The sequence below is a fragment of the Chiloscyllium punctatum genome, chromosome 36 (assembly GCF_047496795.1).
Source record: "Chiloscyllium punctatum isolate Juve2018m chromosome 36, sChiPun1.3, whole genome shotgun sequence".
Lineage (NCBI taxonomy): Eukaryota > Metazoa > Chordata > Chondrichthyes > Orectolobiformes > Hemiscylliidae > Chiloscyllium > Chiloscyllium punctatum.
In genome coordinates, this window is record NC_092774.1 from 4,510,068 (window position 1) to 4,563,579 (window position 53,512).

The window sequence follows — 53,512 nt, forward strand, 5'->3', positions numbered from 1 at the left end:
TCCCCTGTCCCTTTCCCTGTCCCTGTCCCTGTCCCCTGTCCCTGTCCCCTGTCCCTGTCCCCCCTGTCCCCTGTCCCCTGTCCCTGTCCCTGTCCCCTGTCCCTGTCCCTGTCCCCTGTCCCTGTCCCTTTCCCTGTCCCTGTCCCTGTCCCCTGTCCCTGTCCCCTGTCCCCTGTCCCTGTCCCCTGTCCCCTGTCCCTGTCCCTTTCCCTGTCCCTGTCCCCTGTCCCCTGTCCCTGTCCCCTGTCCCTGTCCCCTGTCCCTGTCCCCTGTCCCTGTCCCTGTCCCCTGTCCCTGTCCCCTGTCCCTGTCCCCTGTCCCTGTCCCTGTCCCTGTCCCTGTCCCCTTTCCCTGTCCCTGTCCCCTGTCCCCTGTCCCCTGTCCCCTGTCCCCTGTCCCTGTCCCTGTCCCCTGTCCCCTGTCCCCTGTCCCTGTCCCCTGTCCCTGTCCCCTGTCCCCTGTCCCCTGTCCCCTGTCCCTGTCCCCTGTCCCTGTCCCCTGTCCCTGTCCCCTGTCCCTGTCCCTGTCCCCTGTCCCTGTCCCTGTCCCCTGTCCCCTGTCCCCTGTCCCCTGTCCCTGTCCCTGTCCCCTGTCCCTGTCCCCTGTCCCTGTCCCCTGTCCCTGTCCCTGTCCCTGTCCCCTGTCCCCTGTCCCTGTCCCTGTCCCCTGTCCCTGTCCCTGTCCCCTGTCCCTGTCCCCTGTCCCTGTCCCCTGTCCCTGTCCCCTGTCCCCTGTCCCCTGTCCCCTGTCCCTGTCCCTGTCCCTGTCCCCTGTCCCCTGTCCCCTGTCCCCTGTCCCTGTCCCTGTCCCTGTCCCTGTCCCTGTCCCCTGTCCCTCTCCCTGTCCCTGTCCCTGTCCCTGTCCCTGTCCCTGTCCCCGTCCCCGTCCCCGTCCCGTCCCCTGTCCCCTGTCCCCTGTCCCTGTCCCCCGTCCCTGTCCCTGTCCCTGTCCCTGTCCCTGTCCCTGTCCCCGTCCCCGTCCCCGTCCCTGTCCCTGTCCCCGTCCCTGTCCCTGTCCCTGACCCTGTCCCTCTCCCTCTCTCTGTCCCTGTCCCTCTCCCTGTCCCCGTCCCCGTCCCTGTCCCTCTCCCTGTCCCCTGTCCCCTGTCCCTGTCCCTGTCCCTGTCCCTGTCCCCGTCCCCGTCCCCGTCCCTGTCCCTGTCCCCTGTCCCTGTCCCCTGTCCCTGTCCCTGACCCTGTCCCTCTCCCTCTCTCTGTCCCTGTCCCTCTCCCTGTCCCCGTCCCTGTCCCTCTCCCTGTCCCCTGTCCCCGTCCCTGTCCCCTGTCCCCTGTCCCTGTCCCCCGTCCCTGTCCCTGTCCCTGTCCCTCTCCCTGTCCCTGTCCCTCTCCCTGTCCCTCTCCCTGTCCCCTGTCCCCGTCCCCTGTCCCTCTCCCTGTCCCTGTCCCTGTCCCTCTCCCTGTCCCTCTCCTGTCCCCTGTCCCCGTCCCCTGTCCCTCTCCCTGTCCCCTGTCCCCGTCCCCTGTCCCTCTCCCTGTCCCTGTCCCTGTCCCTCTCCCTGTCCCTCTCCCTGTCCCCTGTCCCCGTCCCCTGTCCCTCTCCCTGTCCCCTGTCCCCTCTCCCTGTCCCTCTCCCTGTCCCCTGTCCCTGTCCCTGTCCCTGTCCCCTGTCCCCGTCCCCTGTCCCTGTCCCCGTCCCCTGTCCCCTGTCCCTGTCCCCTGTCCCCTGTCCCTGTCCCTGTCCCCTGTCCCCTGTCCCCTGTCCCCTGTCCCCTGTCCCCTGTCCCTGTCCCTGTCCCTCTCCCTGTCCCCTGTCCCTGTCCCCTGTCCCTGGGAGTGTTTGATGGGGAGTGGAGAGTGTGATCTGGCCTGTGTGTGGTTCCGTTGATAACCGTTGTCCTGCTCTCCCCACAGGGAGTCATGGCCTGTGTTTATCTCTGTGTGGAGGACATCTTTCAGCTGATAAATTACTACAGCTTCAGCTACTGGCTGTTCGTTGGGCTGTCGATCGCGGGGCAGCTCTATCTCCGTTGGAAACAGCCAGATCGTCCCCGGCCACTCAAGGTGGGTTTGCAAGTCAGCTCTCTCTGAGTCTGCTCCTGCGCTGGCTTCCTGACCTCTTCCAGTCTGTCCAGACTCCCGCTTACAAACTTCTCCCCCTCCCCCCAAAAACTACCTCAAAGGTACAGAATTGCTGGGACAGGGGGCAGATGGAGAGACATACAGCATGGAAACAGACCCTTCGGCCCCGCCAGGCCATCCCGACCCTAATCCCAAACGAAACCAGCTTCCCCCCCCCCCAAACCCCCTGCCCTCCCCACCACCTTCCTCCTCCTGGCCCCTCTCCCTTTCCTGTCCACATCCATCACTTCCCCAGGAAGCTCATTCCACGCACACGTCATCCTCTGTGTAAAAATGTCATCCCTCGAGGATCTTTCTCCCCTCACCTTCCAAATGAGCCCTCTGGTTTTGAAATCCCCCAACCCCTTGTGATTTTATAAAAGGTCGCCCCTCAGCCCCCGACGCTCCAGGGAAAACAGCCCCAGCCTCTCCCTGTAGCTCAAACCCCTCCATCCGCGGCACCATTCCTGGTAAACCTCTTCGGTTTAATCGTCTCCTTCCTGTAACAGGGGAGACCGGAACAGGACACAGTACCCCAGACGAGGCCTCACCAATGTCCTGTACAACCCCAACGGGACGTCCCCAACTCCCTGAACTCAAAGGGTCTGAGTGATGAAGGGGAGTGTGGCTCTTAACGCCTTCTTTAACACCCTCCCCATCTCCCAGTGACACAACCTTCAAAGGATGGTGTCCCTGAGCCCCTAGGACCCCCTGTTCTCCAACACCTCACCCCCCCCCTCCCCGTCTCCCAGTGACACAACCTTCAAAGGATGGTGTCCCTGAGCCCCTAGGTCCCCCGGTTCCCCAACACCTCACCCCCCCCCTCCCCGTCTCCCAGTGACACAACCTTCAAAGGATGGTGTCCCTGAGCCTCTAGGTCCCCCCTGTTCTCCAACACCTCACCCCCCTCTCCCCGTCTCCCAGTGACACAACCTTCAAAGGATGGTGTCCCTGAGCCCCTAGGTCCCCCGGTTCCCCAACACCTCACCCCCCCCTCCCCGTCTCCCTGTGACACAACCTTCAAAGGATGGTGTCCCTGAGCCCCTAGGTCCCCCTGTTCTCCAACCCCTCACCCCCCTCTCCCCGTCTCCCAGTGACACAACCTTCAAAGGATGGTGTCCCTGAGCCTCTAGGTCCCCCTGTTCTCCAACCCCTCACCCCCCCCTCCCCGTCTCCCAGTGACACAACCTTCAAAGGATGGGGTCCCTGAGCCCCTAGGTCCCCCTGTTCTCCAACCCCTCACCCCCCCCTCCCCGTCTCCCTGTGACACAACCTTCAAAGGATGGTGTCCCTGAGCCCCTAGGTCCCCCTGTTCTCCAACACCTCACCCCCCTCTCCCCGTCTCCCAGTGACACAACCTTCAAAGGATGGTGTCCCTGAGCCCCTAGGTCCCCCGGTTCCCCAACACCTCACCCCCCCCCTCCCCGTCTCCCAGTGACACAACCTTCAAAGGATGGTGTCCCTGAGCCCCTAGGTCCCCCTGTTCTCCAACACCTCACCCCCCCCCTCCCCGTCTCCCTGTGACACAACCTTCAAAGGATGGTGTCCCTGAGCCCCTAGGTCCCCCTGTTCTCCAACACCTCACCCCCCTCTCCCCGTCTCCCAGTGACACAACCTTCAAAGGATGATGTCCCTGAGCCCCTAGGTCCCCCGGTTCCCCAACACCTCACCCCCCCCCTCCCCGTCTCCCAGTGACACAACCTTCAAAGGATGGTGTCCCTGAGCCCCTAGGTCCCCCTGTTCTCCAACACCCCCCCTCTCCCCGTCTCCCTGTGACACAACCTTCAAAGGATGGGGTCCCTGAGCCCCGAGGTCCCCCTGTTCTCCAACACCTACCCAGCGCTGGACTATGAACGGGATAAGTCCTGCCCTTGTGCGTTTTACCGAAGTGTGACACCTCATGTTTATCTGAATTAAACTCCCCCGCCCCCTCCTCGGCCTACTGACCCACTCGATCAAGATATCTCCGTAACCTTAGATGACAAGAGGGATTAAAAACAGGAGCAGGGATTAGACAGGGTGTGAGAATTCCCTGGAGGATGGTGTGTGACCGGTGTGGGGGGTGGGGGGGTGGGGGGGGTCTCTGTATCTGAAGAAGGATGGTTCTGGTTAATGCAGGGAAAGCAGTCAAGACTCATTCCTGGGATTGACAGAGAGAGAGAGAGAGAGAGAGAGAGGATATTGACTGGGCTTTTCGCCAGAATGGGTGTGGAGGGGCTTGGGGCTGGGGAGGTGAGTCTGATCGAAACCTATAAACTTCTAACTGGGTCAACACAGGATGTTCCCCACGGACCGGGAAGTGAGGAACTTGGTGGGGGGGGTCCCAGTCTAAAGGACACGGGGTGGGACTGAGATGGGGAGAGATGGCATCCCCCCCCCCCAGAGAGTGGGGGAGGGGAGAGTGAGGAACTGGGGTGGGGTGGGGGTGGGGGTCCCCAGTCTAAAGGAGACGGGTAGGACTGAGATGGGGAGAGATGTCTCCCCCTGGAGCGTGTGTGGGAGAGGGGAGATCCTGCGGGACTGTCTGTCACAGGGAGTGGTCCCGGGGTTGGGAGGGAGGGAGTGGGGGCACTGGAATGTCTGATGTGTTTGAGAAGGAGTTAGATATCATCTTTCGGAATTGGGTTGGGAATGGGGAACAGGGGATTGCGTTGGATGATCCGCCATGATGATTTTGAATGGGATAGCAAGCGCAATGGGCCAAAGGGCCTCTCCCTGCGCCTGTCTTTTCTACATCTGTGGTTCTAACCATCCCACCCCCCCAGCTTAGTTTCTTCCCCTCGACTTGTTCCCACAGCTCAGCATCGTCTTCCCCATTGTCTTCTGCCTGTGCACCATCTTCCTGGTGGCAGTGCCCCTCTACAGTGACACTATCAACTCCCTCATCGGAGTGGGCATTGCCCTTTCGGGAGTGCCCTTCTACTTTATCGGGGTCCACCTGCCTGAACACAAGAGGCCACGGTGGCTACGCACACTCCTAGGTAAGAGACTGTTCCTCAACCAGCAAGACCCAACGGGATTGGGGTGAGAGGGAACGGGGAAGGGGGTTTGGGTCCATTGGGATTGGGGAGAGAGGGAACGGGGAATGGGGTTTGGGTCCATTGGGATTGGGGAGAGAGGGAGGGAACGGGGAAGGGGGTTTGGGTCCATTGGGATTGGGGAGAGAGGGAACGGGGAATGGGGTTTGGGTCCATTGGGATTGGGGAGAGAGGGAACGGGGAATGGGGTTTGGGTCCATTGGGATTGGGGACAGAGGGAGGGAACGGGGAAGGGGGTTTGGATCCATTGGGATTGGGGTGAGAGGGAACAGGGAAGGGGTTTGGGTCCATTAGGATTGGGGTGAGAGGGAGGGAACGGGGAAGGGGGTTTGGTTCCATTGGGATTGGAGAGAGAGGGAGGGAATGGGGGAAGGGGTTTGGGTCCTTTGGGATTGGGGAGAGAGGGAGGGAATGGGGAAGGGGGTTTGGGTCCATTGGGATTGGGGAGATAGGGAGGGAACGGGGAAGGGGGTTTGGGTCCATTGGGATTGGGGAGAGAGGGAGGGAACGGGGGAAGGGGTTTGGGTCCATTGGGATTGGGGTGAGAGGGAACGGGGAAGGGGGATTGGAACCATTGGGATTGGGGAGAGAGGGAGGGAACGGGGAAGGGGTTTGGGTCCAGTGGGATTGGGGACAGTGGGAGTGAACCAGGAATTGGTTTGGGTCCATTGGGATTGTGGAGAGTGGGAAGGAACAGGGAAGGGGTCTGGGTCCATTGAGATTGAAGAGTGTGGGAGGGAACAGGGAAGGGGTTTGGGTCCGTAAGGATTGACCTCTGTAATCCGTCGTTATTTCTCGCTCTGCTCTCTTGCTTGGTTTAACAGGGTCAATCTGTCGACAGCGATTCCATTCACAAAATGACAGAGGCCTCTTTTTTTTTGTGTGTCTGTCTAGCCTCCTTCACCAAGTACACTCAGCTGGTCTGCTTCTGTGTGCTGACTGAGATGGACATTGAGGAAGAGGAGAAAGTTCCGGAGAAGAAATCATACTGACCCCGAGGCCAGGCTTGGGCCTCTGGCTGCCAGGGGATGGAGTGACTGAGGCCTGCAGGATAGGCTTCGCTCCCCGGGCCTACAGATGAGGCGCAGGCGGACTCACTAATCACCAAGGACTGATTGGGGGGGGGACATGGGGGTTGTATTTAAGTTGATGATCCTCTCGGGTCTCTGCTCACTCTGCGTCTGACACCGGTGCCACGTCGACAGGGTCAGGCCTGCCCTTTGACCCCGGCCGCCATGTTTGGCGAACAGCCAATGGCTTCAATGTTCAGAGGCTGTTTGCGTGCGCGCTGAACTTTCCCCTACCCTGTGCCCTTCTCCTGGCCCTCATCACCCTGTGTCTCTCTCTCTCTCTCTCCATCGCTGTCTACTAACATCGCTTGCTCTCTCTCTCCCTCCACCCAAGTCACTCACCTCTCTCCCTCCTTCCCTCGCGGCCTCCCCTTTTTCTCCTCGCTCTCCTCCCTCCCACCCGTCTCCTCCTTCCCTCCCTGAACCTCCATCCCTCCCTCGCCCCTTCCCTCCATTTCCTTCCTTTTTCTCCCTCCCTGTTGGCCCCTTCCATCCAACCCCCTCTCACCACCCCCCCTCCCCCAACCATTGACTTGACCCTCCCTCCTTGGCTCTGTACCCACTCTCTCCCTCTGCCGGCACCCCCCCCCCTCTCCCCACCCCTCTGTCCCAGAGACAGAATCCCTGGCGACTGACCCCAGCCTGAATTTACGTAGCCCCCCGTTGTCAGATTAGCTCCCCCCCCCCCCCCCACCGCGCGTTGCTTTCATGGAGGGCTGAGAAACTGCGTCGACTCGTCAGTGCACAGCGTTGGGAGACCTTTTCGGGGTGACCTGTCTTTCGAACGATTAAATTGTGGTCTTTAACGATGCGACAGAACTGGGTGATCTCTCTCTCGTAACCGTTCAGAGTGCCCCGCGGGTCGGGATGAGACGCCCTTGTTGGTTTAAGTCTGATCCTTGACAACGTCGCCGTCCAAAGTCGCCGGAGAGTTTGCCAACCTCCAGGCCGGCCGAAGTTTAAAACCGGGATCCAATCCCGAAACTGTCCGGGACTGACGCAGGACTAGGCGCAGCCCCTTCAACTTTGCGTCTGATCATCCGGTTCAGTTCCCCGTCCCAACTTTCTCTCCCGCCGTCTCCCGTCTGGTTCCCTCTCGTCTTTCCGGGATGGTATCCCAAACATTCAACATTCCTGCCCCTCCCCACCCTGCAACGACGGATCGCTGAGGCTGGGAATCCCCCCCACTCTCTGGGGGAGGGGGGGGAGCCACTTCTCCCTGTCTCAGTCCCACCCCGTCTCCTATAGATTGCGACCCCCCCCCAGTTTCTGACCACTCTCTGAGTGCAGCCATTTCTCCCTGTGTGAATACTGAGGAAAAATATTTCTTTCGTGCCTCTTCTATCCCTTCGGACTCCAGTATATTTTTACCCCTCCTCAAGTGAGACCAAAACTGCACCCACAGTGTTTGAGATGTGGTCCCATCAACACGAGCATAGCATAAAATCCTCACGTCGCACCGAAACAGACCCTTCAGTCTGACTCATCCATGCTGACCCAGATATCCCGATCCTAATCTAGTCCCATTCGCCAGCACTTGGCCCCTCTAAACCCTTCCTATCCCTGTCCCCATCCACCTTTTCAATGCCGTCATTGTCCCAGCCTCCCCCCCTTCCTCTGGCAGCTCATTCCACACACGCACCACCCTCTGGGGGGAAAAAGTTACCCCTCGGGTCCCTTTCCCCTCTCACCCCTTCTCGTTCTGGACTCCCCCACCCCAGGGAAAAGACCACATCCTATCCATCTCTCTTCCAATTTTGTAACCCTCTATAAGGTCACCCCTCAGCCCCCGACGCTCCGGGGAAAACAGCCCCAGCCTGTTCAGCCTCTCCCCTGTAGCTCAAACCCTCCAAACCCTGGCAACCTCCTTGTACGCTGAAAAATGTGTTGCTGGAAAAGCGCAGCAGGCCAGTCAGCATCCAAGGAGCAGAAGAACCGACGTTTCGGGCATAAGCCCTGCTTCCTTGTAAATCTTTTCTGAACCCCTTTCAATTTGCACAACATCCTTCCTGTAGCAGGGAGACCAGAACTGTCCTTGACTGGCCCTCACCTCACTCGAGTCATTCTTTGCTGAGGAGATCATCAGAGGGTTAGCTCGGGTGGACAGTGAGAGCCTTTTACCTCAGATGGTGTCGGCGAGCACGAGGGGACATCACTTTAAACTGAGGGCTGATAGATACAGGACAGATGTCAGTTCTTTACTCAGAGAGCAGTAGGGGCATGGGACACCCTCTGCCTGCAGCGAGAGTAGACTCGCCAACTTTAAGGGCATTTAAATGGGCATCGGATAGGCAGGTGGACGAGAACAGAATAGGGTCGGTGAGATGGGCTTCAGAGCGGTTGCACAGGTCGGTGCAACATTGAGGGCCGGGACTGCGCTGGAATGTTCAACGTTCCCCATCTCTCAAGTCCCACCCCAACTCCTTCAGACTGGGGCACCCTGTTTCCTGACTGCTTGCACACCTCCAAGTCCACAGGGGACAACCTTCCGAACAGAACGTTCCAGGTTTCTGTCAGATTCACCTACCGTCCTGCTGAACTCACGGTGAATACCAGCATAACCCCATCCATTCTCTCTCTCTCTCTCTCTCTCTCTCTCTCCGTCAGTCCCAGAAATTGGTCTGCACTCCACTCGTTTTGAAACCAGAAACCAGAAGATGGAATTTAATTCAGATAAATGCGAGGTGCTGCATTTTGGGAAAGCAAATCTTAGCAGGACTTATCCACTTAATGGTAAGGTCCTGGGGAGTGTTGCTGAACAAAGAGACCTTGGAGTGTAGGTTCATAGCTCCTTGAAAGTGGAGTCGCAGGTCGATAGGATAGTGAAGGAGGTGTTTGGTATGCTTTCCTTTATTGGTCAGAGTATTGAGTACAGGAGTTGGGAGGTCATGTTGCAGCTGCACAGGACATTGGTTAGGCCACTGTTGGAATATTGCGTGCAATTCTGGTCTCCTTCCTATTGGAAGGATGTTGTGAAACTTGAAAGGGTTCAGAAAAGATTTACAAAGATGTTGCCAGGGTTGGAGGATTTGAGCTACAGAGAGAGGCTGAACAGGCTGGGGCTGTTTTCCCTGGAGGGTTGGGGGCTGAGGGTTGACCTTATAAGGGTTTATAACATCATGAGGGGCATGGAGAGGGTAAATAGACACTGTCTATTCCCCTGGAGTGGGGGAGTGCAGAACTAGAGGGCATAGGTTTAGAATGAGAGGGGTAAGATTTAAACTTTTTCATGCAGAGGGTGGTGCGTGTATGGAATGAGCTGCCAGAGGAAGTGGTGGAGGCTGGGACAATTACAGCATTTAAAAGGATGGATACAGGATGGGGACAGGAATAGGAAGGGATTGGAGGGATAGGGGCCAAGTGCTGGCAAATGGGATTGGATTAGGTCAGGATATCTGGGTCGGCATGGACGAGTTGGGCTGAAGGGTCTGTTTCCGTGCCACATGAGAACTCTATTGTGCTCATATTGACGGGACCACACCTCGAACACAGTGGGTGCGGTCTTGGTCTCATTCGAGGAGGGGTAAAAATATACCGGAGGCCTGGGAACGAAGGGGTGATTTAACGGGGAAGGGTTGGGCAGACTCGGCTGACGTCTACCGGACCTTTGAAGAGCTCGGGACGGGGGTTTGGCCTGATTCGGTGCCGCAGGGTCTTGTGGGCCAGTGCAGAAGTAGGTTCTGCTGTGCTTGTTTGGGAAGACTAGGGTTCACGTCATATCCAGGTGAGGACGGAGCTGAGGACAATCATTTGAGGGTAGGGCTTGTGTGCCGTTGGTATTCCCTGCCTCCCAAGCTGTTGTGGGTTTGGTGTTGGGGATGCCGTTATTGAATATTATTGAAGCAACTCGGGATCGAAGCTTTGGTGCACAGGGGGAAGCGCGTGGATTAATTGGACAGCCTGGGTTTGATTCCCGTGACCCCTCTACCACCCCCCCCCCCCCCCCCCCCCGGCTCTGAGGGAGGGTCGATACTGGCTCTATTCTCATTAACCCCCTTCGGGACACTGGCTCGTTCTCCTCTCAGGCCGGGGGTTGCATTCCCGGGTACCACCAAAAATCGAAACGAAAATGGTCCCCCACCCCCGACGGAAGCGAGAGGGGAAAGTGAGGACACCGCGGCTCAGAGTGGAGAGTGCGGCGCTGGAAAAGCACGGCAGGTCAGGCAGCATCCGAGGTGCGGGAGAGTCAACATTTCAGGCACAAGCCCTTCATTGGGATCAAGGCATGATCCCGGACTTGATCCAGGATACCCCCTACCCAGGAGGTAGGGACACTACCAACTCTATTGGGGACCGCAACAGCACTCTCAGGATTTGAACCTGGACCCCCCCCGGTCCAGCGGTAGGGACACCACCGCCACTATTAGGGACAGTAAGTGCACTGTCAGGATTTGAACCCGGATCCCCTGGCCCAGTAGGTAGGGACACTACCACCACTATTAGGGACAGTAAGTGCACTGTCTGGATTTGAACCCGGATCCCCTGGCCCAGAGGCAGGGACACTACCGCCACTATTAGGGACAGTAAGTGCACTGTCAGGATTTGAACCTGGACCCCCCCCGGTCCAGCGGTAGGGACACTACCGCCACTATTAGGGACAGTAAGTGCACTGTCAGGATTTGAACCCGGATCCCCTGGCCCAGTAGGTAGGGACACTACCGCCACTATTAGGGACAGTAAGTGCACTGTCTGGATTTGAACCTGGACCCCCCCCGGTCCAGCGGTAGGGACACTACCGCCACTATTAGGGACAGTAAGTGCACTGTCAGGATTTGAACCCGGATCCCCTGGCCCAGTAGGTAGGGACACTACCACCACTATTAGGGACAGTAAGTGCACTGTCAGGATTTGAACCCGGATCCCCTGGCCCAGAGGCAGGGACACTACCCCTGCTCCAAACGCGCCACCTGCTGGCGGGTTGGGAGAACAATGGGAGAGACTCACATCAGGAGCTGCTCAGCCTCCGGACACGTCACAGGGGCGGGGCTACACCACGGACGTCACAGAGAGGGGTGGGGCCGAAGGTTCGGCTTGTCGAACCCAGACGGGGTGGGCCGGGAAAACGAACGTCACTGCAAGGGGGCGGGCTCCATACCGTCAATCACAATTTCGGGGCCTGCGCTATGTCGGTGTCCGGCGTGCGCGGGGGTGGGGCGCCGACGAGACGGGCTCAATGATGTCACTCACCAGCCACGAGAGCGGCACCCCCGTCCCGACACCGCATAGGTGCGCTTCGTTGTCACTCACAGGGCCGCCACTGTGATTGGTCAGGCGGCGCGTGGGGTGGGGAGTGAAGTCACAGCAATGGGCGGGGTCGGAGCGGTCAAAGCCGGGGGGCGGAGCGTCGGGTCTGCGCTGGGCAGGGGCCCGTGATGTCACGCTCAGGGGGGGGGAGACGCATTGGGTGGGGGCGGGGTCAGCGGAGAGAGCGTACGTCACTCGCCCAGGGCGGCGGACGCGATTGGCCAGCCGGCGGTGGCGGCACGTGATAGGCCGGGGAGGGAGGGTGGCTGGGTGACGTCACGTGGACAGCGGGGAATCCGATTCGTCAGGGGGTGCGGGTGAAGTGGGCGGGGCCTTGGCCACAGCCTCCGGCGCAGCCGCAGTCACAGTTCGGAGTGAAACAAGATGGCGGCGGGGAAGTTGGTCATGTCCATGAGGATGGTAAAGGTCTCTCAGGGAGGGGTCATGTTGGGGCTGCACAGGACATTGGTGAGGCCACTGTTGGAATATTGGGTACCATTCTGGTCTCCCAGGGAGGGGTCATGTTGGGGCTGTACAGGACATTGGTGAGGCTACTGTTGGAATATTGGGTACCATTCTGGTCTCCCGTGGAGGGGTCATGTTGGGGCTGTACAGGACATTGGTGAGGCTACTGTTGGAATATTGGGTACCATCTGGTCTCTCAGGGAGGGGTCATGTTGGGGCTGTACAGGACATTGGTGAGGCCACTGTTGGAATATTGGGTGCCATCTCGTCTCTCAGGGAGGGGTCATGTTGGGGCTGTACAGGACATTGGTGAGGCCACTGTTGGAATATTGGGTACCATTCTGGTCTCTCAGGGAGGGGTCATGTTGGGGCTGTACAGGACATTGGTGAGGCCACTGTTGGAATATTGGGTACCATTCTGGTCTCTCAGGGAGGGGTCATGTTGGGGCTGTACAGGACATTGGTGAGGCCACTGTTGGAATATTGGGTACCATTCTGGTCTCTCAGGGAGGGGTCATGTTGGGGCTGTACAGGACATTGATGAGGCTACTGTTGGAATATTGGGTGCCATCTGGTCTCTCAGGGAGGGGTCATGTTGGGGCTGTACAGGACATTGGTGAGGCCACTGTTGGAATATTGGGTACCATTCTGGTCTCCCGGGGAGGGGTCATGTTGGGGCTGTACAGGACATTGGTGAGGCCACTGTTGGAATATTGGGTACCATTCTGGTCTCCCAGGGAGGGGTCATGGGGCTGTACAGGACATTGGTGACGCTACTGTTGGAATATTGGGTACCATTCTGGTCTCCCAGGGAGGGGTCATGTTGGGGTTCTACAGGACATTGGTGAGGCTACTGTTGGAATATTGGGTGCCATCTGGTCTCTCAGGGAGGGGTCATGTTGGGGTTCTACAGGACATTGGTGAGGCCACTGTTGGAATATTGGGTACCATTCTGGTCTCCCAGGGAGGGGTCATGTTGGGGTTCTACAGGACATTGGTGAGGCCACTGTTGGAATATTGGGTGCCATTCTGGTCTCCCAGGGAGGGGTCATGTTGGGGCTGTACAGGACATTGGTGAGGCCACTGTTGGAATATTGGGTACCATTCTGGTCTCTCGGGGAGGGGTCATGTTGGGGCTGTACAGGACATTGGTGAGGCCACTGTTGGAATTTTGGGTGCCATCTGGTCTCTCAGGGAGGGGTCATGTTGGGGCTGTACAGGACATTGGTGAGGCTACTGTTGGAATATTGGGTACCATCTGGTCTCTCAGGGAGGGGTCATGTTGGGGCTGTACAGGACATTGGTGAGGCCACTGTTGGAATATTGGGTACCATTCTGGTCTCCCGGGGAGGGGTCATGTTGGGGCTGTACAGGACATTGGTGAGGCTACTGTTGTAATATTGGGTACCATCTGGTCTCTCGGGGAGAGGTCATGTTGGGGCTGTACAGGACATTGGTGAGGCCTCTGTTGGAATATTGGGTACCATTTGGTCTCTCAGGGAGGGGTCATGGGGCTGTACAGGACATTGGTGAGGCCACTGTTGGAATATTGGGTACCATCTGGTCTCCCAGGGAGGGGTCATGGGGCTGTACAGGACATTGGTGAGGCCACTGTTGTAATATTGGGTACCATTCTGGTCTCTCGGGGAGAGGTCATGTTGGGGCTGTACAGGACATTGGTGAGGCCACTGTTGGAATATTGGGTACCATTCTGGTCTCCCGGGGAGGGGTCATGTTGGGGCTGTACAGGACATTGGTGAGGCTACTGTTGTAATATTGGGTACCATCTGGTCTCTCAGGGAGGGGTCATGTTGGGGCTGTACAGGACATTGGTGAGGCCACTGTTGGAATATTGGGTACCATTCTGGTCTCCCAGGGAGGGGTCATGGGGCTGTACAGGACATTGGTGAGGCCACTCTTGGAATATTGGGTACCATTCTGGTCTCTCAGGGAGGGGTCATGTTGGGGTTCTACAGGACATTGGTGAGGCCACTGTTGGAATATTGGGTACCATTCTGGTCTCTCAGGGAGGGGTCATGGGGCTGTACAGGACATTGGTGAGGCCACTGTTGGAATATTGGGTACCATTCTGGTCTCTCGGGGAGGGGTCATGTTGGGGCTGTACAGGACATTGGTGAGGCCACTGTTGGAATATTGGGTACCATTCTGGTCTCCCAGGGAGGGGTCATGGGGCTATACAGGACATTGGTGAGGCCACTCTTGGAATATTGGGTACCATTCTGGTCTCTCAGGGAGGGGTCATGTTGGGGCTGTACAGGACATTGGTGAGGCCACTGTTGGAATATTGGGTACCATTCTGGTCTCCCAGGGAGGGGTCATGGGGCTATACAGGACATTGGTGAGGCCACTCTTGGAATATTGGGTGCCATCTGGTCTCTCGGGGAGGGGTCATGGGGCTGTACAGGACATTGGTGAGGCCACTGTTGGAATATTGGGTGCTATCTGGTCTCCCCGCTGCACAGGAAGGACGTGGTGAATCTTGAAAGGGGTTCAGGAAAGATTTACCAGGGTGTTGGGAGGGTTTGAGCTACAGGGGGAGAGGCTGAACAGGCCGGGGCTGTCTTCCCTGGAGCGTCGGAGGCTGAGAGGTGACCTTACGGAGGTTTACAAAGTCACGAGGGGGCTACGGGTAGGACGAATAGGCAAGTTTTTCACGCAGAGGGTGGTGCGTGTATGGAATGAGCTGCCAGCGGAAGTGGTGGAGGCTGGTACAATTGCAGCATTTAAAAGGTGGGTGGGGACGTGAACAGGAAGGGTTCGGAGGGATATGGACCCAAGTGCTGGGGAGCGGGACTGGATCGGGTTAGGGTATGTTGGTGTCATCCGAACATTCGGATTTGTGTTGGGGGTGAGGCGGTCCAAAACTAGACGGTTTAGGTTTAGGGTGAGAGGGGAAAAGGAACCGAGGGGCAACGTTTTCACACTGGGAGGGGTGGGAGCGGGGTGGTGGTGCGTGTATGGAAGTGGCAGAGGCTGGTGCGATGATAGCATTTAAAAGGCATCTGGGTGGGGACACGAACAGGAAGGGTATAGAGGGATAGAGCCGAAGTGCTGGCAAGTTGGGCCAGATGAATTCAGGATAATCTGGGTCAGCACGGCCGGGTTGGACCGAAGGGTCTGTTTCCGCGCTCTACGACTCGAATCGGCTCCCGTTCTCAGGCACGTGGCGAGCAAAGTGTATCATGGTGCCTTGTGTGATTGTCTGAACATTTCTTCAAGGGCACCGTGGTTCCTGCATCGGTCACCCATTTCAGATGCTACCAGACCTACTGGTTGACTGTTGGCTCTCCTGTCACTGTATCCCTGGAATCTATTACCCTCCCCATCTGTGTAGCAGAGGCATTGGTTGTTTATTTCCCCTGAGCCCGTTCCTGACCATCCCAAATATTCGAGGAGCCTTGATTATCTGGCATTCGGTTATTCAAGTTTCCGATTATCGGAACAAGATTGCAAGGCCCTGATGATTGCTTAAACTGTGTCATCCGGCATTCGATTATCAGAGCATTTGGTGATCCGAACAAAATACTCCCCGCCTGTGTCATTCAGAGAATCGAGGTTCCTCTGCAGTATCAAAAGCATGAGGTCTGTTTGAGAGGGGAATGACTACTGGGGGCTCCTGCATTGCGTCCTCAGCCTCCTTACTTTCTGTGATGGTCACCCAGTCCCCTTTCTGCCTCTATAACTCTCACCTGCACGACATTCTCAGTCTGGTGGACGCTCCCCAATGAGTCCAGCCACCGCTCCAACTCTGAAAAGCCAGTAGCTGCAGGAGGACACACACGTTTCCGTACCCCGAGCGAGGTAGGCAGGAGGGGGCGGGGGGAGGCAGCTTTCTCACGGAGAATGGGGGCGTGCGTATGGATGGGTTGGACGAAGGGTCCGAGCCGGAACGTCGACCCCGCCCCCAGGGCGCTGCCCGACCTGCCGGCCGCACTCCATCTCCCCTGACGGTCCAGTATCTGCAGTCCTCACCCTCTCCCTGAGGGCCGGACGCTGGCAAGGGGCGTGCGGTGAATTCCGGATGAGTGAGTTTTGGGGAGGTTTGTAGCTCAGGGTTGAGGTTCTGGAGGTAGGTTTGCTCGCTGAGCTGGAAGGTTCATTTCCAGACGTTTCGTCACCATACTAGGTAATATCTTCAGTGGGCCTCAGGCGAAGCACTGTACATGGTTCCTGCTTTTTCTTTTTATGAAACCATGGTTGGTGTTGGGGTGGTGGGCAGAAAGCTCTGTTTCTTTGCTGTTTGACTCTGTGACTCTCTCTTCCCCCCCCTCTTTCCCCCCCCCCACACATACAGATGCAGAAATGCTGGTCTCGTGCCTGGAGCTCAGGGGCATCACTGTGCCCCCTGTGCCAGCCAGAGCTCTTAGGCACTGCCCGTTGTGCCCCGGGCTCTCGTCTCATCCTCCCGTTCCCCGTTGGCGTGCGGTACAACAGCACGGCGTCTCCACCGCAGGTACTGTGGTCTTGAACCCCAGGGGTTAGTGAGGGACGGAAGGAGGGAGGGGTGTCCTGGTCCCCAAGCTGTGGCGTGGAGGCACAGCGTGGCCCAGCAAGCCTTCGCCCCTCTCGGGGGTTCCTGGCGCCAATTTGGCGTGCGTGTCAGAGGAGGGAGTGGTTTTGCGCAGGCCCAAGGCCTGGAGGGGTCACAACAGGGAGTGGGCGTGCGTTCTCCACCCCCCTCCCCCTCTCTCTGTCTCCCAAAGCGGCTGAGTCAAATGGGAGATGTTGCTGCTGGTTGCAGGGTGGTGCTGGGAAGCCTCCTGCCTGGCACTGGGCACGTGTGGAGGGTAAGGCTCTGAGACCTTGAGGAATAAGGCAGGGCAGGTGACTGAGGTGTCAGTAGGGGAGCACTTTGGAGCCAGCGACCATAATTCTATTAGATTTAAAGTAATGATGGAAAAGGATAGACCAGATCTAAAAGTTGAAGTTCGAAATTGGAGAAAGACCAATTTTGACGGTATTAGGCAAGAACTTTCGAAAGCTGATTGGAGGCAGATGTTCGCAGGTAAAGTGACGGTTGGAAAATAGGAAGCCTTCAGAAATGAGATAACGAGAATCCAGAGAAAGTATATTCCTGTTCGGGTGAAAGGAAAGGTTGGTAGATACAGGGAATGCTGGATGACGAAAGAAATTGAGGGTTTGGTTCAGAAAAAGAAGGAAGCATATGTCAGGTGTAGACAGGATAGATCGAGTGAATCCTTGGAAGAGTATAAAGAAAGTAGGAGTATATTTAAGAAGGAAATCAGGACGGCAAAAAGGGAACATGAGATAGTTTTGGCAAATAGAATTAAGGAGAATCCAAAGAGTTTTTACGAATACATTAAAGACAAAACAGTAACTAGGGAGAGAATAGAGCCTTTCAAAGACCAGCAAGACTTGCGGCCTTTGTGTGGAGCCACAGAAAATGGGGGAGATACTAAATGAGTATTTTGCATCGGTATTTACTGTGGAAAAGGATATGGAAGATAGAGACTGTAGGGAAATAGATGGTGACATTTTAAAAAATGTCCATAATACAGAGGAGGAAGTGCTGGATGTTTTGAAACGCACAAAAGTGGATAAATCCCCAGGACCTAGAACTCTGTGGGAAACTGGAGAAGTGATTGCTGGGCCTCTTGCTGAGATATTTGTATCATCGATACTCACAGGTGAGGTGCCAGAAGACTGGAGGTTGGCTAACGTGGTGCCACTGTTTAAGAAGGGTGGTAAGGACAAGCCAGGGAACTATAGACCAGTGAGTCTGACCTTGGTGGTGGGCAAGTTGTTGGAGGGAATCCTGAGGGACAGAATGTACATGTATTTGGAAAGGCAAGGTCTGATTAGGGATAGTCAACATGGCTTTGTGCATGGGAAATCATGCCTCACAAACTTGATTGAGTTTTTGAAGAAGTAACAAAGAGGTTTGATGAGGACAGAGCAGGAGATGTGATCTATATGGACTTCAATAAGGCGTTCGACAAGGTTCCCCAATGGAGATTAGTTAGCAAGGTTAGATCTCATGGAATACAGGGAGAACTAGCCATTTGGATACAGAACTGGCTCAAAGGTAGAAGACAGAGGGTGGTGGTGGAGGGTTGTTTTTCAGACAGGAGGCCTGTGACCAGTGGAGTGCCACAAGGATCGGTGCTGGGTCCTCTACTTTTTGTCATTTACATAAATGATTTGGATGTGAGCATAAGAGGTACAGTTAGTAAGTTTGCAGATGACACCAAAATTGGAGGTGGAGTGGACAGCGAAGAGGGTTACCTCAGAGTACAACAGGATCTGGACCAGATGGGCCAATGGGTTGAGAAGTGGTAAATGGAGTTTAATTCAGATAAATGTGAGGTGCTGCATTTTGGGAAAGCAAATCTTAGCAGGACTTATACACTTAATGGTAAGGTCCTAGGGAGTGTTGCTGAACAAAGAGACCTTGGAGTGCAGGTTCATAGCTCCTTGAAAGTGGAGTCGCAGGTAGATAGGATAGTGAAGGTGGTGTTTGGTATGCTTTCCTTTATTGGTCAGAGTATTGAGTACAGGAGTTGGGAGGTCATGTTGCGGCTGTACAGGACATTGGTTAGGCCGCTGTTGGAATATTGCGTGCAATTCTGGTCTCCTTCCTATCGGAAAGATGTTGTGACACTTGAAAGGGTTCAGAAAAGATTTACAAGGATGTTGCCAGGGTTGGAGGATTTGAGCTACAGGGAGAGGCTGTACAGGCTGGGGCTGTTTTCCCTGAAGCATTGGAGGCTGAGGGGTGACCTTATAGAGGTTTATAAAATTGAGGGGCATGGAGAGGGTAAATAGGCAAAGTCTTTTCCCTGGGGTTGGAGAGTCCAGAACTAGAGGGCATAGGTTTAAGGTGAGAGAGGAAAGATATAAAAGAGACCTGAGGGGCAACTTTTTCACACAGAGGGTGGTACGTGTATGGAATGAGCTGCCAGAGGATGTGGTGGAGGCTGGTACAATTGCAACATTTAAGAGGCATTTGGATGGGTATATGAATAGGAAGGGTTTGGAGGGGTATGGGCCGGGTGCAGGCAGGTGGGACTAGATTGGGTTGGGATATCTGGGTCAGCATGGACGAGTTGGACCGAAGGGTCTGTTTCCATGCTGTACATCTCTATGAGCCACTGCTGGAGGTGAAGATGGCACCTCCCCCCCCCCCCCCCCCCCTCCCAGCTCTGGTGCTGTCCAGGGGGTGGGGTGGGGTGGGGCGGGCAGAAGGGGATGTCAGTGGCGCAGGCTGGCGATGGGGTGGGGTGAGCAGACCGAGCATCATTCCTCCGCTGTCTATCATTTCCTCCTCTTCTCCCCCCCCCCCTCACTGCAGGTGTCCCCCGGTGAGGAGATTGCCCAGACGCTGGTTTCGGTGCCCGCTGCCGTGCCCACCCCCCCAGCTGAGCTGCTGGACGTGGCCCAGGCCCAGGAGGCTGGCCTGGCGGAGCTGGGCCTGGGAGGGTACACTCCGGTCGGCCTGGTACAGCAAGTCCTGGAGTTCATCCACCTGGAGGTCGGCCTGCCCTGGTGGGGTGCCATCGTGGCTGGTGAGGATGGGCGAGGGGAGGGAAGGGTGGGGTATCGGGGGTGTCCGGTGTCCGACCCCCCCACGTCTGCCCGTCCCTGACCCCCCCCCCCCGTCTGGCCCCATCTCACACACTCTCTCTCTCTCTCTCTCTCTCTCTCTCTCTCTCTCTCCCCGCTGCAGGGACAGTGTTGGCTCGGACCCTGGTCTTCCCGGTCATCGTGAAGGGTCAGCGCGAAGCAGCCAAACTCAATAACCATCTCCCGGAGATGACCAAACTCACCAACAAGATGAACGAGGCGAAGGCCACTGGCAACAAGTTCGAATGTGAGTGAGAGGGCGGTGGGGTGGGGGGGGTGGAGGGGGAGGGAGGGGAGGGAGAGAACTGGGTATCACCCCCCCCCCACCTTCCCACAGCTGTCAGCCCTGGGAGGGGGGGGGGGGGGGGGGGTGGGGGGTCCCACCTCCCTCTGGGTGGGTCACTGGCTCTCCCCTCTGTGTTGGGGGGGGTTGGGGGGGTGAATGCAGCTGTGTGCTCCAGACAGACTGTCTTGGTGGTGGATTTTTATTTTGACGATCTCTTTTTTTTTGTTTCTTTTCCCTCCCCCCGCCCCTCAATGCCTGCCCTCAACCTTCTCTCGCCCCCCCCCCCCCCCACCCCCTCCCATCCCTTGCTGCTCCCCCCTCTCCCTCCTTAGTTGCGAAAGCGTACTCAGACCTGATGCTCTTTCAGAAGAAACATGACGTTAATCCTCTCCGTGGCTTCCTCGTTCCCCTCATCCAGGTCTGTCTACTGCTGGGGTTTACTCTCGCTGTTTACACAGCTCTCTGATTACCGCTCCCACACAGTCTCTAAACTCCCCGGTCCTGTACGGATTCCCCCAACTATCCCAGATTATCCCCCCGGGCCTGTACGGATTACCCCAACTATCCCAGATTATCCCCTGGTCCATAAGACATAGGAGTGGAAGTAAGGCCATTCGGCCCATCGAGTCCACTCCGCCATTCAATCATGGCTGATGGGCATTTCAACTCCACTTACCCGCATTCTCCCCGTAGCCCTTAATTCCTCGAGACAACAAGAACCGATCAATCTCTGCCTTGAAGACATTTAGCATCCCGGCCTCCACTGCACTCTGCGGCAATGAATTCCACAGGCCCACCACTCTCTGGCTGAAGAAATGTCTCCGCATTTCTGTTCTGAATTTACCCCCTCTAATTTTAAGGCTGTGTCCACGGGTCCTAGTCTCCTCGCCTAACGGAAACAATTTCCTAGCATCCACCCTTTCCAAGCCATGTATTATCTTGTATGTCTCTATTAAGTCTCCCCTTAATCTTCTAAACTCCAATGAATACAATCCCAGGATCCTCAGCCATTCCTCGTATGTTAGGCCTACCATTCCAGGGATCATCCGTGTGAATCTCCGCTGGACACGTTCCAGTGCCAGTATGTCCTTCCTGAGGTGTGGGGACCAAAACTGGACACAGTACTCCAAATGGGGCCTAACCAGAGCTTTATAAAGTCTTAGAAGTACATCTCTGTTTTTATATTCCAACCCTCTTGAGATAAGAGACAACATCGCATTCGCTTTCTTAATCACAGACTCAACCTGCATGTTGACCTTTCGAGAATCCTCGACTAGCACTCCCAGATCCCTTTGTACTTTGGCTTTACGAATTTTCTCACCGTTTAGAAAGTAGTCTGCGCTTTTATTCTTTTTGCCAAAGTGCAAGACCTCGCAGGTCTGTACAGATTACCCAGGATCTCCCAGATTATCCCCCCGGTCCTGTACAGATTACCCAGATTATCCCCCTGGTCCTGTACAGATTACCCAGGATCTCCCAGATTATCCCCCCGGTCCTGTACGGATTACCCAGATTATCCCCCTGGTCCTGTACGGATTACCGAGGATCTCCCAGATTATCCCCCCGGTCCTGTACGGATTACCCAGGATCTCCCAGATTATCCCCCCGGTCCTGTACGGATTACCCAGGATCTCCCAGATTATCCCCCTGGACCTGTACAGATTACCCAGGATCTCCCAGATTATCCCCCGGTCCTGTACAGATTACCCAGGATCTCCCAGATTATCCCCCTGGTCCTGTACGGATTACCCAGGATCTCCCAGATTATCCCCCCGGTCCTGTACGGATTACCCAGGATCTCCCAGATTATCCCCCCGGTCCTGTACGGATTACCCAGATTATCCCCCCGGTCCTGTACGGATTACCCAGATTATCCCCCCGGTCCTGTACGGATTACCCAGGATCTCCCAGATTATCCCCCCGGTCCTGTACGGATTACCCAGGATCTCCCAGATTATCCCCCCGGTCCTGTACGGATTACCCAGGATCTCCCAGATTATCCCCCTGGACCTGTACAGATTACCCAGGATCTCCCAGATTATCCCCCGGTCCTGTACAGATTACCCAGGATCTCCCAGATTATCCCCCTGGTCCTGTATGGATTACCCAGGATCTCCCAGATTATCCCCCCGGTCCTGTACGGATTACCCAGGATCTCCCAGATTATCCCCCCGGTCCTGTACGGATTACCCAGATTATCCCCCCGGTCCTGTACGGATTACCCAGATTATCCCCCCGGTCCTGTACGGATTACCCAGGATCTCCCAGATTATCCCCCCGGTCCTGTACGGATTACCCAGGATCTCCCAGATTATCCCCCTGGACCTGTACAGATTACCCAGGATCTCCCAGATTATCCCCCGGTCCTGTACAGATTACCCAGGATCTCCCAGATTATCCCCCTGGTCCTGTACGGATTACCCAGGATCTCCCAGATTATCCCCCCGGTCCTGTACGGATTACCCAGGATCTCCCAGATTATCCCCCCGGTCCTGTACGGATTACCCAGATTATCCCCCCGGTCCTGTACGGATTACCCAGATTATCCCCCCGGTCCTGTACGGATTACCCAGATTATCCCCTGGTCCTGTACAGATTACCCAGGATCTCCCAGATTATCCCCCCGGTCCTGTACAGATTACCCAGGATCTCCCAGATTATCCCCCTGGTCGTGTACTGATTACCCAGGATCTCCCAGATTATCCCCCGGTCCTGTACAGATTACCCAGGATCTCCCAGATTATCCCCCCGGTCCTGTACAGATTACCCAGGATCTCCCAGATTATCCCCCGGTCCTGTACAGATTACCCAGGATCTCCCAGATTATCCCCTGGTCCTGTACGGATTACCCAGGATCTCCCAGATTATCCCCCCGGTCCTGTACAGATTACCCAGGATCTCCCAGATTATCCCCCCGGTCGTGTACGGATTACCCAGATTATCCCCCCCCAGTCCTGTACGGATTACCCAGGATCTCCCAGATTACCCCCCGGTCCTTTACGGATTACCCAGGATCTCCACAGATTATCCCCTGGTCCTGTACGGATTACCCTGACTCTCCCAGATTATCCCCCCGGTCTGTACGGATTACCCAGGATCTCCACAGATTATCCCCCCGGTCCTGTACGGATTCCCCATATTATCCCCCCGGTCCTGTACGGATTACCCCGACTCTCCCAGATTATCCCCTGGTCCTGTACGGATTACCCCGAGTCTCCCAGATTATCCCCCCGGTCCTGTACGGATTCCCCCAGCTCTCCCATATTGCCCCCACCCCGGTCCTGTACGGATTCCCCTGACTCTCCCACATTGCCCCCCGCCCCCCTCCCGGTCCTGTACAGATTCCCCTAGCTCTCCCACATTGCCCCACCCCCTCCCCGGTCCCCCACTGATGTCTGGAACTCCCTGTGATGCTAACTCACTCTCTCTTCTGTCTCTCTCTGTATCTTTGTCCCCCTCAGGCTCCCATCTTTATCTCGTTCTTTGTCGCTCTGCGTCAGATGGCGTACCTGCCCGTGCCCAGCCTGCAGACAGGTGGACTGTGGTGGTTCACGGATCTCACAGCCGCAGACCCCTTCTACCTGCTGCCTGTGGTTGTCACGGGAACCATGTGGGGTATCCTGGAGGTAAGGCCGAACCCCTCTCAGTGAGTCTGCCCCTGCTCTGTCTCTGGGGAACTGTTGGAGCTGCATCTCTCGGTGTTGGACTGTAACAATAGTGTTTGAGTGATCTTTCTCTCTCTCTCTCTCTCTCTCTCTCCCTCTCTCTCTCTCCCTCTCTCTCTGATCTCTCTGTGTCTCTCTCTCTCTCTGTCTCTCTCTCTCTCTGTCTCTCTCTCTCTCTCTGTCTCTCTCTCTCTCTGTCTCTCTCTCTCTCTGTCTCTCTCTCTCTCTGTCTCTCTCTCTCTGTGTCTCTCTCTCTCTGTGTCTCTCTCTCTCTGTGTCTCTCTCTCTCTCTGTCAGAGTGTAAGGATGGTGTTGTGATGTGTGTCTCACTCTCTGTCAGAGTGTAAGGATGGTGTTGTGATGTCTCTCTCTCTCTCTGTCAGAGTGTAAGGATGGTGTTGTGATGTGTGTGTCTCTCTCTCTGTCGGAGTGTAAGGATGGTGTTGTGATGTCTCTCTCTCTCTCTGTCAGAGTGTAAGGATGGTGTTGTGATGTGTCTCTCTCTCTCTGTCAGAGTGTAAGGATGGTGTTGTGATGTGTGTCTCTCTCTGTCAGAGTGTAAGGATGGTGTTGTGATGTCTCTCTCTCTCTGTCGGAGTGTAAGGATGGTGTTGTGATGTGTGTCTCTCTCTGTCAGAGTGTAAGGATGGTGTTGTGATGTGTGTCTCTCTCTGTCAGAGTGTAAGGATGGTGTTGTGATGTGTGTCTCTCTGTCGGAGTGTAAGGATGGTGTTGTGATGTGTCTCTCTGTCAGAGTGTAAGGATGGTGTTGTGATGTGTGTCTCTCTCTCTGTCAGAGTGTAAGGATGGTGTTGTGATGTGTGTCTCTCTGTCGGAGTGTAAGGATGGTGTTGTGATGTGTCTCTCTGTCAGAGTGTAAGGATGGTGTTGTGATGTGTCTCTCTGTCAGAGTGTAAGGATGGTGTTGTGATGTGTGTCTCTCTCTCTGTCAGAGTGTAAGGATGGTGTTGTGATGTGTGTCTCTCTCTGTCGGAGTGTAAGGATGGTGTTGTGATGTCTCTCTCTCTCTGTCGGAGTGTAAGGATGGTGTTGTGATGTGTCTCTCTGTCGGAGTGTAAGGATGGTGTTGTGATGTGTCTCTCTCTGTCAGAGTGTAAGGATGGTGTTGTGATGTCTCTCTCTCTGTCAGAGTGTAAGGATGGTGTTGTGATGTGTGTCTCTCTCTCTCTCTGTCAGAGTTTAAGGATGGTGTTGTGATGTCTCTCTCTCTCTGTCAGAGTGTAAGGATGGTGTTGTGATGTTTGTCTCTCTCTCTCTGTGTCAGAGTGTAAGGATGGTGTTGTGATGTTTGTCTCTCTCTCTCTCTGTCAGAGTGTAAGGATGGTGTTGTGATGTGTGTCTCTCTGTCAGAGTGTAAGGATGGTGTTGTGATGTCTCTCTCTCTCTCTGTCAGAGTGTAAGGATGGTGTTGTGATGTGTGTGTCTCTCTCTCTGTCGGAGTGTAAGGATGGTGTTGTGATGTCTCTCTCTCTCTCTGTCAGAGTGTAAGGATGGTGTTGTGATGTGTGTCTCTCTCTCTGTCAGAGTGTAAGGATGGTGTTGTGATGTGTGTCTCTCTGTCGGAGTGTAAGGATGGTGTTGTGATGTGTCTCTCTGTCAGAGTGTAAGGATGGTGTTGTGATGTGTGTCTCTCTCTCTGTCAGAGTGTAAGGATGGTGTTGTGATGTGTGTCTCTCTGTCGGAGTGTAAGGATGGTGTTGTAATGTGTCTCTCTGTCAGAGTGTAAGGATGGTGTTGTGATGTTTGTCTCTGTCGGAGTGTAAGGATGGTGTTGTGATCAGTCTCTCTCTCTGTCGGAGTGTAAGGATGGTGTTGTGATGTGTGTCTCTTTGTCGGAGTGTAAGGATGGTGTTGTGATGTGTGTCTCTCTCTCTGTCAGAGTGTAAGGATGGTGTTGTGATGTGTGTCTCTCTCTCTGTCGGAGTGTAAGGATGGTGTTGTGATGTCTCTCTCTCTCTGTCGGAGTGTAAGGATGGTGTTGTGATGTCTCTCTCTCTCTGTCGGAGTGTAAGGATGGTGTTGTGATGTGTCTCTCTGTCGGAGTGTAAGGATGGTGTTGTGATGTGTGTCTCTCTCTGTCGGAGTGTAAGGATGGTGTTGTGATGTGTGTCTCTCTCTGTCGGAGTGTAAGGATGGTGTTGTGATGTGTCTCTCTCTGTCAGAGTGTAAGGATGGCGTTGTGATGTCTCTCTCTCTGTCAGAGTGTAAGGATGGTGTTGTGATGTTTGTCTCTCTCTCTCTCTGTCAGAGTGTAAGGATGGTGTTGTGATGTGTGTCTCTCTCTCTGTCGGAGTCTAAGGATGGTGTTGTGATGTCTCTCTCTCTGTCAGTGTGTAAGGATGGTGTTGTGATGTGTCTCTCTGTCAGAGTGTAAGGATGGTGTTGTAATGTGTCTCTCTGTCAGAGTGTAAGGATGGTGTTGTGATGTTTGTCTCTGTCGGAGTGTAAGGATGGTGTTGTGATGTGTGTCTCTGTCACAGTGTAAGGATGGTGTTGTGATGTCTCTCTCTCTGTCGGAGTGTAAGGATGGTGTTGTGATGTGTGTCTCTGTCACAGTGTAAGGATGGTGTTGTGATGTCTCTCTCTCTCTGTCGGAGTGTAAGGATGGTGTTGTGATGTGTCTCTCTCTCTGTCAGAGTGTAAGGATGGTGTTGTGATGTGTCTCTCTCCTTGTCAGAGTGTAAGGATGGTGTTGTGATGTGTGTCTCTGTCAGAGTGTAAGGATGGTGTTGTGATGTGTGTCTCTCTCTCTGTCAGAGTGTAAGGATGGTGTTGTGATGTGTCTCTCTGTCAGAGTGTAAGGATGGTGTTGTGATGTCTCTCTCTCTGTCAGTGTGTAAGGATGGTGTTGTGATGTCTCTCTCTCTGTCGGAGTGTAAGGATGGTGTTGTGATGTGTGTGTCTCTGTCGGAGTCTAAGGATGGTGTTGTGATGTGTCTCTCTCTCTGTCAGAGTGTAAGGATGGTGTTGTGATGTGTCTCTCTCTCTGTCGGAGTGTAAGGATGGTGTTGTGATGTCTCTCTCTCTGTCAGAGTGTAAGGATGGTGTTGTGATGTGTGTCTCTCTCTCTGTCAGTGTTTAAGGATGGTGTTGTGATGTGTGTCTCTCTCTCTGTCAGAGTGTAAGGATGGTGTTGTGATGTCTCTCTCTCTGTCGGAGTGTAAGGATGGTGTTGTGATGTGTGTGTCTCTGTCGGAGTCTAAGGATGGTGTTGTGATGTGTCTCTCTCTCTGTCAGTGTGTAAGGATGGTGTTGTGATGTGTCTCTCTCTCTGTCAGAGTGTAAGGATGGTGTTGTGATGTGTCTCTCTCTCTCTCTGTCAGAGTGTAAGGATGGTGTTGTGATGTGTGTCTCTGTCGGAGTGTAAGGGTGGTGATGTGATGTCTCTCTCTCTCTGTCAGAGTGTAAGGATGGTGTTGTGATGTGTGTCTCTCTCTCTGTCAGAGTGTAAGGATGGTGTTGTGATGTGTCTCTCTCTGTCAGAGTGGAAGGATGGTGTTGTGATGTCTCTCTCTGTCAGAGTGTAAGGATGGTGTTGTGATGTCTCTCTCTCTGTCAGAGTGTAAGGATGGTGTTGTGATGTGTGTCTCTCTCTCTCTGTCAGAGTGTAAGGATGGTGTTGTGATGTGTCTCTCTCTCTCTGTCAGAGTGTAAGGATGGTGTTGTGATGTGTCTCTCTCTCTGTGTTGGAGTGTAAGGATGGTGTTGTGATGTGTCTCTCTCTCTCTGTCGGAGTGTAAGGATGGTGTTGTGATGTCTCTCTCTCTCTGTCAGAGTGTCAGGATGGTGTTGTGATGTGTCTCTCTCTGTCGGAGTGTAAGGATGGTGTTGTGATGTTTGACTCTTTCTCTGTCAGAGTGTAAGGATGGTGTTGTGATGTGTCTCTCTCTGTCGGAGTGTAAGGATGGTGTTGTGATGTGTCTTTCTCTGTCGGAGTGTAAGGATGGTGTTGTGATGTGTGTGTCTCTGTCCGAGTGTAAGGATGGTGTTGTGATGTGTGTCTCTCTGTCAGAGTGTAAGGATGGTGTTGTGATGTGTGTCTCTCTGTCCGAGTGTAAGGATGGTGTTGTGATGTGTGTCTCTCTCTCTCTCGGTGTGTAAGGATGGTGTTGTGATGTGTGTCTCTCTCTCTCTGTCAGAGTGTAAGGATGGTGTTGTGATGTGTCTCTCTCTGTCAGAGTGTAAGGATGGTGTTGTGATGTGTGTCTCTCTGTCGGAGTGTAAGGATGGTGTTGTGATGTGTGTCTCTCTCTGTCAGAGTGTAAGGATGGTGTTGTGATGTGTGACTCTCTCTGTCGGAGTGTAAGGATGGTGTTGTGATGTGTGTCTCTCTGTCGGAGTGTAAGGATGGTGTTGTGATGTGTGTCTCTCTCTGTCAGAGTGTAAGGATGGTGTTGTGATGTGTGTCTCTCTGTCGGAGTGTAAGGATGGTGTTGTGATGTGTGTCTCTCTGTCGGAGTGTAAGGATTGTGTTGTGATGTGTGTCTCTCTCTGTCAGAGTGTAAGGATGGTGTTGTGATGTGTGTCTCTCTGTCGGAGTGTAAGGATGGTGTTGTGATGTCTCTCTCTCTCTCTGTCAGAGTGTAAGGATGGTGTTGTGATGTGTGTCTCTCTCTCTGTCAGAGTGTAAGGATGGTGTTGTGATGTCTCTCTCTCTCTGTCGGAGTGTAAGGATGGTGTTGTGATGTGTCTCTCTCTGTCGGAGTGTAAGGATGGTGTTGTGATGTGTGTCTCTCTCTCTGTCGGAGTGTAAGGATGGTGTTGTGATGTGTCTCTCTCTCTGTCAGAGTGTAAGGATGGTGTTGTGATGTGTGTCTCTCTGTCGGAGTGTAAGGATGGTGTTGTGATGTGTCTCTCTCTCTGTCGGAGTGTAAGGATGGTGTTGTGATGTGTCTCTCTGTCTGTGTTGGAGTGTAAGGATGGTGTTGTGATGTGTCTCTCTCTCTGTCAGAGTGTAAGGATGGTGTTGTGATGTGTCTCTCTCTCTGTCAGAGTGTAAGGATGGTGTTGTAATGTGTGTCTCTCTGTCGGAGTGTAAGGATGGTGTTGTAATGTGTCTCTCTGTCGGAGTGTAAGGATGGTGTTGTGATGTGTGTCTCTGTCGGAGTGTAAGGATGGTGTTGTGATGTCTCTCTCTCTCTGTCAGAGTGTAAGGATGGTGTTGTGATGTGTGTCTCTCTCTCTGTCAGAGTGTAAGGATGGTGTTGTGATGTGTCTCTCTCTGTCAGAGTGTAAGGATGGTGTTGTGATGTGTGTCTCTGTCACAGTGTAAGGATGGTGTTGTGATGTGTCTCTGTCAGAGTGTCAGGCTGGTGTTGTGATGTGTGTCTCTCTGTCAGAGTGTAAGGATGGTGTTGTGATGTGTGTCTCTCTCTCTGTCAGAGTGTAAGGATGGTGTTGTGATGTGTGTCTCTCTGTCAGAGTGTAAGGATGGTGTTGTGATGTGTGTGTCTCTGTCCGAGTGTAAGGATGGTGTTGTGATGTGTGTCTCTCTGTCAGAGTGTAAGGATGGTGTTGTGATGTGTGTGTCTCTGTCGGAGTGTAAGGATGGTGTTGTGATGTGTGTCTCTCTGTCAGAGTGTAAGGATGGTGTTGTGATGTGTGTGTCTCTGTCGGAGTGTAAGGATGGTGTTGTGATGTGTCTCTCTCTGTCAGAGTGTAAGGATGGTGTTGTGATGTCTCTCTCTCTGTCGGAGTGTAAGGATGGTGTTGTGATGTGTGTCTCTCTCTGTCAGAGTGTAAGGATGGTGTTGTGATGTGTGTCTCTCTCTGTCAGAGTGTAAGGATGGTGTTGTGATGTGTGTCTCTCTGTCGGAGTGTAAGGATGGTGTTGTGATGTGTGTCTCTCTCTGTCAGAGTGTAAGGATGGTGTTGTGATGTCTCTCTCTCTGTCGGAGTGTAAGGATGGTGTTGTGATGTGTGTCTCTCTCTGTCAGAGTGTAAGGATGGTGTTGTGATGTCTCTCTCTCTCTCTGTCGGAGTGTAAGGATGGTGTTGTGATGTGTGTCTCTCTTTGTCAGAGTGTAAGGATGGTGTTGTGATGTGTGTCTCTCTCTCTGTCGGAGTGTAAGGATGGTGTTGTGATGTGTGTCTCTCTGTCGGAGTGTAAGGATGGTGTTCTAATGTGTCTCTCTGTCGGAGTGTAAGGATGGTGTTGTGATGTGTGTCTCTCTCTCTCTGTCGGAGTGTAAGGATGGTGTTGTGATGTGTGTCTCTCTCTGTCAGAGTGTAAGGAAGGTGTTGTGATGTGTCTCTCTCTCTGTGTCAGAGTGTAAGGATGGTGTTGTGATGTCTCTCTCTCTGTCGGAGTGTAAGGATGGTGTTGTGATGTGTGTCTCTCTCTGTCAGAGTGTCAGGATGGTGTTGTGATGTGTCTCTCTCTCTGTGTCAGAGTGTAAGGATGGTGTTGTGATGTCTCTCTCTCTGTCGGAGTGTAAGGATGGTGTTGTGATGTGTCTCTCTGTCAGAGTGTAAGGATGGTGTTGTGATGTCTCTCTCTCTGTCGGAGTGTAAGGATGGTGTTGTGATGTATCTCTCTCTCTCTCTGTCGGAGTGTAAGGATGGTGTTGTGATGTGTGTCTCTCTGTCTGTCAGAGTGTAAGGATGGTGTTGTGATGTGTCTCTCTGTCTGAGTGTAAGGATGGTGTTGTGATGTCTCTCTCTCTGTCGGAGTGTAAGGATGGTGTTGTGATGTATCTCTCTCTCTCTCTGTCGGAGTGTAAGGATGGTGTTGTGATGTGTCTTTCTGTCAGAGTGTAAGGATGGTGTTGTGATGTGTGTCTCTCTCTCTGTCAGAGTGTAAGGATGGTGTTGTGATGTCTCTCTCTCTGTCGGAGTGTAAGGATGGTGTTGTGATGTATCTCTCTCTCTCTCTGTCGGAGTGTAAGGATGGTGTTGTGATGTGTCTCTCTGTCAGAGTGTAAGGATGGTGTTGTGTTGTGTCTCTCTGTCAGAGTGTAAGGATGGTGTTGTGATGTCTCTCTCTCTCTCTGTCGGAGTGTAAGGATGGTGTTGTGATGTGTGTCTCTGTCGGAGTGTAAGGATGGTGTTGTGATGTGTGTCTCTGTCGGAGTGTAAGGATGGTGTTGTGATGTCTCTCTCTCTGTCGGAGTGTAAGGATGGTGTTGTGATGTCTCTCTCTCTCTGTCAGAGTGTAAGGATGGTGTTGTGATGTGTCTCTCTCTGTCGGAGTGTAAGGATGGTGTTGTGATGTGTCTCTCTCTGTCGGAGTGTAAGGATGGTGTTGTGATGTGTCTTTCTCTGTCGGAGTGTAAGGATGGTGTTGTGATGTGTGTGTCTCTGTCCGAGTGTAAGGATGGTGTTGTGATGTGTGTCTCTCTGTCAGAGTGTAAGGATGGTGTTGTGATGTGTGTCTCTCTGTCCGAGTGTAAGGATGGTGTTGTGATGTGTGTCTCTCTCTCTCTCGGTGTGTAAGGATGGTGTTGTGATGTGTGTCTCTCTCTCTCTGTCAGAGTGTAAGGATGGTGTTGTGATGTGTCTCTCTCTGTCAGAGTGTAAGGATGGTGTTGTGATGTGTGTCTCTCTGTCGGAGTGTAAGGATGGTGTTGTGATGTGTGTCTCTCTCTGTCAGAGTGTAAGGATGGTGTTGTGATGTCTCTCTCTCTCTCTGTCGGAGTGTAAGGATGGTGTTGTGATGTGTGTCTCTCTCTCTGTCAGAGTGTAAGGATGGTGTTGTGATGTCTCTCTCTCTCTGTCGGAGTGTAAGGATGGTGTTGTGATGTGTCTCTCTCTGTCGGAGTGTAAGGATGGTGTTGTGATGTGTGTCTCTCTCTCTGTCGGAGTGTAAGGATGGTGTTGTGATGTGTCTCTCTGTCTGTGTTGGAGTGTAAGGATGGTGTTGTGATGTGTCTCTCTCTCTCTCTCTGTCAGAGTGTAAGGATGGTGTTGTGATGTGTCTCTCTCTCTGTCAGAGTGTAAGGATGGTGTTGTAATGTGTGTCTCTCTGTCGGAGTGTAAGGATGGTGTTGTAATGTGTCTCTCTGTCGGAGTGTAAGGATGGTGTTGTGATGTGTGTCTCTGTCGGAGTGTAAGGATGGTGTTGTGATGTCTCTCTCTCTCTGTCAGAGTGTAAGGATGGTGTTGTGATGTGTGTCTCTCTCTCTGTCAGAGTGTAAGGATGGTGTTGTGATGTGTGTCTCTCTCTCTGTCAGAGTGTAAGGATGGTGTTGTGATGTGTCTCTCTCTGTCAGAGTGTAAGGATGGTGTTGTGATGTGTGTCTCTGTCACAGTGTAAGGATGGTGTTGTGATGTGTCTCTGTCAGAGTGTCAGGCTGGTGTTGTGATGTGTGTCTCTCTGTCAGAGTGTAAGGATGGTGTTGTGATGTGTGTCTCTCTCTCTGTCAGAGTGTAAGGATGGTGTTGTGATGTGTGTCTCTCTGTCAGAGTGTAAGGATGGTGTTGTGATGTGTGTGTCTCTGTCCGAGTGTAAGGATGGTGTTGTGATGTGTGTCTCTCTGTCAGAGTGTAAGGATGGTGTTGTGATGTGTGTGTCTCTGTCGGAGTGTAAGGATTGTGTTGTGATGTGTCTCTCTCTCTGTCAGAGTGTAAGGATGGTGTTGTGATGTGTCTCTCTCTGTCAGAGTGTAAGGATGGTGTTGTGATGTCTCTCTCTCTGTCGGAGTGTAAGGATGGTGTTGTGATGTGTGTCTCTCTCTGTCAGAGTGTAAGGATGGTGTTGTGATGTGTGTCTCTCTCTGTCAGAGTGTAAGGATGGTGTTGTGATGTGTGTCTCTCTGTCGGAGTGTAAGGATGGTGTTGTGATGTCTCTCTCTCTCTCTGTCGGAGTGTAAGGATGGTGTTGTGATGTGTGTCTCTCTCTGTCAGAGTGTAAGGATGGTGTTGTGATGTCTCTCTCTCTCTCTGTCGGAGTGTAAGGATGGTGTTGTGATGTGTGTCTCTCTTTGTCAGAGTGTAAGGATGGTGTTGTGATGTGTGTCTCTCTCTCTGTCGGAGTGTAAGGATGGTGTTGTGATGTGTGTCTCTCTGTCGGAGTGTAAGGATGGTGTTCTAATGTGTCTCTCTGTCGGAGTGTAAGGATGGTGTTGTGATGTGTGTCTCTCTCTCTCTGTCGGAGTGTAAGGATGGTGTTGTGATGTCTCTCTCTCTCTGTCGGAGTGTAAGGATGGTGTTGTGATGTGTGTCTCTCTCTCTGTCAGAGTGTAAGGATGGTGTTGTGATGTGTCTCTCTCTCTGTCGGAGTGTAAGGATGGTGTTGTGATGTCTCTCTCTCTCTCTCTGTCGGAGTGTAAGGATGGTGTTGTGATGTCTCTCTCTCTGTCGGAGTGTAAGGATGGTGTTGTGATGTGTCTCTCTCTGTCGGAGTGTAAGGATGGTGTTGTGATGTGTGTCTCTCTCTGTCAGAGTGTAAGGAAGGTGTTGTGATGTGTCTCTCTCTCTGTGTCAGAGTGTAAGGATGGTGTTGTGATGTCTCTCTCTCTGTCGGAGTGTAAGGATGGTGTTGTGATGTGTGTCTCTCTCTGTCAGAGTGTAAGGATGGTGTTGTGATGTGTCTCTCTCTCTGTGTCAGAGTGTAAGGATGGTGTTGTGATGTGTCTCTCTCTCTGTCAGAGTGTAAGGATGGTGTTGTGATGTCTCTCTCTCTCTGTCAGAGTGTAAGGATGGTGTTGTGATGTGTGTCTCTCTGTCGGAGTGTAAGGATGGTGTTGTGATGTGTGTCTCTCTGTCTGTCGGAGTGTAAGGATGGTGTTGTGATGTGTGTCTCTGTCAGAGTGTAAGGATGGTGTTGTGATGTGTCTCTCTCTCTGTCAGAGTGTCAGGATGGTGTTGTGATGTGTCTCTCTGTCAGAGTGTCAGGATGGTGTTGTGATGTGTCTCTCTGTCAGAGTGTAAGGATGGTGTTGTGATGTGTCTCTCTGTCAGAGTGTAAGGATGGTGTTGTGATGTCTCTCTCTCTGTCGGAGTGTAAGGATGGTGTTGTGATGTATCTCTCTCTCTCTCTGTCGGAGTGTAAGGATGGTGTTGTGATGTGTCTCTCTGTCAGAGTGTAAGGATGGTGTTGTGATGTGTCTCTCTCTCTGTCAGAGTGTAAGGCTGGTGTTGTGATGTGTGTCTCTCTCTCTGTCAGAGTGTAAGGATGGTGTTGTGATGTCTCTCTCTCTGTCGGAGTGTAAGGATGGTGTTGTGATGTATCTCTCTCTCTCTCTGTCGGAGTGTAAGGATGGTGTTGTGATGTGTCTCTCTGTCAGAGTGTAAGGATGGTGTTGTGTTGTGTCTCTCTGTCAGAGTGTAAGGATGGTGTTGTGATGTGTGTCTCTGTCAGAGTGTAAGGATGGTGTTGTGATATGTGTCTCTCTCTCTCTGTCCGAGTGTAAGGATGGTGTTGTGATGTGTGTGTCTCTGTCAGAGTGTAAGGATGGTGTTGTGATGTCTCTCTCTCTCTGTCAGAGTGTAAGGATGGTGTTGTGATGTGTGTCTCTCTCTCTGTCAGAGTGTAAGGATGGTGTTGTGATGTGTCTCTCTCTGTCAGTGTGTAAGGATGGTGTTGTGATGTCTCTCTCTCTGTCGGAGTGTAAGGATGGTGTTGTGATGTGTGTCTCTCTCTCTGTCGGAGTGTAAGGATGGTGTTGTGATGTGTGTCTCTCTCTCTGTCAGAGTGTAAGGATGGTGTTGTGATGTGTGTCTCTCTCTCTGTCAGAGTGTAAGGATGGTGTTGTGATGTGTGTCTCTCTCTCTGTCGGAGTGTAAGGATGGTGTTGTGATGTGTGTCTCTCTCTCTCTCTGTCAGAGTGTAAGGATGGTGTTGTGATGTGTGTCTCTCTCTCTGTCAGAGTGTAAGGATGGTGTTGTGATGTCTCTCTCTCTGTCAGAGTGTAAGGATGGTGTTGTGATGTGTGTCTCTCTGTCGGAGTGTAAGGATGGTGTTGTGATGTCTCTCTCTCTGTCAGAGTGTAAGGATGGTGTTGTGATGTGTGTCTCTCTGTCGGAGTGTCAGGATGGTGTTGTAATGTGTCTCTCTGTCGGAGTGTAAGGATGGTGTTGTGATGTGTGTCTCTGTCGGAGTGTAAGGGTGGTGATGTGATGTCTCTCTCTCTCTGTCAGAGTGTAAGGATGGTGTTGTGATGTGTGTCTCTCTCTGTCAGAGTGTAAGGATGGTGTTGTGATGTCTCTCTCTCTCTGTCAGAGTGTAAGGATGGTGTTGTGATGTGTGTCTCTCTGTCGGAGTGTAAGGATGGTGTTGTGATGTCTCTCTCTCTCTGTCGGAGTGTAAGGATGGTGTTGTGATGTCTCTCTCTCTCTGTCGGAGTGTAAGGATGGTGTTGTGATGTGTGTCTCTCTCTGTCGGAGTGTAAGGATGGTGTTGTGATGTGTGTCTCTGTCAGAGTGTAAGGATGGTGTTGTGATGTGTGTCTCTCTCTCTGTCAGAGTGTAAGGATGGTGTTGTGATGTGTGTGTCTCTCTCTGTCAGAGTGTAAGGATGGTGTTGTGATGTCTCTCTCTCTGTCAGAGTGTAAGGATGGTGTTGTGATATGTGTCTCTCTCTCTCTGTCCGAGTGTACGGATGGTGTTGTGATGTCTCTCTCTCTGTCGGAGTGTAAGGATGGTGTTGTGATGTGTGTCTCTCTCTCTCTCTGTCAGAGTGTAAGGATGGTGTTGTGATGTGTGTCTCTCTCTGTCAGAGTGTAAGGATGGTGTTGTGATGTGTCTCTCTCTCTGTCGGAGTTTAAGGATGGTGTTGTGATGTGTGTCTCTCTGTCAGAGTGTAAGGATGGTGTTGTGATGTCTCTCTCTCTGTCAGAGTGTAAGGATGGTGTTGTGATGTGTGTCTCTCTCTCTGTCAGAGTGTAAGGATGGTGTTGTGATGTGTCTCTCTCTCTGTCAGAGTGTAAGGATGGTGTTGTGATGTGTGTGTCTCTGTCGGAGTGTAAGGATTGTGTTGTGATGTGTCTCTCTCTCTGTCAGAGTGTAAGGATGGTGTTGTGATGTCTCTCTCTCTCTCTCTCTGTCAGAGTGTAAGGATGGTGTTGTGATGTGTGTCTCTCTCTCTGTCAGAGTGTAAGGATGGTGTTGTGATGTGTCTCTCTCTGTCAGTGTGTAAGGATGGTGTTGTGATGTCTCTCTCTCTGTCGGAGTGTAAGGATGCTGTTGTGATGTATCTCTCTCTCTCTCTCTGTCGGAGTGTAAGGATGGTGTTGTGATGTGTCTCTCTGTCAGAGTGTAAGGATGGTGTTGTGATATGTGTCTCTCTCTCTCTGTCCGAGTGTAAGGATGGTGTTGTGATGTGTGTGTCTCTGTCAGAGTGTAAGGATGGTGTTGTGATGTCTCTCTCTCTCTCTCTGTCCGAGTGTAAGGATGGTGTTGTGATGTGTGTGTCTCTGTCCGAGTGTAAGGATGGTGTTGTGATGTGTGTCTCTCTGTCAGAGTGTAAGGATGGTGTTGTGATGTCTCTCTCTCTCTGTCAGAGTGTAAGGATGGTGTTGTGATGTCTCTCTCTCTCTGTCGGAGTGTAAGGATGGTGTTGTGATGTATCTCTCTCTCTCTCTGTCGGAGTGTAAGGATGGTGTTGTGATGTGTGTCTCTCTGTCGGAGTGTAAGGATGGTGTTGTGATGTGTGTGTCTCTGTCAGAGTGTAAGGATGGTGTTGTGATGTCTCTCTCTCTGTCGGAGTGTAAGGATGGTGTTGTGATGTATCTCTCTCTCTCTCTGTCGGAGTGTAAGGATGGTGTTGTGATGTGTGTCTCTCTGTCGGAGTGTAAGGATGGTGTTGTGATGTGTGTCTCTCTGTCGGAGTGTAAGGATGGTGTTGTGATGTGTGTCTCTCTCTCTGTCAGAGTGTAAGGATGGTGTTGTGATGTGTGTGTCTCTCTCTGTCAGAGTGTAAGGATGGTGTTGTGATGTCTCTCTCTCTGTCAGAGTGTAAGGATGGTGTTGTGATATGTGTCTCTCTCTCTCTGTCCGAGTGTAAGGATGGTGTTGTGATGTCTCTCTCTCTGTCAGAGTGTAAGGATGGTGTTGTGATATGTGTCTCTCTCTCTCTGTCCGAGTGTAAGGATGGTGTTGTGATGTCTCTCTCTCTGTCGGAGTGTAAGGATGGTGTTGTGATGTCTCTCTCTCTCTGTCAGAGTGTAAGGATGGTGTTGTGATGTGTGTCTCTCTCTCTGTCAGAGTGTAAGGATGGTGTTGTGATGTGTGTCTCTGTCACCGTGTAAGGATGGTGTTGTGATGTGTCTCTCTGTCAGAGTGTAAGGCTGGTGTTGTGATGTGTGTTTCTCTGTCAGAGTGTAAGGATGGTGTTGTGATGTGTGTCTCTCTGTCGGAGTGTAAGGATGGTGTTGTGATGTGTGTCTCACTCTCTGTCAGAGTGTAAGGATGGTGTTGTGATGTGTGTCTCTCTCTCTGTCAGAGTGTAAGGATGGTGTTGTGATGTCTCTCTCTCTGTCGGAGTGTAAGGATGGTGTTGTGATGTCTCTCTCTGTCAGAGTGTAAGGATGGTGTTGTGATGTGTGTCTCTCTCTCTTGTCAGAGTGTAAGGATGGTGTTGTGATGTGTCTCTCTCTCTGTCAGAGTGTAAGGATGGTGTTGTGATGTGTGTGTCTCTGTCGGAGTGTAAGGATGGTGTTGTGATGTCTCTCTCTCTCTGTCAGAGTGTAAGGATGGTGTTGTGATGTGTGTCTCTCTCTCTGTCAGAGTGTAAGGATGGTGTTGTGATGTGTCTCTCTCTGTCAGTGTGTAAGGATGGTGTTGTGATGTCTCTCTCTCTGTCGGAGTGTAAGGATGGTGTTGTGATGTATCTCTCTCTCTCTCTGTCGGAGTTTAAGGATGGTGTTGTGATGTCTCTCTCTGTCAGAGTGTAAGGATGGTGTTGTGATGTGTGTGTCTCTCTCTTGTCAGAGTGTAAGGATGGTGTTGTGATGTGTGTCTCTCTCTGTCAGAGTGTAAGGATGGTGTTGTGATGTGTCTCTCTCTCTGTCAGAGTGTAAGGATGGTGTTGTGATATGTGTCTCTCTCTCTCTGTCCGAGTGTAAGGATGGTGTTGTGATGTGTGTGTCTCTGTCAGAGTGTAAGGATGGTGTTGTGATGTCTCTCTCTCTCTGTCAGAGTGTAAGGATGGTGTTGTGATGTGTGTCTCTCTCTCTGTCAGAGTGTAAGGATGGTGTTGTGATGTGTGTCTCTGTCACCGTGTAAGGATGGTGTTGTGATGTGTCTCTCTGTCAGAGTGTAAGGCTGGTGTTGTGATGTGTGTTTCTCTGTCAGAGTGTAAGGATGGTGTTGTGATGTGTGTCTCTCTGTCGGAGTGTAAGGATGGTGTTGTGATGTGTGTCTCACTCTCTGTCAGAGTGTAAGGATGGTGTTGTGATGTGTGTCTCTCTCTCTGTCAGAGTGTAAGGATGGTGTTGTGATGTCTCTCTCTCTGTCGGAGTGTAAGGATGGTGTTGTGATGTCTCTCTCTGTCAGAGTGTAAGGATGGTGTTGTGATGTCTCTCTCTGTCAGAGTGTAAGGATGGTGTTGTGATGTGTGTCTCTCTCTCTTGTCAGAGTGTAAGGATGGTGTTGTGATGTGTCTCTCTCTCTGTCAGAGTGTAAGGATGGTGTTGTGATGTGTGTGTCTCTGTCGGAGTGTAAGGATGGTGTTGTGATGTCTCTCTCTCTCTGTCAGAGTGTAAGGATGGTGTTGTGATGTGTGTCTCTCTCTCTGTCAGAGTGTAAGGATGGTGTTGTGATGTGTCTCTCTCTGTCAGTGTGTAAGGATGGTGTTGTGATGTCTCTCTCTCTGTCGGAGTGTAAGGATGGTGTTGTGATGTATCTCTCTCTCTCTCTGTCGGAGTGTAAGGATGGTGTTGTGATGTGTCTCTCTGTCAGAGTGTAAGGATGGTGTCGTGATATGTGTCTCTCTCTCTCTGTCCGAGTGTAAGGATGGTGTTGTGATGTGTGTGTCTCTGTCAGAGTGTAAGGATGGTGTTGTGATGTGTGTCTCTCTGTCGGAGTGTAAGGATGGTGTTGTGATGTGTGTCTCTCTCTCTGTCAGAGTGTAAGGATGGTGTTGTGATGTGTGTCTCTCTCTCTGTCGGAGTGTAAGGATGGTGTTGTGATGTCTCTCTCTCTCTGTCAGAGTGTAAGGATGGTGTTGTGATGTCTCTCTCTCTGTCAGAGTGTAAGGATGGTGTTGTGATGTGTGTGTCTCTCTGTCAGAGTGTAAGGATGGTGTTGTGATGTCTCTCTCTCTCTGTCAGAGTGTAAGGATGGTGTTGTGATGTGTGTCTCTCTCTCTGTCAGAGTGTAAGGATGGTGTTGTGATGTGTCTCTCTCTGTCAGTGTGTAAGGATGGTGTTGTGATGTCTCTCTCTCTGTCGGAGTGTAAGGATGGTGTTGTGATGTATCTCTCTCTCTCTCTGTCGGAGTGTAAGGATGGTGTTGTGATGTGTCTCTCTGTCAGAGTGTAAGGATGGTGTTGTGATATGTGTCTCTCTCTCTCTGTCCGAGTGTAAGGATGGTGTTGTGATGTGTGTGTCTCTGTCAGAGTGTAAGGATGGTGTTGTGATGTGTGTCTCTCTGTCGGAGTGTAAGGATGGTGTTGTGATGTGTGTGTCTCTCTGTCAGAGTGTAAGGATGGTGTTGTGATGTCTCTCTCTCTGTCGGAGTGTAAGGATGGTGTTGTGATGTGTCTCTCTCTGTCGGAGTGTAAGGATGGTGTTGTGATGTGTCTCTCTCTCTGTCAGAGTGTAAGGATGGTGTTGTGATGTGTGTCTCTCTCTCTCTGTCGGTGTGTGAGGATGGTGTTGTGATGTGTGTGTCTCTGTCAGAGTGTAAGGATGGTGTTGTGATGTCTCTCTCTCTCTCTGTCCGAGTGTAAGGATGGTGTTGTGATGTCTCTCTCTCTCTCTGTCGGAGTGTAAGGATAGTGTTGTGATGTGTCTCTCTCTCTCTCTGTCGGAGTGTAAGGATGGTGTTGTGATATGTGTCTCTCTCTCTCTGTCGGAGTGTAAGGATGGTGTTGTGATGTCTCTCTCTGTCTCTGTCGGAGTGTAAGGATGGTGTTGTGATGTCTCTCTCTCTCTCTGTCAGAGTGTAAGGATGGTGTTGTGATGTCTCTCTCTGTCTCTGTCGGAGTGTAAGGATGGTGTTGTGATGTGTGTCTCTGTCGGAGTGTAAGGATGGTGTTGTGATGTCTCTCTCTCTGTCGGAGTGTAAGGATGGTGTTGTGATGTGTGTCTCTGTCGGAGTGTAAGGATGGTGTTGTGATGTCTCTCTCTCTGTCGGAGTGTAAGGATGGTGTTGTGATGTGTGTCTCTGTCGGAGTGTAAGGATGGTGTTGTGATGTCTCTCTCTGTCTCTGTCAGAGTGTAAGGATGGTGTTGTGATGTCTCTCTCTCTCTCTGTCAAAGTGTAAGGATGGTGTTGTCGTAATACCTCTCTCTCCCCCTCTCTCTCCCCCTCTGTCAGTGTAATGATGGTGTTGTGGTGATCTCTCTCGCTCTCTCTCTCTGCAGCTTGGTGCTGAGTCCGGTGTTGACAATCCGAACCTGCGGACGATGAAAGCTGTGTTCCGGATAATGCCTTTAGTGATCCTCCCGTTCACTATCTCTTTCCCCACGGTGAGTGTTCCACCCCACTGCCACAACTCGCTCCGGGCTTGGATGTGCGCCTGTCTTGTTTCAGCGATTCTGAAAGCGCCCTTTGTTATTGGCCGTACCCCCTGTAGCACGTGCAGCTTGTCCCCTGTCCCTTGGCCATTTCTGGGCTGGCTTTGAAATCAGCTTCCGCTCTGTCCAGCCCCTTGGCTCCTCTCGTGGCCCTAGCTCGGAGAAACGGGATTTGGCTGCTTTTCTGGGTGGTGTTGTCAGACCAACCGTCTTCAGCTGCTTCCTTTGCCCTCCAGACCCCTACGTCCGCTCCACGTGGGTACGTTCACCCATGTCAGGGGTCGATGGTCTCCTGTCGCTCCCATGAGTTCCTTGCTGAGTTGAGTTTCCATCAGTAAAAGGGGAAGAGGCAGCAGAGAGGAGTTGACAGCCTCGCTCTCATTGAATGGTGGAGCGGATTGGATGGGCTGAATGGCCTTCCAACATTTTACCGTCTTCAAGATTGCCCGATGTTCAACAAGTAACAATTCAGCCCCATGAATGCCAGCGATGACTTCTCCCACAAGAGAAATCTAACCATCGCCCCCTTGACGTTCAATGGTGTTACCATCACAGAATCCCCCCTCCCCCCCACTATCACCATCCTGGGGGTTCCCATTGAGAGAGACTCTAACCATCGCCCCCTTGACGTTAATGGTGTTCCCATCACTGAATCCCCCCCTCCCCCCCACTATCACCATCCTGGGGGTTCCCATTGAGAGAGACTCTAACCATCGCCCCCTTGACGTTAATGGCGTTCCCATCACTGAATCCCACACTGTCAACCCCCGGGATGTTGACGTTGACGTTGACATTGAGCAGAAACTGATCTGGAGGGGCCCCATAAACCCAGCGGCTCCAAGAGCAGGTCAGAGGCTGGGAATCCTGCAGTGAGTCACTCCCCTCCTGAGTCTCCCCCCAAAGCCCTGTCCAACCATCGACAAGGCCCAAGTCCGGAGGGTGAGGGAATACTCCCCACTTGCCCCTGGACGGGGGGAGGGGGGCAGCTCCGACAACACTTGGGGAAACTCGACACCGTCCAGGGACAAAGCAGTCCCCCTGCTCGATTGGCCCCACACCCACCGACACCCCCTCCCTCCCTCCCTGCACCCCCCTGACCCTCAGTAGCTGCAGTGTGTCCCATCTACAAGACAACCTGCAGGAACTCCCCGAGGCTCCTGAGACAGCACCTTCCCCAAACCACCCCCCCCCCCCCACCCCAAACACGGCCACTTCCCTCCTGAGGGTCAAGGAGGGGGGCGGGGACACCAGCCCCCCTCCCCATCCCGACTGGGAAATCTATCGGGGCCCGTTCCTTCCTGGGTCCGGATCCTCGTGTTCCCTCCCTGAGGGAGGGTGTGGGTCTGTCCTAGAGCACGTGAACTGCAGCTCCCCCCTTCCCCCCCCCCCCCCCCCCCACCCCCACCCCATGCCCGGGTCTGTCTGTCTTTCCCCAACAATCCTTTTGAGTCTTGTCATGTGTCACCCACTCTCTCCTGTTTTTGGTTTGTACAACTCAGCGGATGTCTAGAGGGGCTGTGTGATTGGAGGACTCGCCCTCATCCTCTTGTGTGCAAACTCCAAATCCGAGACTCCAAGGTGCACAGACGGCGACCTGTGTCCCCAGGATCTGCCCGGTCACCCTTCTCTGGGCTGCCCCCGATGACCAGTCTATCTGTGCTTTGATACGTGACCCCGAAACCTTTCACCGTATTCCCTCGCTGGGCTCTGATGAGTGCCTTGTACCATCCCTCCCTGTTCCCTTTGAAATAAAGACCAACATTGTGTTTGCCTTCCCTGAGACCTTGGAACACTGGCGGGTGTTTTTTTGGACTCATGAACAGAGACACCCAGATCCCTCTGTTCTGTAACTTCCTTCAGTCTTTCACTGTTTTCAATAATATGAGCAGCACCTCTCCTCTTCCTGCCCAAGTGCAGAATCACCTGTATGATATCCCACCTGCCAAGGTTCCTCTGTGCTGTCAGCCTCTGTTCCCGATGTAGCCGGCTCTTGTTTCATTGCTGAATGTGTGTGGTCCGTTATCGAAACACCTTCTGGAAATCCAGTAAATATATTACACCCACTGCTCCTTTCTGTATTCTCCTGCTGTCCTAACGGAAAGAGTTCTGGTCAATTAGTCCAGTCTGATTAAGTTTTGCCGGAGTGAATAGCGTGTTTTGAAATGGTCTCTCTCTCTGTGTATCTCTCTCTCTGTGTCTGTCTGTCTGTCTCTCTCTCTCTCTCTCTCTGTGTCTCCTGCTCTCGCTCTCTCTCACTCTTTGTCTCTCTCTCGCTCTGTATCTCTCTCTCTCTCTCCTTCACTCTCTCTCCCCCTCTTTGTCCCTCTGTGTCTCTGTATCTCTCTCTCCGCTCTGTATCTCTCTCTCCGCTCTGTATCTCTCTCTCCGCTCTGTATCTCTCTCTCTCTCTCTCTCTCTCTCCCCCCCCCTCTCTGTCTCTGTCTGTCTGCCTGTCCCTCTGTGTCTCTCTCGCTCTGTATCTCTCCCTCCCCCTCTTTGTCTGTCTGTCTGTCTCTCTCGCTCTGCATCTCTCTCTCTCTCCCCCTCTGTCTCTGTCTGTCTGCCTGTCCCTCTGTGTCTCCCTCTCTCTCTCTCTCCCCCTCTCCCGAGCTGTCCCCCCCTGCCCCCTGCTGTCTCCCCCCCAGGCGGTCTTCACCTACTGGCTGACCTCCAACCTCTACTCCCTGGTCCAAGTTGCCTTTCTGCGCCTGCCCGCCGTCCGCAGGAAGCTGAAGATTCCGGACCGGATCAAACACGACGTTTCGGCGCTGCCTCGCAACGAGGGCTTCCTCAAGAGCATGAAGTCGGGTAGGGGGTCGGGGGAGCGATGGGGGGGAGGGGAGCGTGGTTTCAGACCTGCACCGGGAGCTCACGGCTCTGCGGCCGGCTGTCTCTCCATCTCCGAAAGTGAACCCCTGCCCAAGGCCACCTCCGTTATTCTAATCCCGTCCTCCAGCACGTCGCCCAGCAACGTTGGCGCGTGGAGGGCGCCGCACAGGTGTGGGTGTGTGAGGGTGTGTGTGGGTGTGGGTGTGTGTGTGTGGCACGAGCTGTCAGAGGAGATGGTGGAGGCTGCTACAATGGGATGGGGATGTGAACAGGAAAGGTGCAGAGGGTTACAGGCCCAGTGCCGGCCAACGGGACGGGAATAGGTCAGGGGTATCTGGGTCTGTTTCCGCGCCGTACCTCTCCCTGACTCGATCTGCTCTGGGATGGCCGGCTGGTTCAGTGAGTGGGCGAGTGCATCGTGCGCAGAACGCACTTGGGCAAGAGCCGTCGGGTGACTGGCGCAGCAGTTAGGTTTGGATAAGTCCACGAATAGGAGAGGTTCGGAGCGATATGGGCAGGCAGCTGGAAGAGGAGGGGCTGGTTTAGTTCGGCGTGGAGTGGTTGGGCCGAAGGGTCGGTTTGAGTTGGACTTTCAGAGTAAGGGGCGACTTACTGCAGCTCGACCTGGTCCTAGCGAGATCCCGTTGAGGATCGTGAGCAGTTTTAATCGTCTCATTTATGGGTAACACTGGCTTGGCCTAGCCTTTATTATGGGTAATTTAGCATGATCAATCCACCCAAACCTGCACATCCCTGGGCACTATGGGTAATTTAGCATGGCCAATCCACCCTAACCTGCACATCCCTGGGGCACTATGGGTAATTTAGCACGGCCAATCCACCCTAATCTGAACATCCCTGGGGCACTATGGGTAATTTAGCACAGCCAATCCACCCTAACCTGCACATCCCTGGGCACTATAGGTAATTTAGCACGGTCAATCCACCCTAACCTGCTCATCCCTGGGCACTATGGGTAATTTAGCATGGCCAATCCACCCTAACCTGCCCATCCCTGGGCACTATGGGTAATTGAGCATGGCCAATCCACCCTAACCTACACATCCCTGGGGCACTATGGGTAATTTAGCACAGCCAATCCACCCTAACCTGCTCATTCCTGGGCACTATGGGTAATTTAGCATGGCCAATCCCACCCTAACCTGCACATCCCTGGGCACTATGGGTAATTTAGCACGGCCAATCCACCCTAACCTACACATCCCTGGGCACTATGGGTAATTTAGCATGGCCAATCCACCCTAACCTGCTCATTCCTGGGCACTATGGGTAATTTAGCATGGCCAATCCCACCCTAACCTGCACATCCCTGGGCACTATGGGTAATTTAGCACAGCCAATTCACCCTAACCTGCACATCCCTGGGCACTATGGGTAATTTAGCACAGCCAATTCACCCTCACCTGCACATCTTTGGATTGTGGGAGGAAACCTACACAAACACGGGGTGTTGGGGAGGTGGGGGGGGGGGCGGGTGTGAAATGTGTAAACTCCACGCAGGCAGTTGTCCCGAGGCTGGGATTGAACCTGGATCCCCGGCGCTGTGAGGCAGGCTTCGCTCCCCCCCTACCCCACTGGGCCAGTCCCTGGTTGCGGGACGGATTACCTTCTGAGCGAACGGTCAATCAATCGGGCTGCATTTCTTGGGAGAATGAGAGCTGCTCTCACTGAAACATCCCGGGGCTTTGACAGGGTCCGTGCTGAGATAATGGTTCCCCCTCGTGGGTGAGTCCAGGACCCAAGGGACACCAATTTAAGATGGAAGCGGAATTCTTTCTTCTGCGTGTTGAGAGCCTTTGGGGAGTACCCCAGAGAGAGAGAGATGCCGTGGCAGGGTGCGAAGGCTGAGACAAATTCCCAATCGGCCGAGGGGAACGGGGCAGGTCGACGGTCGGGATATCGCAGCAGACACCCGAATGGCTTCATCCTGTTCTTTTATTCCTGACAGTCTGCTGGCCCGTTCTCTTGACGATCCCGGCGCCACCTTAAGGCAGTTCTGAGCTTGACGCTGGCGTGGGGTAAATTGCGAAGGGTTGATGTGATCGGTTGCTTTGTCTGTACCCGACAGGCTGGAAAAACGCCCAGGCAGCCCAGCAGCTTCAGGAGAGGGAGAGGAGGATTAAACATCACCTGGATCTGGCGGCGAAAGGTTAGTCACGTCCGGGCTTCATCCTGTCTGAGAGGGGAGCAGTTCATCCACCCCCAACACTGACAGCACAGCGTAAAGCTCCCGCTACACTGTCCCCGCATCAAACACTCGCAGGGCAGGGACAGCCCGGGGTTAGACACACAGTAAAGCTCCCTGTACACTGTCATCCCCATCTCAGGGACAGGGACAGCACGGGGTTAGATACAGAGTAAAGCTCCCTCTACACTGTCCCTCCATCCCAGGGCAGGGACAGCCCGGGGTTAGATACAGAGTAAAGCTCCCTCTACACTGTCCCTCCATCCCAGGGATAGGGAGAGCCTGGGGTTAGATCCAGAGTAAAGCTCCCTCTACACTGTCCCCACCCCATCCCAGGGACAGGGACAGGGACAGGGAGAGCCCGGGGTTAGATCCAGAGTAAAGCTCCCTCTACACTGTCTCCCCCCATCCCAGGGACAGGGACAGCACGGGGTTAGATTCAGAGTAAAGCTTCCTCTACACTGTCCCCCCATCCCAGGGACAGGGTCAGCATCGGGTTAGTTACAGAGTAAAGCTTCCTCTACACTGTCCCCCTATCCCAGGGACAGGGACAGCACGGGGTTAGATACAGAGTAAAGCTCCCTCTACACTGTCTCCCCCCCCCCCCCCCATCCCAGGGACAGGGAGAGCCCGGGGTTAGATACAGAGTAAAGCTCCCTCTACACTGTCCCCCCATCCCAGGGACAGGGAGAGCCCGGGGTTAGATCCAGAGTGACCTGGATGAGGTGGTGTCAGTTGGCCGTGGCTGGCTGCCCAGTGGGTTTGACCGGATGTTCCTCTCTGATCCCAGGGCCCCTGAGGCAGACCTTTGCTGAGAACCCAGTGCGGCAGAAGGAGAGTACGTCCAGCCCTCTCGGGAGAGAGAGCCAGAGCAAGAAACGCCCATGGGAGGACACCATCGGCTAACCAGCCCCTCGGCCCATGTGAAGGAACTCTCTCTCTCTCGCTCAGTGTACAGCAAGTGACTTTTTATTAAAAGCTGTTTAAGTCCGTGTGAACCTGTGATTGGATGGATACAGATGCTGCGACCCTGCGCCCAGCCTGAGCACCTTACCGGACATGTTAATAGTGCCCTTCAAACTGTGAGGTACCAAGTCAGTGCTCTCTGTCTGTCACACTGCTCCCACTCTGTGCTCCCCACTGTCGGCGGGTCAGTGCTGAGGGAGTGCCGCACTGTCGGAGGGTCAGTGCTGAGGGAGTGGGCGCTGTCGGAGGGTCAGTGCTGAGGGAGCGGGCACTGTCGGAGGGTCTGTGCTGAGGGAGCGGGCCCTGTCGGAGGGTCAGCGCTGAGGGAGGGGGCGCTGTCGGAGGGTCAGCGCTGAGGGAGGGGGCGCTGTCGGAGGGTCAGCGCTGAGGGAGGGGGCACTGTCGGAGGGTCAGTGCTGAGGGAGTGGGCGCTGTCGGAGGGTCAGTGCTGAGGGAGTGCCGCACTGTCGGAGGGTCAGTGCTGAGGGAGTGGGCACTGTCGGAGGGTCAGTGCTGAGGGAGTGGGCACTGTCGGAGGGTCAGTGCTGAGGGAGTGGGCACTGTCGGAGGGTCAGTGCTGAGGGAGGGGGCACTTCGGAGGGTCAGTGCTGAGGGAGTGGGCACTGTCGGAGGGTCAGTGCTGAGGGAGTGGGCACTGTCGGAGGGTCAGTGCTGAGGGAGTGGGCACTGTCGGAGGGTCAGTGCTGAGGGAGTGGGCACTGTCGGAGGGTCAGTGCTGAGGGAGTGGGCACTGTCGGAGGGTCAGTGCTGAGGGAGTGGGCACTGTCGGAGGGTCAGTGCTGAGGGAGTGGGCACTGTCGGAGGGTCAGTGCTGAGGGAGTGGGCACTGTCGGAGGGTCAGTGCTGAGGGAGTGGGCACTGTCGGAGGGTCAGTGCTGAGGGAGTGGGCACTGTCGGAGGGTCAGTGCTGAGGGAGTGGGCACTGTCGGAGGGTCAGTGCTGAGGGAGTGGGCACTGTCGGAGGGTCAGTGCTGAGGGAGTGGGCACTGTCGGAGGGTCAGTGCTGAGGGAGTGCCGCACTGTCGGAGGGTCAATGCTGAGGGAGGGGGCACTGTCAGAGGGTCAGCGATAGTGTCCACTCCCTCAGCGCTGACCCTCCGACAGTGCGGCACTCCCTTAGCACTGACCCTCCGACAGTGCCCGCTCCCTCAGCACTGACCCTCCGACAGTGCCCCCTCCCTCCGCACTGTCGGAGGGTCGGTGCTGTCGGAGGGTCAGCGCTGCTTTCAGATAAGACATTAAATGCTAGGGTGTGCTGGATCACTATCATAGTCAGTTGGGTTGAATGGCCTGTGTCTGGTCCTCTTATTGATGGCAAATATAGTCCTGTTTTGGCGAGACTGCTTGTGGACTGCTCTCGTCTGTCTGTCTGACCCCCTGACCCTCTGACCCCCTTGTGTTGCTCTGACAGTGAAGATAGTTTGATCCTGAACCCCATGTGAGACTCCGTGCGGAGTGTCAGGTTCACCTCGGGCTGGCTTTGACCTCCCGCCCTGGTCCCTGGGGAGTTGCCCTCTGACCTGAGGAGGGTGGGATGTCTGCATCACTTCTGAAACTCCCACCCTCCCTCCGAGAGCTGGCTCCTCTACAGAAGGCTGGCATGAATTACTGGGGGGGAAAATGACACTGGCTTTTAGGTAAGTGGTTTCGAGACGGGTTCAGACTATACAGTCCCCCCCCGGCCAAAGACCAGGCCTCTCCCATCCATCGCTAAGGTCACTTGACAAGGTCACAGAGTTGCTGCACCTCCCTGATTCACTCCCTCTCCGTTGCATCCTCTCAATGTTTTAACAACGGCCCCAGCTCCGAAACCCTGGGCCCTGTCACTGCGAGAGGACAGGGATAAAAACACCGGGAAGCTTTCTGTTCCAAGTTTAATATCTTCTTGCCCGGGCTGGAAACTTGAGAGCACGTTTGGGCACGGTCAGATCCTGGAGACTTCGGAAACGTTCAGTGTTTCGGCTCTGACCGGCAGGGAATTCCACGGCTCCTCTTTCCACCTTCCCCCCCCCCGCCGCCCGAGAATGCAAACCCAGAGAGAGATACGTCCAACACCAGCACCAAGGGCAGAGCCTGAAGCCTCCTGCACCTTCCCTGACTGATCTTCTCTCAGTCTTGCCTCCACACTTCTGCCCTCTCCCCATCAAAACTCTCCTCCATCTCCAATTTACTCGAGTTTTGAGGGAAGTAATTTCTCCCGATCTGTTTTCAATCCGGCGTTCCCCCTTATCCTGGAATTCTCTCTCATTCTGGATTCCTTTCCCTCCTCCCCTACACCCGAACATTTGGAAATTTCTCTTCGTCCACTTTGTCAAGTGACATCCACGCCCCATGATTTGAATACACAAGACGAAACCCCTTCTTCTGTCCCTCGATTCGATCTCCCCTCGTTCTTCCAACCTTGATCAATGAGCCAAGGAGGGGGCAGATTGAGTTTAATTTGGATAAACACGAGGTGCTACATTTTGGTCAAACATACAAGGGAAGGACTTAGCCAGTAGGGCCCTGGGTCAGTGTTGGAGAACAGGGGGGACCTAGGGGCTCAGGGACACCATCCTTTGAAGGTTGTGTCACAGGGAGACGGGGAGGGGGGGGGTGAGGTGTTGGAGAACAGGGGGGACCTAGGGGCTCAGGGACACCATCCTTTGAAGGTTGTGTCACTGGGAGACGGGGAGGGGGGGGGTGAGGTGTTGGAGAACAGGGGGACCTAGGGGCTCAGGGACACCATCCTTTGAAGGTTGTGTCACTGGGAGACGGGGAGGGGAGGGTGAGGTGTTGGAGAACAGGGGGACCTAGGGGCTCAGGGACCCCATCCTTTGAAGGTTGTGTCACTGGGAGACGGGGAGGGGGGGGGTGAGATGTTGGAGAACAGGGGGGACCTAGGGGCTCAGGGACCCCATCCTTTGAAGGTTGTGTCACTGGGAGACAGGGAGGGGAGGGTGAGGTGTTGGAGAACAGGGGGACCTAGGGGCTCAGGGACACCATCCTTTGAAGGTTGTGTCACTGGGAGGGGGGGAGGGGGGGGTGAGGTGTTGGAGAACAGGGGGACCTAGGGGCTCAGGGACACCATCCTTTGAAGGTTGTGTCACTGGGAGATGGGGAGGGGGGGGGTGAGGTGTTGGAGAACAGGGGGACCTAGGGGCTCAGGGACACCATCCTTTGAAGGTTGTGTCACTGGGAGACGGGGAGGGGGTTAAGAAGGTGTTGAGCCACACTTGCCTTCATCGCTCAGACCTGTATTGGAGTTGGGATCGTCGTGTTGCTGTGGGTGAGGGTCCGTCTGGAGTACTCTGTGCAATTCTAATTGTCCTGTTATTAGAATAATACAGACCCTTCGCCCCGCGGAGCATTCATCTTCATCAAAGATCACTGTACCTTTAATTCACTGTCATCCCTGAGCTTGTCTAGCTACTGCTTAAATGGCCCTAACACACCCATCACTCTCTGTGTAAAGAACCTACTGCTGGTATCTCCCCTCAACCTTCCTCTGATCACCTTAAACTTACTCCCCCTGGTGACAGCCATTTCTGCCCTGGGGAAAGGTCTCTGGGCTATCGACTCGATCTCTGCCTCTCATTACCTCATACACCTCTAACCAGTCACCTCTGTTCCCTCCTCCTCTCCAGTGTGAACAGCCTGAGCTCACTCAACCTCTCTCTCTCTCTCACCCACAAGCCCTCCAATCCAGGCAGCATTCTGGTAAATCTCCTCCTCACGCTAGAGACCCGGGTTCAATTCCCGCCTCAGGCAACCCTCTGTGTGGAGTTTGCACATTCTCCCCATGTCTGCGTGGGATTCCTCTGGGTGCTCCGGTTTCCTCCCCCAGTCCAAAGATATGCAGGTTAGAGTGGATTGGCCATGCTAAATTGCCCACAGTATTAGGTGAAGGGGTAAATGTAGGGGAATGGGTCTGGGTGGGTTGCTCTTCGGAGGGTCGGTGTGGACTTGTTGGGCCAAAGGGCCTGATTCCACACTGTAAGTAATCTAATCTTCACCCTCTCTAAAGCGTCGACATCCTTCCTATAAATGAGGTGACCAGAACTGAACACAATGTTCCAAGTGCGGTCTAACCAGGGTTTTACAGAGCTGCAGCAGAACCTCATGGCTCCTAAACTCAATCCCCCCCTTGGTAATGAAAGCCAAAACACCAAACGCTGCCTTAACAACCCAATCGACTTGGGTGGCAACGTTGAGGGATCTATGGACGTGGCCCCCAAGATCCTGCTGTTCCTGCACAATGCCAAGAATCCTGCCTTTAACCCTGTACTCAGCATTTTGTGCGGGGGAGATCGTGCCTTACCAACTTGATAGAGTTCTTCGAGGAAGTGACCGAGTTGATAGATGAAGGAAGGGCTGTTGATGTCATATACTTGGACTTTAGTTAGGTGTTTGATAAGGTTCCCCATGGCAGGATAATGGAGAAAGTGAAGTCACATGGTGTGCAGCATGTTCTAGCTAGGTGGATAAAGAACTGGTTGAACAACAGGAGAGAGAGAGTAGTAGTTGAAGGGAGTTTCTCAAAATGGAGAAAGGTGACCAGTGGTGTTCCACAGGGGTCAGTATTGGGGCCACTGTTGTTTGTAATATGCATAAATGATCTAGAAAAGGGTACTGTTGGTATGATCAGTAAGTTTGCAGATGACACGAAGATTGGTGGAGTAGCAGAAAGCATAAGGGACTGTCAAAGAATACAGGAGAATACAGACAGACTGGAGAGTTGGGCGGAAAAGTGGCAATGGCTTTCAATCCAGACAAATGTGAGGTGATGCATTTAGACAAGTCTAATTCTAGAGCAAATTATATAATGAATGGAAGAGCCTTTGGAAAAGTTGATGGGCAGAGAGATCTGGGAGTGCAGGTCCATTGTACCCTGAAGGCTGCTGCACAGGTAGATAGGGTGGTCCAGAAGGCATATAGTATGCTTGCCTTCATTGGGCAGGGTATTGAGTATAAGAGCTGTCAAGTCATGTTAAAATTGTACAAGACATTGGTTCGGCCACATTTAGAATACTGCGTACAGTTCTGGACGCCAAATTACCAAAAGGATGTGGACGCTTTGGAGAGGGTGCAGAGAAGGTTTACGAGGATGTTGCCTGGTATGGAAGGTGCTAGCTATGAAGAGAGGTTGAGCAAGTTAGGTTTATTTTCACAAGAATACAAAAGGAAATTGAGGTTTATAAAACCATGAAGGGTATAGACAGGGTGGATAGAGACAAGCTTTACCCCCAGGCTGAAGGGTTCAATAGCGAGAGGTCACGCTTTCAAGGTGAGAGGTGGAAAGTTAAGGGGGATACACGTGGCAAGTGCTTCACATAGAGAGTGGTGGGCGTTTGGAATGCGTTGCCAGCAGAGGTGGTAGAGGCAGGCATGGTAGCTTCATTTAAGATGCGTCTGGACACTTGTATGAGTAGATGGGGAGCAGAGGGGTACAGATGCTTAGGAAGTGACCGACAGGTTTAGTCAGTACATTTGGATCGGCTCAGGCTTGGAGGGCCGAAGGGCCTGTTCCTGGGCTGTCAATTATCATTGTTCTTTGCCTCTTGTTCAAATTCACCCTTCCACAATGAATCGCTTCACATTTATCCAGCTTGAACTCCATCCGCCACTTCTCAGCCCAGCTCTGCATCCTGACTGTGTCTTGTTGGAGCCGACAACAACAGCCCTCGATGTTCTCTACGACACCACCGACCTTTGTGTCATCGGCAAACTTACTAACCCACCCACCTCTTCATCCAAGTCCTTTATAAAAACTACAAAGAGCCTACCATGGGGGGAGCGCCTTGCTGAAGTCCATATACATCGCATCCACTGCTCGACCATCGTCAACTTGTCTCATCACATCCTCAAGGTATACAGTCAGACTGGTGAGGCCCTCACAAAGCCATGCTGACTGTCTCTAATCACACTGTTTTTCCAAACACTCATAAATCCTACCTCTCCCAATCCTTTCCTGTATCTTGATTACCACAGACGCAAGACCAACTGGTCTGTGATTCCCGGGGATTTCCCTATTCCCTTTCTCGAACAGAGGAACAACACTCACCTCCCCCCACTCCTCTGGTTCTACTCCCGTGGAGAGTGAGGATGCAGAGATCCATGCCAGAGGCTCCGCAATCTCATTCCTCGCTTCCCGTCATAACCTTTGGATATATTTGGCCTGACCCTGAGGATGTATCCGTCTCGATGCTTCCCAGAGTTTCCAGCACATCCACTTAATATCCATCTGTTCAAGCCTATTAACCTGACCCACGGTGTTCTCACTGTCAACAAGGTCCCTCTCTCCAGTGAATATTGAAGCAAACAAAACACTGTTAGAGCCTCCCCTACCTCTTCAGACTCCAGGCACAAGTTCCCGCCACTATCCCTGATCAGCCGCACCCTCTCCCTGATAATTCTCTCATTCCCCACACAAATGTAGAACGTCTTGGGGTTTTCCCTAATCCTTCCTGCCCAGGCTTTTTCCTGTGCCCCCCCCCGCTCTCCTCAGTCCATTTGTGAGTTAGCTACCATCTAATCCTCTAAAGCTGTGCCAGATCCTTGCTTCCTCAATCTTAAGCAAGCTTCCTCCTGCCTCTTGACGAGAAACTCCCCTGCTCCTGTCATCTGAGGCCCCTTCACCTTTCCGTTCCTCAGTGGGACAAAAGTTACCCAACACTCACAACAAATGCTAGAGCATAGAACATTCCAGCGCAGTGCAGGCCCTTCAGCCTTCAATGTTGGGCCAACCTGTGAAACCGATCTGAAGCCCATCTAACCTACACTACTCCATTCTCGTCCATGTGCCTATCCAATGCCCCTATAACGCGGTGACCAGAACTGAAGGCAATACTCCGAGTGTGGGCCGCACCAGAGGTTTGGACAGCTGTAGCGTGACCTCACTGTTCTGAAATTCAATCCCTTTACCAATAAAAGCTAACCACCTGCTGAAGGAGCAGCGCTCCGAAAGCTAGTGCTTCCAAATAAACCTGTTGGACTATAACCTGGGGTTGTGTGATTTTTAAACTTAAGACACCATATGCCTCCTTCATAACCCTATCAATGTGGGTGGCATGTTTCAAGGATTTATGTACATGGACACACCGAGATCCCTCTGCTCATCTACCTTACCAAGAATCTTATCATTAGCCCAGTACTCTGCATTCCTGTTACTCCTTCCAAAGTGAATCACCTCTCACTTATCCACATTAAACTCCATTTACAACCTCTCCGCCCACCTCTGCAGCTTATCAATGTCTCTCTGTAACCTACAACATCCTTCATCACTATCCACGACTCTACTGACCTTCGTGTCACCCACAAATTTACTAACCCAACCTTCTCTGCCCTCATCCAGGTCATTTATAAAAATGACAAACAGCAGTGGACCTAAAACAGTTCCTTGTGGTAGACCATTAGTAAC

General features: G+C 53.2%; 2 protein-coding genes across 6 annotated transcripts; both read left to right on the plus strand.

The window, feature by feature from the left end:
- Positions 1-1,877: 1,877 nt before the first annotated feature.
- On the plus strand, positions 1,878-6,866 carry LOC140461119 (Y+L amino acid transporter 1-like). The gene is made up of 3 exons (XM_072555883.1): positions 1,878-2,021; positions 4,876-5,059; positions 6,011-6,866. Exons 1-3 carry the CDS (start codon positions 1,878-1,880, stop codon positions 6,106-6,108), a joined length of 426 nt encoding a protein of 141 aa, XP_072411984.1. The 3' UTR covers positions 6,109-6,866.
- Positions 6,867-11,745: 4,879 nt separating this feature from the next.
- Positions 11,746-46,124, plus strand: oxa1l (OXA1L mitochondrial inner membrane protein). Of its 5 annotated transcripts, none has more exons than XM_072554585.1 (10): positions 11,746-11,850; positions 16,211-16,369; positions 19,229-19,442; positions 19,604-19,747; positions 20,119-20,204; positions 23,248-23,412; positions 39,939-40,043; positions 42,737-42,899; positions 45,010-45,090; positions 45,917-46,124. In XM_072554585.1, exons 1-10 carry the CDS (start codon positions 11,815-11,817, stop codon positions 46,030-46,032), a joined length of 1,269 nt encoding a protein of 422 aa, XP_072410686.1. In that variant the 5' UTR covers positions 11,746-11,814; the 3' UTR covers positions 46,033-46,124. The 5 variants fall into 5 exon arrangements, with proteins under 5 accessions (XP_072410686.1, XP_072410685.1, XP_072410689.1 ...); XM_072554584.1 differs by having other exon boundaries at positions 11,769-11,898; XM_072554588.1 differs by lacking the exon at positions 11,746-11,850 and adding an exon at positions 12,931-12,969.
- The last annotated feature ends 7,388 nt before the right edge of the window (positions 46,125-53,512 follow it).

Bases quoted from the DNA above. Each gene is read 5' to 3' on its own strand.
- LOC140461119 (XM_072555883.1), top strand. From the start codon at position 1,878: ATGGCCTGTGTTTATCTCTGTGTGGAGGACATCTTTCAGCTGATAAAT. The intron at 2,022-4,875 runs GTGGGTTTGCAA...TTGTTCCCACAG, and splicing joins ATCGTCCCCGGCCACTCAAG to CTCAGCATCGTCTTCCCCAT. The intron at 5,060-6,010 runs GTAAGAGACTGT...GTGTCTGTCTAG, and splicing joins GTGGCTACGCACACTCCTAG to CCTCCTTCACCAAGTACACT.
- oxa1l (XM_072554584.1), top strand. From the start codon at position 11,815: ATGGCGGCGGGGAAGTTGGTCATGTCCATGAGGATGGTAAAGGTCTCT. The intron at 19,443-19,603 runs GTGAGGATGGGC...TCCCCGCTGCAG, and splicing joins GTGGGGTGCCATCGTGGCTG to GGACAGTGTTGGCTCGGACC. The intron at 42,900-45,009 runs GTAGGGGGTCGG...TGTACCCGACAG, and splicing joins CCTCAAGAGCATGAAGTCGG to GCTGGAAAAACGCCCAGGCA.